Source organism: Diadema antillarum, unplaced genomic scaffold (assembly GCF_040938485.1).
Source record: "Diadema antillarum isolate AM-2024a unplaced genomic scaffold, OU_Dant_1.0 scf00000037, whole genome shotgun sequence".
In the NCBI taxonomy this organism is placed as follows: Eukaryota; Metazoa; Echinodermata; class Echinoidea; order Diadematoida; family Diadematidae; genus Diadema; species Diadema antillarum.
In genome coordinates this window covers 609835-681923 of record NW_027270926.1, presented here as the reverse complement: position 1 = coordinate 681923, position 72089 = coordinate 609835, and the positions used below count along the sequence as shown (strand labels likewise).

At 36.4% G+C, this 72089-nt stretch overlaps 1 protein-coding gene across 1 annotated transcript; it reads right to left on the bottom strand.

The window, feature by feature from the left end:
• Positions 1–36362: 36362 nt before the first annotated feature.
• Positions 36363–45982, bottom strand: LOC139708989 (neural cell adhesion molecule 2-like). The gene is made up of 8 exons (XM_071620960.1): positions 45941–45982; positions 44623–44690; positions 43630–43775; positions 42110–42403; positions 40492–40598; positions 40044–40239; positions 39097–39411; positions 36363–36526 (listed from the first exon to the last, which is right to left on the bottom strand). The coding sequence occupies exons 1-8, from the start codon at positions 45980–45982 to the stop codon at positions 36363–36365; spliced, it is 1332 nt and encodes a 443-aa protein (XP_071477061.1).
• Positions 45983–72089: the final 26107 nt, after the last annotated feature.

Sequence of the window (72089 nt, the reverse complement as noted above, 5' to 3'; positions counted from 1 at the left end):
GGTGCAGTATTGGTGGAGATGAAAATTGAGCATTTAAATTTTTGCGAGATACCATGAAAACATTTATGGTATAGTACAGAGCATACCATTTTAAGAGGAATTCTAAGTTTATTTGATGAAAATCGGGTTTGAAATGACTGAAACATTCAAAAACAAAGTAAAACAAAGCGATCGTAATAAAGTGTGGGTCCCACACTTTATTAGAATTGCTCTTTTTTTGGATATCTCAGCCATTTCAAAACCAATTTCATCAAATAAACGTTGAATTCCTCATAGATTTACATGCTCTTTCATATTTCATTAGAGGTTTCTCATTATCTCACCAAAAAATGTTAGAAACCTGAAATTAGGTCTCAACCAAAACTATACTATCCCTTTAATGTTATGACACGATACACGAATATTTGGCGTCACTTTAAAATTTCAAGTTTTGCGCCAATTTCATTCATACAAGTGCTTAAATTTGAACTTGACTCAATAAGATTCGTTTGCTCTCATATGGCAGTGAGTGATAATTCTAGATGTAATCGCAGGAATGACAAACTAACTCTTTCCCCAAAGCAAAAATTATGATAAAGACTTCAGCGTATCATAAGAGGCCACTATCATTATTATTATTATAAAGCCATAGTGATGAAGACTTTCCACTCACGGAGCATTGACCCCAAGATAACAGGCCCTCCCCCTGTTATGGAGGCATTCTGTTACGTAGAAGTATGTTTGCGAGTAAACTGTAACTCTGGTTCCATTTCTCAGATTTCCGTACTGCAAAATCTTCCATTGCGGGTGCGATGGGCAAGTGTCTTCCATGCTACGTTTAGCCTGGAAACGAGTAACAGAAAAATGAGAGGAGAATGTCAATGCAGTACCACTTGGATAAAAAAAGGAAGCAAAGTTCACTGTGACATAAAGATAAGGATCACCTTAATATACATATATGATATCAAATACATATGGATTAAAATAATGCAGCAATATTAGTAGAACACGCCAATGAATGTCTGAGAAAAATGAGACGATCCGTTCAAAAGTTTTGAATTTTTGAAGTTTAAGTGGCGCCCTCGCTGGATGAGAAGACTAATATAATAACTGAGAAAAATCAGACAATTCGTTCAAAAGTTGTGAACTTTTAAATTTTGAGTGACATCAAAGCTGGATGAGAAGACTACTATATACAGCTTGTGATGTCATGTGTGTAGAACGATATAAAAATATAATGAAAACTAAACATATTTTTCACTTTTCTCGCATGAGAAAAGAACCTTTGAGTTGCCTCTTTCAAAAGGTAGGAGGAATAATATTGCCTTTACCCTACTTTAAAAGTGTTTCTTTTTTCAAAAAGTCAAGTTTTGTGAAATTCTCTGTATATTCTCTTTATATCGCGCTCCGTGTGTGATATCATAAACTGTAGTAGTCTTCTTATCCAGCAGTGACTGCACAGAAACTTTAAAAATTCATAACTTTTGACTGGATTGTCCTATCTACCTCAAAATTCCACTGATGTGTTCTGCTGTTATTGCTGCATCCACTCAATTCGAATGTATATGAATTTGAACTTGTCCTTTAAAGCCGTCGGTCCAGTATTTGCTTGCAGTCCGGTCACGGTGGTCAAGGAGACATGAAATCTCTGGATTCCAGTAGTTTCTGCTTTCTGACAGTATTGACCTGGTTTGTTGAGGTCTGTTTCTACTGACTGACGTCATCAGTAGTCATAATGCCAAGGGCACTGTGGAATTTTCCTCTACGTTTTCGTCTTCATCTTAATGAGTGGATGTTGCACAGGGTTAGTGTTTTACTGATTTTTTTAAGATGAAAGCTACTTTCTATCTTTAGAATTCGACTCTTTTTTTTTAACCACAATTTTTGGCCTATTTTTTGTTTGGCTTTTCCCCTGCATTTTCAACATTTCAGCACAAAATAACATTATTGATAAATATTTTGCAATCTTACTGTCCGGAGAACACAATGTAAACAAGTCTTTTTTTTGTCAAAGAAAAAAAACACACACAATGTAAACAGGTATCTTTATCAAAGAAAACTTATCAATGTAAATAAAAGGAACACCCATTAAGGGGAAATGCAGCTGATCGCACACCGTAAGCAATGGTAAGTGTATGCATGAAATGATGATAGCATGATGGGGAAGGGGTATTGAAGAGAGGGGGAACGAGAAAACAAAGTGGAAAATGTTGAGCGGGTAATCGTGCAAAGTGCATTGAGCTCTATGTGAATGTGCATGGGCCACCCAAAGGTTCTTAATTATATGTATGTATGTGTGTATATATATATGTATGTATGGATGTATGAATGTGTGTATGTATATTGTTATTTTTTAAATCTTCAAGGATTATTCATTGCAATTCAGGTATAACTATGAAACACAAATGAAACATTTTGTGTTCAAATTCTTATGTCAGACATCAGTCAGTGTCAGTTTAATGTGTGTTTTGTTTTTTTAGCCACTTTGGAAAAATAATAAAGTGCTGTTTCCGATGTAAAGTATGCTGGCGAATGAGTTCCACACGTCACAACCACGATGTCTGACTGGTTTGTGACCCAAAAGAGTTATCATGCAGATTGATAATAATCATTTGTTCTTAGGACCTATTCATTTCATTTGAATTGATTAAGCGTGTTTCTTCCTGTTTTTTTTTTTTTTTTTTGCAAAAACAAACTTTTACCCCCAAATGCATAAACGATATATGTAATCTAACAAAAAAAACATTTTGAATTTGTAGCTTATTATGATTAATGACTAATATGAATTGTATTTTATTACAGAATGTTTGCCAGTGTTGACACAAAAAGCACGAGTTGAAAGCGTGAAAACTCTAGATGAAATCCGTAATTAATCTTTTTTCTTCATATATACGGTGCACGTAAAGTGTGTTTTAGCAGCTATATATATTAGGTTAGGTGTTGAATGTATATATATATATATATATATATATATATATATGTATATATATATGTATATATATATATACTATATATATGTATATATATATATATATATATATATCATATAATATAAATTTACAATTGCCCAGTATACATTAAAAAAATTAAGTATATGCTTAATTCATTACGTATTGATTTCACAACATTTCTCACACACTTTAAAGGAGGTTGCGAGGTTTATCTGTGTGAAGACACAAGGTTTATTTGTTTGAAATAATTTGGTAATGAATACCATATGCTTGGCAGGACACGACAAAACAGCAGTGGCCTGGTGGCCCGGGGTCACTGGAATTGACGTTGGGCCACAAATAAAACAAACAAACAAACAAACTCTCTTTTGGTGGCCAGATCAAGCACTAAAGATCACAAATGATTTTTTTCAATATATTTTTTTTCTATATTTCCGGCCACTACATTCTTTTTAGGCCATCAATTTCAGAATTAATCATGGCACGAACTGGCCACCATATAACTGGCAGCCAGAGAAAGTTAATGTCAGGCCTGTGTAGGCCAAGAAATTAGAGAATACTGTACAAGGGAATAATATTCATACATTAAAAATTCAATAGCTTTTTGTAGAGTATTTATATCATGTATCTTGAAAACTTCCAATCAATTAGATGAAGGGTCCGTTTGTAATATTTCTTGTTTTAACTTTGTAGTTCGTATATTGTATATTGTTACTGAAATGAATGTTTTCCTTCTTTTGCCCTTAGCTATAATACAAGTTCCATTCGTGTGACATTGATTTCTGAAAAGAAAGAAAGAAAAAGAAATCGTTACTCGACAGAGTATTAGAAAAAGACAGACGATGTACGAGGGATAACACTTTCGAAGTAAATTGGCTCTGAAGACAAAAAAAAAAAAAAACAAAACCACAGATTCCAGTTCCTTCTTTTGCAGGAAATAAAAAGCAGAGACACATAATACATGCCAAAGCATTTATATGACAACGGTGATTCCACCTCCCCCCCCCCCCCCGCAAACTGTTAAGCCGAGACGACATTTGTCGCCAGATTAGTAATAGTTTTTGTTTGTTTGTTTATGTTTGTTTGTTTTTTTTGTCAGCCTGTCGAAAATGCTGTTGACCGGTCGATCTTTCCAAGCTGGATCCACTTACGATTTCAGGCATAATCATATTCATCAAATCATATTCATATGAAACCGGCTCATTCAATCATTTTTATTAGAGCCTCTATTACTTGGAACTTAATTGGAGTTTTGACCTTAAACACTAGATCATCGTGTCATGTCAGAAGCAGATATATAAACCTATTCTCGAATGTATCATATACATTGAAAGAAAATTAATTTTAGTCAGATGTATGTCATACTTTCGACTATTCGAGGGAAAATTTCAGACCAGTTAAAGGGATGATAGAGTTTCGGTTGAGATGGGACTTCAGGTTTCCATTGAGATAATAAGAAATCTTATATGAAAGAGCATATAATTCTAAGAGGAATTCAAACGTTATTTGATATCAATTGGTTTTCAAATGGCTGTGATACCAAAAAAAAACAAACAAAGCGATCTTAATAGTAACTTTGTTTTACTTTGTTTTAAGATATCTCGGCCATTTCAAACCGATTTAATATATCAAATAAACTTTGAATCCTCTTAGAATACACTTACACTCTTTAACATTCTATAATGAGGTTTCTAAGTATCTCGCAAAAAGTTAAAAGCTGAATCCTCATCCCAACCAATACTATACTATCCCTTTGATAGTTAATCTGGACAAAGGGAGTGAAAAAAGGAGTAAAAACAGCGAAATTTTTATTAAAGTGGGATAAGAGTTGGAGAAACTATGGCATTATGGTTTGTTTTCGTAAAGGTCGTGTCACACGTTTGTTGCGAGGCGGACAAGGATGTTGGCGAGTTCCGTACTTGCGTCTTACCTGCTATACGCGTGTTAATTACCTGCTACTTGCATGTATTCCGTGTCACCTGCGTGAGAGCTTCGAAAGCGATCCTTTTCAGCGACATACGGGGGCTGCGAAGTACCTGCGTTACAGCTGCGAAGTACCCTCATATGAGTTGCCTCCGAACTGCTGCCGCTAAGAGCCTCTTACTGCATGGTGATCTACGTGTACCTCTGCGGGCAAACCCCCGCGACTCACCCGGAACGTGTTTTGAGCATGCTCAAGGTCTTGTCACACCGAGTCTGGGAAAGCATTGCGGGTTGATTTATGGGGGAAATTTTTGCTACCCAGACCTCCCAGCAGTTGGCCCGCACCTGACAGTACATAACGCGTATCTCGCCCGTGGGGTAGCTGCCCGGAAGTGCGCACGCAAGTCAAATTTACCGCAGCCAGGTTTTGAACATGACCAAAACTTCTCCGGGTGAGTCGCGGGTATTGCCCGCATAGGTCCACGCAGAACACCAGTAGGAGGCCCGTAGCAGCAGCAAGTCACAGACAGTTGACCCGCTTGAAGTACGTAAGTTGCCTGTGGATCTATGCTTTTGCGCCGGAAGCGCGTGTCATCTGCTTGACATTCTGTGGGACATCTGCCATATCAAATTCCTTCAGAGGAATTCCTTCACCGAGTTGTCAGCCCTCACTCCCCACCCATGCGCCTACGCGCAGTTCAAACGGAATGGACGTGAGTAGAACGTAGCAGGTAAGACGCATGTGAAACTCGCCCAAATCCTTGTCCGCCTGCAAAAATTGTCCTGCGTGCTGGAAAATTCCTATCACGTATATCAAGCCCACGTATCTTGCCCGGAAAGGTGTGACAGGGACAAAACTCGGCTGCGGGTAAAGAGGACTTGCGTGAGCAACTCCGGGTAACGATACGTGCTAAAGATACGTGCTAGGTACTCTCATGTGCGGGTCATCTGCTTCCGAGTAGCAAAAATTGTTCTTCGCATGTCGCAAGCAAGGCAAAGCAAAGCGAAAAAAAAAAAAACACTCGGAAAATGTCAAGGTGTTGTGAACAAATTATATGCCAAATTTTGACGGCATGACGTAATCAACTTATAAACATTCATATTGATATTGAATATTCAAGAACTGTTCTGAGGAAATTGGCGAAACTTTACAATTCCATATATTCCGTAATTTCCACCTGCATGCGATCAAGTAGTTTTTTTCACTTGATATACTGCTTTTTTCATTTGATGAATACTGTTTGTCGATGAAATTAGTTTATTACTCTATATCAGCTCTTTATATCAGTTTCTCTCCGACTTATAAACTAAGTTTTTAGGAATTATTGGGCAAATAGCGCGCCATAAGCATCTGCATTTTTGCTTACGGGAACGATACTGTGATAATGTCTCTTGGTGGACAACCACACTACAACTATATGGAAATTCCAGTCCCTGACGGTTTTATACGCATCTGAGCCCGTAACACTCTCTTGGCTATTTTATCAATTCATCACATCTTTCTGTTTATGTTGCACCCCGAGACGCACTTACTTTACTTCTGTGTAATGCAAGGTCCGTCTTCCTCGTTGATGCCAGTGATAGTCCTGAGAAACCGGGGTCCAAATGGTCAAGCTTGTCCCTTGAAAAGGCCACTCTTTTTTCGTATACGGCTGGGTGATTGACTATTTTATGGTGGAAACTCCGTAGCTGTGTACTCAAATGTGTCTCTTGCTCAGTGTTCAAGGACACTTTCATCTTGGCAAGATCAGCAAATAATTCTCGTATTAGTCCTAGAAGAAAAGGAAATAAATGAATGAGGAATGAATACAAAACCCTGATTAGTCCTGCATCAAAGCGAATCCCAAGGATTCTTGTACCGTCGATATATTCATACAATACAATTTAAGAACATTCTAGGAACACTGAACTTATATATTCGATGCATGACTAAAAACAAACATTGATTTTCCTGAGTCATTTTCAAAGTAGACTGTATGCTGTCCATCATCACCACATTTGAATATTTCTAGAAGAACGTTCATAGAAATTTGTAGCCAAAATACATCCAAGCAGCCATCAAATGGAGTTTACACATCGTTAATACATCATATTAAAGAGTACACTCTTAAAGCTGTAGATCCCGAAGACAAAGGAAAAGATAAGGTTATAAGATAAGTGCATTCACACGTCATCGCTCATGATGTAACCTGAAGTCAAGACGACTGTCTGTGTTCAGATATGCATCGTCTGCATTCAGTGCAAGATACTTGCCCAAGGGCAACTATAGGCAGGCCTTTATATTAAGCCTCTTGTGTACATATGGGGCTTATGTTATTTCATTGGACTCTGATTTTTTTTTCCTTTTACAGTGTGCCTTTGTCAATACACGTGAATGCTACACGTTCACTTCTTTACTGGTAATTCTATATTTCAAACTACACGCCATTTATGATACTTGATGTATGGTCATGTTTTTGTGTAATGTGCGCTTCCGTTCCTTTCTTTACGATGTTTACAGGATTCCACTCATTTTTTTTTAATAATCAAAGACTGTTTTATCATGGGTAATTTAAACAAAGACATTTCTAAATGTCGCATATACTCTACGCCTCCTTCTTGCCACTAACCAAGCCAATCCGCGGTAATAAGTTACAAGGCTTCTCTTGTTGATAATAATTACATTCTATATGTCACGCCTCCTCCTTTAAATTGAGTACCATTCTTTCTGACATATCGACCACTTCAAAACTTTAACTTCTATCCCAGTCATCTCGAAACCCATTACTGCTCCCACTATATAGAGACTTTTAATGAAATTATACAGCACCTGACAATTTATATAAATTGAAGAATAGTTAAATTGAAGAAAATTTGGACAGAACTACATAACTCTCAAGACGTTGGCTTATCGTTTCAGGTTTTTAGGGAAATTTTAGATACTGTCTGTACCTATTTAGATTGTAAATACTATGTTCCTTTATTTAAGCTAAACAGCATGATTGTTAATAGCATCCAAAAATTTTGAGAATAACAAAATCCCTTTTACGGTCTATTAATCAAATAAAAAAAAAGTATTGAACAATCCTGTCTTTGTATTTTGTACAAAAATGTTCAAACAAGAACTTTATAAATAAAAGAAAAAAAGTATCTAAAGGACCAGATATCTCTTTTTAAACATGACTTGAACACGGTTCGAAAAGTAACAAAGATTGACATTAACAAAAATAATGAAAAACTGCATACAACAATAATCAAACCAGATGATGTGGAAATAACAGACTCTGCGTTGATAGCCGATACATTCAATCTTTATTTCTTCCAGATTGGATATGATTTCGCTAGAAATATTTCCACGCCTGACGAATTGATTGATACACCCAATTCTAAATCATTCTTTTGTTTGACCTTGTTGTTAATTGTGTGCTAGGTATATTACCATGAATTAGGTAAGTAAATTTAGTAGCGGACATAATGGCAATGATAACGTTATTTCAAAGAGCATAAGTAAAAGATTTGTTTATCCTTCAACTCATTTTTTTTAATTCACCATTCATTGAAATCAATCGTGAAATTGAGATTTGCAATTCCGCTTAATACAGCATATATGTATATATATACATGTATATAAAATAGGAATAGGTTTCTGCTCGGAACGGCACAGTAATATGATCTGTATTATCATGTTTCAGGGAATATACCTTGCAAACATTGTTTCATATACTTTAGATTTTATTTTTTTTATTTTTTTTACCTTCCCTCTTAATTGCATATATACTTACAAATTTCGTTGACTGTACATATGTAATACTGTCAACTTATGCAATTGTTTCCTGTAAAAATTCGTTTGTGCTTCTCTTGGAGATGGAAAAAAACTAAATGAATAAGTGAATACGTAAATTTGAATTCAATAACTGTTGAAGAGATCTCCATGCAAAGTCTTAATTAGGACATACCCGCCATACATCAGATAGAGTTATTACACATGCCTCTCTTGGGCTTGACTATCAAAGGGGTTGACTCGCGAGTAATCTGGGTTTAATACTGCAAGATTTACAGATAAAGCAAATAGATTCAACAAAATTTTTAGGTATTTATATTGACAGTTACCTTTCATGGAAGGTACATGTTGATTATTTATGCAAATTATTGTGCAAGAATGTTGGAGTTATTCACAAACTGAAATATCTCTTCCCAAAGCCAATATTGCATTCTCTTTATACAACTTTATTTATTATTACCTTACTTGAATTACGGAATATTAGCCTGGGGGAATTGCTCTAAGACTAACATCGATTCGTTATTTTTGATTCAGAAAAAGGCCTTGCGAATTGTAAATCGTCCACAATTTTTTGATCACACTGATGAATTGTTTGTTTCAAGTAAACTGTTAAAAATTTCTGACTTGTATTTGTATCATGTTGGAATTTTTATGTATAAGTTGAATACTGGTGATCTTCCTAGTATATTTTCCTCAATGTTTGTTAAAAACAGTGATATTCATACTTACCCTACAAGACACAGTGAATCCTATCATTTTTCCCCTGTTCGTACAGTTTAAGCCCTCAAGACAATTACATCGACCGGCCATTCTTTCTGGAATGAGTTAGATTCGGTTCGGTTGCAATCAAGTTCTTTAAGTTCCTTTAAGCAAAATTTCAAAGCCAATTTTCTAAAATCCTATGTTTAATTATTTTGCCGTAATCATTTGAAAATTTCTGCATACTCAAATGATGCCTCGCTCGGATGACTTCAGTGGTTTGATCAACTTGCTACTTTTCTTAGCATTTATACCATAGGTTTAATAAAAAACATCATACTATACTTTGTACATTCCGTAAACTTTATAACATTCTCGATATCTTGTATTTTTGCATGTTACGTCACTTTTGACATTGATATACTGTACTAAAAGCCTATATGTTATATTTTTGGAACCCACATCCTACAAGCTTTGCTTTTAGTGGGTTCCTCATATTACTCGTCAATTATACGTCCTTATACATTTGTGCAATTTGGGTTCAAACTGACCATTTTGTTTAAAACATTTCTTTTTCAAAATCAAATGGAATATAAAATTTGTATGAAATGTGGATTATGGAACATGAATAAAAAAAAAAGATTTTACATTGACTGGGTACGCTAATACTGTCCATGGCGTGAAGGTGGGACTGATCATCAGATATATTGTATAGTCCCATATTTCCTCATTATTATGGATTTAGATGGATCACACAACCTCCTCACATGTACTTATTACTTGATTTGATTTGATTTTGATTTGCTTTATTGATTCCTCTATTATCATTGTACATGAACATACATGTACATCTGATTATACATACATTGTTAGAGCCATACATATACATAAACATCAGTTGTTAACAATTTTTTTTCTTCATTGCCTTTACATAATGTACTTGTAAGTATGCACGTATGTATATGTATATACACTTGTATATATATGTACGTACACACACACACACATATATATATATATATATATATATACATATATATATATAGATGATGACTGGCGGGGGAGGGGACATACCGAATGTTCCACCCGAAGGGTTTGAAATGCTTTTGAGGGAGGTTATAAGGCCCGAGACGAAGTCGAGGGACTTATAGCCTCCCGAAATAGCATTTCAAACCCTGAGGATGGAACGTTTGGTACATGTTCCCGACAACAAAAGTCATCATCTGTTATATTATATGGATTAGTCAAATACGTCAACGTTAACCACCAGCACAAAGCACTCGATCACTCGCTCGCGCAGAGCCAAATTCACTGCGCGCGCGGTGCTGATAGGCCTTCTGTCATTTGTTACGTGAAAATGTTTTCCCATGGGAGAACATTCACAAGAATGTTCGCCCATGGGCGAACATAACGAATGTACCTCCATCACGAGACTGTCTTTAGCCAATCACCTTCCGGTATTTGACCAACACATTTGATATATCTTGTATATATATATATATATATATATATATATATATATATATATGTATGTATAGTACATTTGTACCTGTATATGCACGTATATCAAGAGAAAAAAAAGACATTGACACATGTATATAACTATACCTTCAAGTAATAACTCGATCGCTCCATTGTCAAGTATACACCTCGCTTTCTTGACTTTTCTTGTTTCTAAATGGAAAGAAGAAAACGTATTGTATTCATGCAGTGGCCACAACCCGACAAGTGTCTTGGAAGTTCAAACGTCTAAGTCACTGACATACGAAAATGAGTACAGAATCAAGTCATTTGAACAGATATGCGTAAATGATCTTGCATAATAAAAATTACCATAACATTTTGACGGGTGCTTTGATGTTATCATTCTACAAAGTTCTTTATAAAGGAATACCATTTCATAAGGTTTATATAAAATTGCAGTGGCAGGGCCATTTCACTAATGAAATTCAGATGCTCTTTTTTTCATCACTTTGTTTAGGATATATATTCAAGTTTTGCCTGATAGTAAGTATGTCATTAAAGCTTCGTAATTCGTATCTTAAGTTAAGCAAGAGAATTTTCAAGGCGTCGTGTTGCAGCGACACACACACAGACACACGGACAGACAGACAGACATACACACACACACACACACACGCACACATCGATATGCTGTATATCCTCTTGTACATAAGTAAATATGGGAGAGTCTCTGCTTTAAAATGCCTATATTTTACAAAACTTTTGAACGTAAAATTGCTGCGGGATGACTTTTTATGGATATTTACCAACATTGGACAGAATGGTCTCACATTTTGCACCAGAGCAAAATAAAAACACCTAAACAAGCAGATGAGATAAAGGAGCAGTGACGTCATAAAAGGAGAGAGACAGGGTTAAAAAGATAAAGAGAGAGAGAGAGAGAAAGTGATACGTAAAGATAGGGAGTGCTAGAAGGATAATGGGAATAACTGGAATCTAATCTGATGGAGCTCAAAAGGCTTTGGACAAAATGGTTGCGAGGGCGGTAAAAATCTGTCCTCCAATTTGAGCAAAGGAGAACTATGACAGCAGAGTGGATTTGGGATATAAAACCTATTAGATTACCCAGATCAAGTGCTAGGCTTTTGCAAGAGCACGTATAGCTTTCAATGATGCGAACATTCTGACTAATATTTCAGTTTGCTAGCGATGTTTTAGAATACATATGCATAGACATGAAGACAAGTGGCGGACATAATGTGTTGACTTAATAGATGAATGTCACTGAACGATTACCCTGTGTACTCAGTCCACTCCATCGTTATATATTGAATATTCGCTGTGGCTTACAGGTGGTTAGAAGTGAAAGATATGCCACACGAGATTAATGTGACATAAGGTGCGTAAGGGCCACAGAGCAGTTGAGGTCGAGAGTCTTTATATATAGATACAATTAAGCTTCAAATCACATTTTCGTTTCATATCTTCAGCGTTAGAGAAGGAAGCTACATAAAAGGGAGGGATAAGACTTGATTCCTTGTCTCATACCTTCATCTGCCTTGTTTGGTAGATCCTTGGAATTGCTTTCACCTACGAGGAAAGAGAAAAAAATGACAAAAAGAAAAGAAAAGAAAAATACATTAAAGACTAAATGAAAGTCGATAGAGGCATGCATGTGTCAAAAGAAAATTGTCTCCTCTTAAAAAAAAAAATTGAATACGTTTCATATTACGAATGACATAAACGAACTGATGTTACACTAATTTTCGGACTATTCAAGATTTGTCACATGTAATATAAAGTCGTTAGGCCCTACATCTTTCAATATAAATTGGCTACTTTCCCAGCGACACGCAACTTAAAAAGAAAACAAAATCAAAGCCCAAATATAAAGCGAATGATAGATATAATCAAACACTTTGAATTTACTCAATTAATTGTTTGTCGGGGGGGGGGGTTATTTCCGTTGAAATGCCATCCGAGAGACAAGATGTAACCTAAAATTGGGACAGGTCATGAGAGCAATATGCACATAATTATGATTGCTTCCTGTCACTTACACAGCTGAAGTGACGATGACCAGCGTTAAGATAATTATCACCTAAAGGGTCGAAAGAACTCACGCTGCTAGAGCGTTGGATGCCGACGTCATAATGGTTTCCGAAGGACGTGGCGACTTTGCTTTGAATCCGTAATGCGTGGATGCATGGATGGTGTATGGACAGAGAATTATCAAGCATGCGAGATGAAGAGTTTTGTTGATATCTCGACGTGCTCGCCCGTGGCTGTCTGATGCACAAAAATACCTCCCCCTCAATAATTTTGTTTTTAGAAGTTTTTACCATGCATGGAAGACGCATAGGTGCTCACCAAGAATCATAAGAAGAACATACACCCGAAAGTATACGACTTTTCTTTCTTTTTTACCTGACATGATAAGACGAAGACATTAATTACAACCCTAAAACATCGATGGCTACAAATGGCTTTTCACTCTTATATCTTTATAAAATTGGGAAAATAAATCAAAGATGTTGATTCTAACAAGAATCCTGTTATACCCCCCCCCCCCCAAAAAAAAAAAAATATCGATGCGCCACGGTTGCGTTGGGAGCGTGCATCGCTAAATGATCTAATACTCTGTATTCCGTATGTCATTGTCAATAGCATGACAGATATCTCATGCTGAATCACATGATACTACGGATTAGCCTGTCTCAAGACAGTGATCACAAATTTTCAAAGAAGTTTATACGATGAAATAATCGGGAAAGGGGTTACCAATACAGGAACACCTTGTATTACAGGATGACAAGCAAAAGTGCAGACACGTCATCCTTGCAATTTGTAACTTATTGCTTTTCACATCATTAGCGAAAATTTTTTCTTAAGAGTATTTTTTTTTATATCTATTCGAGCCTGAAGAATGATTTCGGGTAGAATTCTAACTATGTATGAATAATCGTAAGCTTCATGATTGATTATTGAACAGATGGGACGCCATGGGCTAACTTCTTAAATGTTCTTCTGGTTTAAAAAAAAAAAGCTCATGGAATTACATTCCTCGTTTCAGGTAGATCAAGTAGTCATCTTGTTCTAAGATTGGTAATCCCTATATATACGATCATGTTCTTAGGTTCTAACAGTCTTACACATCTACATGTGCTATACAGTATTACCGAAAATCTATACGGATTAGTAACTACTATTAAAGGGATGATATAGTAGGCCTATTGGTTGAGGTGAGGATTCAGATTTTTACTTTTTGAGAGATACTAAGAAACCACTTTATGAAATGTTAGAAGCATACAATCCTAAGAGGAATTGAAAGTTTATCTGATGAAAATTCGGTTTTGAAATGGCTGAGATACCCAAAAACAAACTAAAACAAAGAATTACTATTAAAAGGTGGGTCCCCCCTTTTATTAGGATCAATTTGTTTTGGATTATTATCTCAGCCATTTCAAAATCAATTTTAATCAAATACGCTTTGAATTCCTCTTAGAATTACAAGTTCTTTTATATCTTATGACAGGTTTCTCATTATCTTACAAAACAGCTGGGAACCTGAATCCCCATTCATCTCAATTAGAACTATATACCATCCCTTTTAGCGACTGATCATATCATAAGAAAAAATAATGTCATCTTCTCCCACAGGAAGAACTTGCGGTCATTTCTGTTCAAACAAAAGGCATGAAGGACAGACGAGGAGAAGTGGAAAAGTAGGCATGATGCTTTTCGCTCAGTTTCGTTCAGGATTAGAGACGTAACTTCATTCAAAATGAAAGTCATCGAACTGTAATGATTACAGTATACTCAAGGCTCTGTTAATGGCACCTCGACGAGATCTTTAGACTGTCGCTTTGGACTTCGTCGCGGGAATTACCAACTCTCTCCATTCTTACTAACTTGAACCTACAATTGGAAAGAATGTTCAGTGTTGATCAACTCCAGTCGATAAATATAAGTGGGACCTACGCTCGACAAGCCTGCTTCTAAGTAGGTTCCATCATATTTCTTTAGCATTCATTCTCAGATTCCAACTTTCATAGATCGACCACTATGTTGTATTTGTTTGCAATACTCTATTATGCCTCCCAGCTGGATGTATTTCATTTTGTAATATCATGTCTCCTAGCAGGGTATCATGTTTTTTAACTGTTATATTTGATGTATTTTTTTTTTTATCGAGAAAATGAAAATGATGAAAATAAATTGAAATTGAATTGAAATTGAAAATATGTGAAGTAATGACAACTGCAAAAACAATGTCAATAACAATCAAAATTTCAGCCTACAACAAGAACAGTACCAAGAAACAGTTCAGTTATAAAAACATTGCATCTTCTTCTACTGCTGTCTTGACTATAAATAGAATCATACATGAATTTGTTATCCTCACGCATTGACAAAACAACCCGACACAGACAAAAATCATAAACAGGGAAACTTGAATCTCGTGAGTAAAAAAAAAAATGAATAGATAAACAAATTAACATTTTCTAGCAATACGTTATTGCTAAAACCATCTCTCGTGTCCAACGTGAACACGCTTATTTGCGCTCCTTGGATTGTTGTTTTCTGGCAGCTATTATTAGAACAAATATGTGTGTGATGAAAACTCTTATGGATTTCGTGAATCAAAATGATTTTGCATGAACCCAAGGCTTTTCCATTTCAAAATTGTCTATTAACCATTATGATGACCATCTTTAGAGGGCAAATGATGCTGTTTGATCTTTTTTCTATTTGCTTACTTTGTAATAATTCAGGAACGCATATCTTCATTCAGATTATTGTTATATCCAATTCATTTCAATTCAATTCAATTCAATTCAATAGCGTATTTATTTCCATCATCAAAAAGAAAAGAAAAAGTTGATATAATCCAAAGTGATACAATTTTTTTTTCATTTTTTCTTTACACTCGTCTGATAAAGGATTTTTTTCAAATACAATATAAAGTATATGCACGAGTGATATTATAAAAAAGAAACAATGCACTTTGCCATGGCAACAAAATAGTAAATATTCAACGTCATTAAAAGATGTCTTCCTTTACAGTGAGAACTTAATGTTATACGTATATCATGTTCTTATGTAATGGGAATTACGTAACATGGTAATTTTATCATATGACAATTATATATCACATAGATATGTTACATATAAATGCAAGAAAATATTGTGGCAACTTGGTAACTACAAATAATACGTATGTATGCTTTTGATAGTATGTGTGTATTTTGTATTTAAACATACGTACATAAATTCGCATTCTTACAGGCATGGCAACAGTAGTATATAGAGTACTGTCTATCGACAAACTAAAAAAGCAAACATCTCATAATCTTGTAAATTTGAGTTTAATAAATTGATCTTGAAGCTGCAGTCTACATATAAGAAGTACTTATTAAGAGTTTCAATGCAAATGAATTCAAATAATGATACTTACATATAATTGTGTGTGTGCGTATATATATATATACATATATACTAGTATATATATATTATTTATATATATATGATATATATATATATAATACATATAGATAAAATATATAAATAATATATATATAATATATCTGTAATACATATGTATATTACATATATATATTATATATGTAATATATATATTACATATATATATATATATATATATAATCTATGTGTATACACATACACAAGATAATTATATTGCAAACATAGGATAATGGAGACACGAAAAATATCTAATCTTCTGTTACAAATTGGTATTTCATTTGTGGTACTCGATGGGACACACTCTCTTTCACATTAAATGGGATAAGGAAATGTTTTTTATTTCAAATATCCATGCGTGTATAGGATTTGCTGCAGATTTGAATAGCTTTATGCAATGACTGCTCGAAATTGACATATGTTGAATTGATATTGGTAAGAGAAGAAAATAAATATATGATAAATATGACAAACCAACACTACACAGATACTGTTTAGGTCTAATAATTAGAAAAAGGGCTTTTGACCATAAATGCTATGCAGCTTTAAAGGTGAAATATCAGCAGTGGAAAGGAACCTCCCATGTGTTTACAAAACTGACAATTCGTAGGCTTGAATAAATATAATTGTTAATCTCTTGAAGAGAATGCATGACGTATTTAAATACACCATGTGATATAATCATTTTTTTTTGTTTTGTTTTGTTTTATAGCTCATGTCAATAGTTGGATTTTCCTGTCTGGCGGGCTTCAGCCATCCCTATTTGAAATAAGCCTTTACAGATGCTTAGCACTTGCATGATGTCCTTTTTCGTTCTGTCTATTTAAAGTGAGCCCTTTCCATCCTTTAAGAAGATAGAACCTATAATAACACGCAAGTATATGTAAATGCCTTCAACACAAATCAAAATAACCATAACACTATGACATTGTAAATGTGTGAAAACAATTTATGAAATGAAGTCTTATGAATAGACGACTGTAAAAAAAAGTTTTTTTTTTCAGGAATGGTATACTGACCTATTTGACACAACGACGCAAAAACAAGAACAAAGCACCACACAAGCAAAGGCATCTGCATCCCAGGTCGGTCATGTTGATAGGCTCAGTCTTATCCAGCAATTGAATGCGCCAAAAGGTCGGTAGTCAAAGAGGCGGCCCTGCATGTAGTCCTTCAGGCGGAGCAGGAAGCGTGTGTGTTCAACAGAATAAGTGGTGGCAACGTTCCTCAACACTTCTCACCATAGAGATCTGTCATTCGTCCTCTCTAGTATCTGGTAAGAAGAGCCTGGGTGAGCAACGTAAATGATTCATAGTACAGATTCTATTTGCACCAGGGTAGACAAATGAATTTAGCTTCGGGAGTTTCCACGCTCTATATCTTCAAAAAAACCAGCGATGAAGAGACCACGAGGGTAATTAGCATAAGAGGCGTGTTTGCATAATTGTTTCTGTGGGAACGCTGATCACGTGATGCAGCCTGCTGAATATCGCTTCTCTCTGGTCTGTCTTGCGGGGGCTATTTTGTGAATGGCGGACAGTGCGAGCTTGACAGACATCACTTCTCATCTGACGGCTGTTACTTTTTTATTCTCTCTAAATGCAAACACAGTGTTAAAACCATACTCTCAGCGATTATCATTTTGCAGGGTGGTATAACATAAGTTTGGGTTACTTGAAGACGCCCTGTTCGGTTGTCATGGGAACTGCGTCATTAATTGCGGGAATACAGATGTATGTTCCGTATCGCTCTCGTCAGTAATAAGCCGTGGGGATCTATCGGATTACATGGATGAACCATGTGCGACACTCTGGCATCTTGCCTCCATCATTAGATAAAGAAAGTTTGCTTATAGATGTTGCCTAATTTATCGAGGGCAAATAAATTTAGAGAGTGTCGAAAAAGAAAGGTCTTGAAAGGTCTTGTGATTACAGGTTTTTAGTTTTTACAGGTAGAATTTTATTTTGATACCAGGAAGAGAGAGACGAAGTAGTCGTTGTTAGTCTTTGAAAAGTCTCTTCTCAAACGATCATAATAGTTCATCTACGAAAATCCATCACACCTCTTACGTGTTGTTTCTCTGTACATGTTTTTACGATAGGCTTTCCTTTCGTGACACTAGGGATTGAGTGCTCGGTAATGGAATAGTGTTTTCTTTTTTTTTAAATCAAAATCAGCTATCTTTGCAGAAGCTTATGGAAGAGACTATGGGCAGCTCTTAAAGCTTTTTTTTTTTTTGAAAGTGATATACAAAGTTTGAATAGCAGAGCCACCAATGCGCATTTTGTTTGTAAATTCTGAGAGAGAAAATCACATAGCATGACTGAAAAGTAAGGCACTCTTCATCTCCGCTACATAACACATTCTCCAATATTGTCTTTAGATTTATGCTAATATTTTCCAAGAGAACCAAGGAATCATGGCGTATGAAATTAACCCCAAACGCCAATCGATTTTATTGCTCTATGACGACTTTTCCCTTCATTAGTTGTTGTTGTTGTTGTTGTTATTGTGTTTTATTGGATTTGATTGACACCAGTGGAAATTCGACACTAATGATGATTAGAATGAAATGGACTGTGTTGTAAAGAAACAAGAATGCACTCGCCATTCAATTAACGATCAGTACAAACCATGCAGACCGAGAGAAGAGAGAAATGCAAACAAATTCCAAAACAATGTAGACTCATAATTATTTCTTTTTAATACACCCGAACTGGACATTATTATAACAACATAATTTTGGCTCGATTCATATCAGTGATTAACGAACACAGCTGGTCATGCGGAAAGGAGCAGATCTGTGCTTAAGTCTTTAAGAATACATACCGGTTAAGATATTTTCAAACTGTTTACTACAGTCTAGGACATGTTATTTCAAATTTGCTAATGTGACATTTACTTGGTCGTTCAAAATATTTTGAAGCGTTGCACTTGCAACATTGTAATTGTCTATACCAGTAAAATACCATAATACATAATACAATACAATACAATACAATACAATACAATACAATGTAATACAATACAATTAATGTTCAAGACTTTCTTCCCACGTGGCTCAGAGTGTTTACAAAAGTACAGAAATGAAGTACTTATGAAGAAAATTTAGAATGATAACTAAAAAGAAAAAATCACTAGTGGAGCACTCCGAGAGAGCGCACCTCCGCCAAATATCATGTTTGCAGGCAGTATCTTCAACACAAATACAAATGTATAGGGACATACACTACACACTTCGTAAAAATCTAATCATCTACTTTTGAGATATTGGAAGTTTATGCTTATCTTATGCCTCTTATGATCAAAATGACCTTTGACCTCATAAGCCTAAACTCGAGTGTTTCTTTCTTACTTCATTATGAACACAGCTTGCAAATTTGGTAAAAATCCGATATCCGTTCTTGAGCTATTGGAAACTAAGATTATGTTATGTCTTTCATAACCCCTATGACCAGTGACCGTTGACCTCATGACCCCAAAAAGTTGGGTTTTTTTTTCTTACATTATTATAAACAAAGTCTGCGAATTTGATGAGAAATCTGATCATCCATACTTGAGTACTAGTAATTCATGACCCTAAATTCAATCGTTCCTTTCTTTAATACCTCATTGTAACATACCCGGCACATTTTGCTAAAATACGTTCATTCGTTCTTGACTTATCTTGTACACAAACAGGCAAACAGACAGACAGAGCAACAGGAACCGAAACATGATATCCACCTTTGGTTTCACCCTCTGGAGGAGTTATTAACCCTATTAAGCCCAAGCTATTTTGACCCCTCGCAGGCCAAAGGGGGGGGGGGCACATTGTGCCCCCCTATATAACTTTGTTATTATTTGATGTATCATCGTCATATTTGGCACATGGGTAAAGTAACTCATACTCTACATGACCGTACATTTGAATTTTCTCAACGTCACCCATGGAGGGCGCTATTTTCCAAAATATAAAGAAATACATAGGAAATATGCTAAAAACATGATTTTTCTGTATAATTTCTTTATCCCCATTATATATGTCTTATTATAGACCAATCATTTTCATATTTGTCACAAATGATAAGCAAGTGGAATCTTATGGTTTGTTACAGTTGAAATTTCTCAAGGTCACCACATGGGGGCGCTATTCATATCAACATAATACTACATTATGAGACCTGAGATGAAATGTTTCGGATGGGTACATGTATAGTTATGACACTTCATATTTGCATAATAGTGGAATTTCAAGATTGCAAATTGATAATATGATAAACTAATGATATTAGAGGCATAACTTGGGTGAGGGAATCAAAATAACACAAAATAGAAGGGCAATCTTTAGAAAATATTATTTTTTTCAATTATCTCTATTATATCTATTGTTTTATGCCTTTGTCTCATAAAAACAAAGGAAATAATAAGAAAAACTTTCCAGGACCATAATTACTTCAAATTTTGCTCCTTCAACAAATTTCAGCCAAGAAACATCCATTTCATCCACTGTAATGCTGTTAAATAAAATGGGAACAGAAAAAAGATGCAAAATCTGACTGACATGGTTGTCAGTTTATGGTTACCATGGCAACCAGCAACATCAAATATAGCTAAATTATATATCAAAATGTTTGCAATAAGATCTTAGGAAAAGTCACCAAATTTGGTTGAAATCGGATAAAGGGCGAAGGAGTGGCAAATGAAAATCTGGTAGGGGGGCACAATGTGCCCCCCCCCCCCTTGGGCTTTATAGGGTTAAACAATCACACAATAGCGCTATAGGTGAACTCAGGCAATATATGCTTATGTACATAATTTATGTACCGGTACACAAAACGCACATGTCATACATAATATGCAAAGAAAAAATGTCCAGAACAATATACCTTCAGAGCTTTTTTAAAGCAACTTCACATGTTCACATGAAAGGGAAGAATATTATCTGCTTCTGAAAATATGCATGAGGAAGTGATTATGGGATAATTAACTTTTAAGCGTATCAATGAGTAATTACGTCTACTTTCCTCCAACGCGTCATCCAACGATCACTATCAGAAATTGAAAAAAAAAGTTTGTATTCATTTTCATTTTCATTTCCTTTAAACATTATCGAAACCTGGATTTAATAGGAAGGTGCGTAAGACATGCGCAGATCGTAATGTAAAGTATTCTAAATGTTATTATCACAACATTGAAATCAGCTGAAAAAAACTCACATAGTTTTGTCGAGCGAACAGTTTTATCTTGTTTTGATAATTGTGTAGATTTTATTATGATGGATTATTACATTTAACTATGAATTATGATTGAGGAATTGAGAACCAAGAAGTCACAGTGATTGATGTTCAAAAAAAAAATCTTGAGTTGAGATTGACAAGAAGAGACAAACGTCAATGCAAGAAAGAATGTTGAAGCATACGCAAGAAAAAAAAACGACAAATCAATCAGACATTCGGGTCAGGATATTTGGAATAATCTTTCGGACAATATAAAGTCCTGCTCAACTATCTAATCTTTGAAAGCTTCATTTAAGCGGTATTTATTGATACAGTCATATTATGCTTCCCACTCACTACGTTAAGATAACATCTATTTTGGGTGAATGATTGTTATTTTTATTCAGTCTCTATTTTCTTCCTTCAACTGCATTTTGCACCCACGCCCGCACCTGCACTGCACCCACCTGATCACTTCCTCCAAAAGAGATGTATCGCCGTATAGTCTTTGATGAGGCCCATCCATTTCAAGCTTAATCGCTCACGATGGCGGTCTCCTGTATTCAATTATCTCTGTTATTCACTGGAAAAATACTGTTTATTTATTTTATGTTTCTATGTATGAATACTGCTCAATGCAATTATGTGCATCTATTTGTGTACTGTTATAGTATTGTTTATATTACTGTACTTGTTATTCTATGTCTTTGTGCTTTTGAAATTTATATTCAATTTGTATTTGGTTGAATGTGGAAACAAATCAAACCAAAATCAAAAAAATCAAAAAGAACGATAACCGTATATTAGCTAACACTATATCCTATAGTGACATATTTGCCATTATGATATTGGGATATGAACGAATGCACAAATTCCCTCACAATTTGTGTCATGTTCTGATCAGTTCTTTTGAAGAGGACTGAGGCCTATAAGAAGAACACTTAGAACGCAAAGCTTAACGGTAAAAAGCATTGAAGCTAAGCAGAGACCTGTAAAAAACACATTGTAGGCCCTACAGGCATCTGGAAGGAAAGTATGATATCCAGGAATCGAAAAAAAGAAAGAGTGTGTATGAACGAAAATGATGTTAGATGACAATGTACAGTTTATTTACTTGATACAAAAATGATTGATTCATGATTATTATTTGATTCAAACAGTAGGCCAACATGGACATTCTTGGGAGAAAACGCTGGAGAAAACGTTGCAGTATATACAGCTAGGCATTGTAAATATCATAGTTGTTTTATCTACAAAATACAGAGGTTTAAGTGTTTACACTGTTAGCCTTGTTATATGAGTGTTATATCGGCTTCCAAACGAGATTGCTAGGCTTAATAAAGCTGTAGCTTTAGACGCGTTGACGACTCGTTGAAACTGCGCATCGGCATGAACGATTGTACTTGATAAAGACGTTCTCATATTGGCCGGTATTGTCGAAGGATTCCACTGGATATAACGCCCATCCTATACTTTGCTGACATGTAGAGTGTGCACCTGTAGGAACAAGAACAACGACATGAACTGTATAAAATATGATATTATATTGATCTATTGATTGCTAGCAGATGTCTGACTTTCTTGAAATGTAAGATGGAACATGCATGACATGTTTGTGTGTGTAAATTTGTGTGTATTTAATGTAGCGTGAACAGACTTTCGATAGGGAAGGTTGATATCATTTACCTTTCGAACAACAAACTTTGCATACTTCAAAAAACCTTGAAATGATACATATTTTACATAACTTCAAATAGGGATATCACGTAATAAAAATTGTGAACTTTTGTCAGCAAAAAGGACAAAAAATACTTCACAATTTTTCTATTTTGGAAAAGAGGAAAAAAAGGAAAAATTAAATGTTTCAAATTACAAATAAATTTTCTTGACGTGTCAGTGATTTAAAATCAAACGTTATGCTCTTTCTAAGTATTTCTGTAATATATGGTGTGTAACCAATACCATGCACGCACACACACACACACACACACACACACACACATATATATATATATATATATATATATATATATATATATATATATTTCCATAAATGTATATGCAGCATATCTAATATACGTCGTTGTTTCCTTCAAGAATATCAAAAAGAAATACAGTTTCGGCATACAATGAATTTACCGCAGACTCCTCTGCACTTCTTGTTTGGACGAGTGCAAACGCCTTCGTAGATTGTGGAGTTCGGTTTCACAATTCGAATCCTGTTTTGTTGATCTCTTGCCCGGTGTAGCGAGATCGGTAAGTACGTTTCCCCGCAGGAAGCTATCCAGCTGTTCATGTTTCTTCTCTGCAACAAACGTAGAATCAAAGGTATGATATATTAACCAAATTGTCATAATGACCTACACATTCAGGATTCAACTGCTAAGGCGGAATCGAACGCTTTTTTTTTTTTGGTCAAGTTAAAAGTATCACGTTGGAAAAATGACAATATAAATCCAGATTGTTCTCGAAATGAATTAGCTGAGGTTCTGTCTGTTGGGTTTGACCCCGATCATATTTGCGATTTTGCAGCAAATATACATTTCATAATTATCTCAACACTTATTCCTTGCAAATCAATCGTAGTTGTGTAGCTATCAAATTCAGTTTGAGTATAAATGTTTGTTTTGCTAAACCTTTTCTGCCATTGCTACATGCAATCCATAATGATATAAGAATACTCATGTTTTGACCTATTCGGTTTCTAATGTAATTTCAGTTCAAATACATTTCGCAGACATCAACATAATCTTGTACACGACATTTTTTTTTAATTGTTCTGAGTTTCAAAAATAATCCACAATACTTAGCAGCCTCATTCGACTATAATAGTGCACAAAATCATGAAATTTATAACGTAATTATCTTTCACCATAAAATCAAAGCACTGTGCACTTGTCATTTACTCAGATGTGACCAACTTTGGAACACGATTTAATATCACTTATGCTTATCGTTTCCCTGTTGAAACAAACATGATTCATAATATGCAACTTCTTACCTTACAACTCTTCCTTTGGGAACGAAGAAAGTATATAGCACGTACATGAGTGTGAAGGATCGTATTATTCATATACACAATGACATCAACTTTCATATATGTTTCGGTCTTGTTTGAAATTTTACTCTAGATTTGAAATCGTTTTCATTCGGCAAAATTACCAGTGCATGCCCATATTTAAGATCGAAACAAAGTGTTAGCTGATCCGTTGTCCTTTCGTGCTATGTGCACAATTCTCAAAGGGTAATCCTGGAGGATCAAGCTCCAACCGAAGATAAGCAAGTTTTGTGGTTTAAGCAATTCTAGAACATCAGCGGGTCATGGTCTGTGTACACCACTATGTCTCTTCCGGTGTCAAGGTAAGCTTCGAAGTGTTGAGATGCTATATACAGGACGACATTGAGACCCTCCTTCTCCGGCGTAAAATACTTTTGTGGAGGACGATTCAACTTCTTGGAGAAGAAAGAGAGTGTTTGCAGTGTCCGATGTCGTTATCTTGTCGTTGGCTCCCACTCATCGGTTACTAGTTAGCATTTGTGGCCCTTCTCGAAGCTTCGTGAGATGAGCATGGGGTCATTCATCAGGACGGCCTCTAGTTTCAGGAACGCACTCTGTCAGTTCGCCGACCAACAGAACTTTGTACAAAGTCTGTCAATAGTACCACCAAGTGACTTAGGCTTGACACAAACTTTCGATAGAATACACACATTCCACAAGTTCGAAGGAAACTTGAAGCTCACGTTCCAATAACGAAGCGAGGAAATTTACAGTTGCTCGACCCAATCTTCCGCTGTAAACCTGAGGATATTACTAGAAATGTCAACGACATCTTGCCTAACTGAAGCGGAGGAGTGAGCAGAAATCCTTGATTTTCTAGTGCTTTTGAAAACCCTACTCTCGGCATCATTATGGAGCTACAAGCTCCATGGAATCATTCCTGATATGAGACTCACATTCCGAAAATCTTGGGCATCACTAGTATGCATAGCATGAGAATCAATTCCTCAGCCTTTCACAGCATCATGGAAAACATTCTCCTTTACAACTGTACCTAGGTCTTCTACACGTTTGATACTTCTTGAACATGTTGAAATGACACACAAATGTTTTTTTTTTTACGGTTAGGCATTTTCACCACGTAATTCTCCTTTCCAAGCTTTCACTCTTCAGTAAATACGGACCACTGAACTTACAACAGTTCGACGTTTCTCCTGGCTAAGGCAGCAGAATCAAAAATTTGATCTCCAACCTGAACAGCAACTCTTTGCCGTCCGGTCAAAGCACTCTCCCATTGTCAGTTGCGAAGATTTCAAATTTTCCTTTGCCTCTTCACTAGCTCTCACAAGACCTTCTCTGAGGGCTGAAATGCAGTCTATGACACAGTAATTTTTCTCTTTCTGATACCACAGTAACTGTTAATTCATGGCTTTCAGAGGTCCTTTTGACTCATGCCAAAAGACCAACTCAAAAGGAAATGTTGCAGTTGATTCATTTTGCACTTCACGAGCAGCAAAGGGAATAAAAGAGACAGTCGACCTTCCACGTCATCTTTAAGGTCTAGTGGTGCCTTTCCTATACTCCCCGAAATTAGAGAATTATATCCACTCCTGGGCCCCGTTTCATAAAAAGTTGATATGATAACAACTCTTGCTGGAATGTCAATTGTCATGGTAACGACATGAATGCAGCTTCCTGATTGGATGTTGCTATAGGAAGTTGTCATTCCAGCAAGAGTTGACATCCTAACATCTTTTATGAAACGGGGCCCTGGAAGACATGAAACACGAAATATTACTATCCAGGGGCGGATCCAGGAGGGTGCGCACCAGCTGCGCCCTTCCTTTTTTTTATTTTTTTTTTGTTAGAATGAAAGAAATAAAAAGAGAAAAACAAGAAAGGGGAAGCGTACGCCCCTTTTTATATTGTGCGCCCCCCCCCCCCCCCACTTTGCGCAATTCCTGGATCCGCCCCTGCTACCTCGATCGGACTGAATTTCTTTTGGTAGCCAGTACCTGATGGCAAAGAAAGACTGTCTTAGCAGTTATGCTCTGTAAGGGAAATGCGTTCGCGTATCTCCTGAAAATCTCCCGTCACAGTCAAAAAGTACTTGTATTGGCATCCCGACTTGGAGCTCGATGATGGACCGTTTTAATGCACCAGCATTTTCAAAAGACCAAAACGTGAATCAATACGCAGGTCTAATGAAAGCTCTGGCTCTTCTACATTAAATGACGGACATGATGCGTTCGACAATTAAAAAAAAAAAAAGACCTTTCTCATTGAGGCTGGAAGAAATGAGCTCTGATTCTAGGCACAGTCTTTATGACTACATTGTGTCCAGCATTTGGGATTCCACGCACAAGACGCAGAATTTCTTATATAGAGAGCGGAGGAATAACTAGGTAGTCAACAGTCGTCCATTCCTCATCCGCAGGACGATCTGCATGGAGGTGGCCACTATAATAAGTTCCTCATCAACACACCAGACCTCTCTGTCATACCCATTCACCCCGTCTATCTTCAATGCACCATACCTCAACTTTAGCAAATCACTACACTGCAAAAAGTCCGGTTTTAAATATGAAGCACCGTGCTGGTGTTACATTTCCGGTGCTCATTTATGGTGTTAGATTGACACCTCCGGGTGTCATTTAAAAATATAATATTGTTTTGTGAATAGTTTCTTAATTACTATTCTTCTCGTTGATTTTTCCGATAAGGTACTTGACCTTTTTGAAAGAAAGGTGTGAACACATTTACAGGCACAGCACAGTAACACCAGTTGGTATGATCTCCTATCGAAGCTGGACGAGTGTTATACCATTGACATTGACACCAGCAATATCAAATCAACACCATGCGGTATCATTGTTGAATTAGCACCGGACCAGTGTCAAATTAACACCACGAAATACCAGGTGAACACTTTTTAGCACCATCAAAACATAGTTTCTACACCTGTGGGTGTGGTCCTCTATTGACACTTATATGATCTGTGTTAGATTTAACATCCATGGTGTAAATCTAAATGTATTAAAGCAGACGCAGACAGACTAAACACTCAGATTTCGAAAATAAATAAGCACCTCAGTTCTTCATGATTTCATATACATGTATATTCAAAGCTATACATTTAGAATTAGGAAATGAAAACGGAAGACATACCTTTGACTTTGACAAATGTTTGACCGAAATCTTTCCAGCGATCAAAGGATAGCTGGTAGTCATCTGTTCAGAGGACGCATGTGGATTGAGACTTTTATCTACGGACTAATGACATTAAAGAGGGGAAATCCCTCTGTTAAGGAAACGATAACATTTACACTCTATATCACCTATCATTGAGGTCAAATAGAACTGACAGAACTGATGCAAGCTAAGTAATATTCATGACGTAGTTTCACAAAATCCGATTTACGTACCTCACAAATAATGTTCTTTGTCTCGGGTTTTGTTTTGCATAGAGCATACTTGGTGTTCCAGTCTTCCTGTACTACTGAAGTAACATCAAAAGAACATGGAAACATTATATTACGAGGAAAGCACGGATAACATACATTTTTTTTTCGAAGAATATGTTATATTTACCGAAATTGGGTTGACCATGTTCGGTTGGTGTATTTCTGTCCCTGCACGCAAATGAAGAAAGAGGGTATTATGTGGAACATGATTTTAGCTTAGGTGTTCTTACAGTGTGCAATTGTCTTATACTATCCTGTACTGTCCCATTCACTGCCGTTTCTGTACGTGAAATAATGTTGACTGGTATATTATTCCAGCAACAGAAAGAGTAACCACTAAGAGACTATTTGCAGTTTGATAATAACAATAATAACAATGATATAATGATAATAATAATAATAATAATAATAATAATGAAATAATAATAACAATGATAATAATAATAATAATACTTATAATATATAATAATAATAATAATAATACTTATAATTATAATAATAATAATAGTAATAGACATTCATATTGCGCAGTTGCTATAATAACACACTCTATTGCGCATTACAAAGTAACATACATAATTCAAACATGAATAATATAATCATTTAATATGTATTTCAGTGTGTAGATGTGTGTGGGACCCTGTTGCACACGAAGACGGAATCAAACAAACAAAAAATCAGAAAAGATAACGTTTTTTCTTCGATTAAAGCAGGCTGATTATTAATGTCGTCAAAATGTACATACATTGTATTAACATAGCTGTATTAAATCGAAATAGACCGCTTTTTACTTCTCTGAAACACAGAATGGTAACTTACATGGATAACTGGAAAAATCGATAAGACCAAGCAGCGCTGCAGGCTTACTGTCGGATTTTAGAGTACAAAAACTCTGACATCAAATATCTAATAAGATTTTTCTAATTTCAAGCAATGATTTATAAATATAGAGTGAGTCAAATTGAAAGTTTGTACTCAAAGCTTACAATAAAAATCAACTATGAAGAATGGTTGTCATACATGCTTTAAAAAATAGCGCTTTATGTTAGATTATTGGGCGTCATTTTTGTGTGGCATTTGTTCACTAATAGATATGCAGGAGACATTATTTCCCAGAGTAAAAAAATAAATCAACTTCCTCATGAATATAAAGTGAGACAATAAATAATAACTAATAACAACAAGATAATAAAAAAGATCGTTATTCCGAAAGACACAAATTCAGTATAGGCCTACCTACTTATAGTACAGAGGTTTTTAATCCGAAGATTAAAAAAAAAAGTGGTTGTTTATCCAGAAATTTGTGCTGTTTTAGTCCTAAGGTTCGTTAATCCGAAAATAAGATGAGATTTGTTCTTTAATCTTCAGAATAACGAAATTTAACTGACATAAACAGGCAAGAAACCCTGAAAAAAAATAATACGAAACTATCGTGAGGTCAATCATTAACTGCGTGTTATCACTCTTTGAATACTTTCGTATAAACACACAAGCATGATCTTTTTGAGTTGCTACCCGAATTCCTCATGAAATTCCATTTCATTTCATTTCGTTTCATTTCATTTATTGTCTCTGCATGGTACAAGAAATCAACGAAATAAAGAAGAATACCTGTTAATTGCCACGGAAAAAGAAAACAAACAAATGATTCAGCGGAGACAGCAAATTAAACAATTTCATTTCGACAAAATCACGCTGGATTCGCAGGACATCATAAAGTTGACTCAGGAAATCAGTCCTTGCGCAAGTACCCTTTGTTTTGCAAAGGATGGGGGAAGGTTGCGAAGCTCATACAAATGAGCAAGATTGTATCCCCTGTATGTTAAAAATAATAAAAGAGTTAAGGAAAGACCCGCCAAAAATGTCTATACTCAGTAGATTACATGATTGCTCAAATCAGGACAAATTACATCCATACGCAAATCCATACGCAAAGGGACACTCTCATTTTTTCTTTCTGGATAAGCATATTGAGCCTCTAACCAAATATAACATTTTCATCGAACTGCCTAGTCTGAATCAATTTTCTGATGCACGGAAAGGAATAGGGCACAGTGAGAATGTAATACGAAGTGATGAATGAATGAATACGTACCAGTTATAATTCTCCAGGAGTAAAATAAGCACAAGAGTAGCAGAGCTATGTTTGCGTTCATGTCTGATGTGGGATCTTCGGGATGTTGATGGCTTTGTCGGCTCGGTAGAGAATGGGAGGTGTATGCACGTTCATGAGAATATATGACTTGGGAGTTGATCCATTCCATTTGTTATTTTCTGGTACGAGCTCGATTCCAGCGAGTGAGACCCCTGTACATTATTTTCTATGATACAAGGGCCCTTTTATTTTATTAATGACTTACATGAATTAAATAACCGCTTATTCTCATCTCGTTTTCTTTTGAAGTTTGGTGTTCTATTGTCTATGCAGCTCGAAAGTCGGATAGACGCAAGCCTACAAGATACGAATAATGACAGTAATAAAAAGATGTAACGAGCGCTTCGGAGAAGACGAGCAGGCATCAGACGTCAAACGAGACATTTTGGACCATAATTTCGTCAGCAAGTGCAGACTCGAGAGACAAATGAGGAGGATCTCACGTTGCTCACAAAGAAAAATCATGCAGGTGTAACTACATAGAGAAAGTAAAGAGATGATTTCCCACATGTTCACTTTACCAGCAAAAGGAAAGAGCCCTTGATTTATCTCTTTCAGAAAAATAATTCTCGCCATTACGTCGGTTACACAAATTGGGAGCTGGCAAAATTGGGAGAGGCGGATCTAGCTTTTACTAAGGGGGGGGGGGGGGTTGACCCAATGACAATGGGTTATGATAATGAAGTCTTCATAATTCCCCCCAAACAACAGCAACAACAACAACAACAACAACCCCCCCCCACACACACACACACAAAAAAAGAAAGGAGCCCAAGGGGGAGGAGGGTTAAACCACCTCACCCCACCCCCATCCCCTGATCTTGTCGTTGTATGAACCATTAAAGTACACGTATTTTATTCAAATTCATGATCAGAATAAGGATATGGGTTAGAAGAAACATTTGCTGTAGGGCGGAAGCTCGGTGGTCTCGTGGAAATGACGCCTGTCCGGAGATCAGGGGGTCGTAGGTTCCAATCCTGCTCGAATACGTACGCCCATAATTTTTTTAGTCATGGCTACTACGAAAAGACTGATCAATTTAGTGCTTATGTACGTCGATGCAGGGCAATTTGTCAATCAGTTGCAGTGAAAACATCTCGACGGAAAAATCATATGAATTTGTATAATTGCACAGCACTCGCTGCATGCTATCTAAAGGATTAGAACCAACACTTGCTATCGGGCAGAAGTTCGGTGGTCTAGTGGAAATGACGCCAGTCCGGAGATCAGGAAGTCGTGGGTTCGAATCCTGCTCGAGTACGTACGCCCATGATGTCTTTAGTCATGGCTACTACTAAAAAAAACTGATCAATTTAGTGTTTATTTGCGTTGATGTATATATGGCAATATGTTAATCAGTTGCTATGAAATATATATGTATATATATATATATATATGAGAGACGAAGTCCTCATCCCCCCCCCCTTGTCTGTCTGTCTGTCTTGTGTGTACTTTAGGAGCCAAGTAACATCAAGAAGGACCCTAATGCAAACTGTTCTGCAGGCATGGAACAGAGAGACACTGAGTACAGTAGTTTTTTGGTGATTCCCTCAATTAACATATATATTTCGGTTTCACGCTCATTTAACTTAGACTTAGCATTCACCCGATTGCGGTCAATTCCTAATCAATACCTGTTTGTTTGTTGTTGTTTTGTTGTTGTTGTTTTTTGTATTCATTGTTCCAAATTCCACGTTTTAAGAAATAAACCATTAATATAACAAGAAATTAAATGAGTGAATTGTCGAATACAACAATAAGAGAATTAAGACGTCAAAGTTACATGAGGAATCTACATATGAGTATTGCTTGTAGGACGTAGATTCCCAGAAGTTGATCTAAGGTGAATTCTTACGTGAAATTTACAGATGAGAAGAAGGCTAGTTTTTGTTATTGTTGTTTTATTTCATAACCGTTATTTCCGATCACATTGTTCTCCTAGAGAACGTGTCATAAAGCGGACGTAAATGTCTACTGTCTAGACCATTGATAATTAATGGCATTCGTGAGAAACTGAATTAGCTGGCAGTGTACCTTCTGAGGAGGATGAGATAAAAGCACCCGATATATCTCACCACCTCGTAAGGTTTTCTCTTCCTGTCTTGAAGCCTTTGAATTTCTCCCTCATTTGTCTTTCTTCTCTTTTGAGCCCTCACTGAGTGGATGACCTATTGAAAACGCTTGGTTCTTGCTTGATTTCTTGTGCCTTGGTACTTCTCAAAGCTTGAGTCATTTTAGCTCATTAAGTTTGTATCAGATGAAGGCTCAAATTTCCGAGAACGAACAACATTTCTGGGTACAGCTTAATGGAGCCTAACAATATTTATGTGGCTGTTTATTTTTTAGCAACCCTACATTATTCATTGCACCTAAGTCCATATACGAACACTAGTTTCTGTGTGTTTTCTACAGTCTCTTTCGATGAAGAACAGTATAGTAAAGAAACAGAAAACAGAAGAGTAATGCCTCGCGTTTATCATTTGTGTATTAAAACTCAAACTCCAAAGAACTAACACGTGGAATAAAACATGCAATCGTCTGAATATATGTTTTGACCAAGATGTGACCGTGGAGCTTTAACACAATGTAGCCCTATGGTCTGACCTGATGACCGTACACATGAGTTGTATTGCTATGTGCCGGTCAGAGGGTACATAGATGTGCGATATACGACTGCGGCACTGCTTTTAAGTTGAATTGTATGTATGCGTGTGTGTTTGTGTGTTTGTGTGTGTGTGTGTGTGTGTGTGTGTGTGTGCAAGCGCGCGCCGGTGCACGTGTAGGCCTATGCTGTTTGATGGGTTCGTTTTCCCCTTCGTTCAAGTGCAAAGCATAGAGACGACTTCATGGAATAGTGTAGCAAGTACATGACATAGGATAGCTTTAAATCCGCCTTATAGTCCAAACACAGCAGTATAATTGACTTTTCAAGAATTGAAAATGGAAGGTGATAATAGGCCGATGTGCTTTCTACAGTCTGTATGTCCTTGTTTTCGACAAAAAAAAAATATGCTTAAAACTTCAAAATGTGTATATCTTTATTGTATGGGATCTCTCACACTGATGTCATGGATGACTTTTTTTTACCACCGAACATAATTTGCTTTTTCTCTATGTTATTGTGTTTCTCGATGTGAAATGTTGCAAAACAGAGCAAACGTGTTAGGTCAAGCAGTAAAGTGTAGTCCACATTTATTTTGTCTTTCCAGGGAAGGCATGTGCTTGAAAAGATTGCATTGTCAGATTTTCATTAGATTCCAGGCTTCAATTAAAAACTGCGGGAATATGTTCAGATTGAAATGAAACATAAGGGTTGACCAAACAATCATCTAATGTTTAGGAAATGAGAGTGTTTGAAAGTGCTCACATTTCAGCATTGCATATTCCAATGGCTTTTACTTTTGCCATCGACCCAGCATAATGGCAGATTTTTTTTTTTTTTTGGCGACTTTTCACTTTTGATCTGTCCCCATTCTGTTTTGCACATTCCAGGAACACCAATCATACCAACTGAGGTGTCTTTTTAAAGATAATTAATCAGGCTTTTTATGATGTCATCTTTAATGAATACAATGCGGGTATAAGAAAAATATTACGTATGAAATTTTACTTGCAGAACTTATTTTTAGGGGTATTTATGTATGTATATTATTATGCTCTCATGTCAAAGTTCCTGGTGTGGATACGTTACCTACTTAATTCTGGCTTTTAGCATCAGTGGCGCGGAAAATATCTACTCAGAACTGTTTCATTCCCGAATGACTGATAACATATATGTGCCTTTTCATTCTTCGTAACACGATAGGCGCTTTGAATTTGTTTTATCATTTGATTTATCATTAAGGTATCTACAGAGTACGGCTTCAAATGTAATGGATAAACAGCTTTGGAGTTCACACCACCAGGGCCGGCGCAGCCGTGGGGGCCGTGGGGGCTCGGGCCCCACACTTTTTGCGCACCATACAAAGGAATACATAAGGTGTCATCACTTTGGGCCCCCACACTTTTTTAAACCCGGAAGTACGTAAGTGGCACTAAAAAAGAAATAGATAGAGATCTTGAAGTATGGCGGCGGTAAGATTATGTGTTTTGTCTGAAGACCTTTTTTTTTAAAAAATAACACCCGGAAATGGGAGGGGAGAAAATGAGCTGGGGACCTTTTTTTTTTTTTTTTTTGCTTGTCAGCTGAAGAAACCCGGAAGTGGACGGGGAGAGATGAGCTGAGGACCCCTTTTTTTTTTTTTTTTTTTTTTTGCTAGCTCATGAAACCCGGAAGTGGGCCCCCACACTTTTGAAAACACTGCGCTGGCCCTGACCACCTCATGCTATAGAAGAAAAAAAAGAAGTGCCAATATAGGAAGGACTTTAATATAGTGACATCACTGACCCTAGGCACAATATTCGCAAAACAAAGTTGACCAAAAAAAAGTTTATTTATGCTGAAAAAATGGCATATCACAAAACGAACAGAAAGACACGAATCTGTTCATTTCAAATATCATTACATTCTGTTTCACTCAAGAGAGCAAAATTGCACATAATCTTACTGACATAGCATTAACATCACCATAACAAAGACACACAATAACTATAGCGCGGTGACAGGAAATTTACACGCATTCGTATATACGCACATTGTATGTGTATATGCGTAAATGATTCTCATATACATAGATGAAAATATATATGCATTAACTTCTTAGTTTATGTACACCATACATCTGCAGCTGAATTATATATGCATTTACAACGTGTGTATGATTATGAGCACATAATGAAACCATGCAAAGCTTTTTTTAGTCACTGCATGTTGAATTTGATTTGTCCACACCTTCCAAAATGCAAGCAAATGAACAAACCTGATGAGGACCCCACACCGGAACATGAATCTTTATTTCTGTTTTCTGTCAATGTGACTGCATTAGAGTCCCAAAGTTGTGCCGTCAATGTGACTACATTAGAGTCCCAAAGTTGTGCACCCCTGTTATAGAGGTTGAGAACTTTCTCTTAACCCTATGCTTGCTACATTAATTACCTGTCTATAGGTTTGTGTGTCAGATTTGTGCACATTTAACTCATTGCCACAAAAGGGGTCAAAAGGTCAATTCCGACGAACAATAACGCGTTCAACGCGACACGAATTCTTTTCAGAAAACAACAATAACAACATATATGTTACCTAGTAAAAGGTGTGTTGAAGTAACTCTTTCAAAGTACATGAAAATAAACAAACAAACACACCAAATACAAAAAAAAAACACACAATCGTGTAAGAAGACATTTTAATCACTTTTGACTTTTTTTAAAGGGATTAAGCATATTGACTGTGTACAGATTCATAAAACCCTAATCATCAGTATGTGGCTATCTAAAAAAAAAAAATTAAAAAAATCAGGTACGTGTCAGGTATTTCAATAATATTTCTATCTTTTTCTTCAGATCATTTGGATACGTCTGCAAAAAGAACAACTTTCATAAACAAGATTCTGTCAGTGATATCAGCTGTCAATCATTGCTAGAGTACTAAAATAACTTACAAAGGAGACTGGAATGTCTCTTTCCCGTAGACTGAGCATAACTCCAATGTTTCTCAGCTACAGTACCTTTTTTTAACCGCATTATAGTATCATGGAAACATTCGAGTTAAAAAGCATGGAAAAATTCGAGTTAATCTCAGTCTCGGGGAAGGTGCATTCAAGTGAATTTTGTTTGTCATAATAGCACTTTAAAAATGATTGGCATAAGATAATGTCAGTGGTAGAGTCTTGGTCTTTTTGAAAGGTCTTTTCTGAGCTTATGCAAATAACCTGAAGAAAAATAGAACTATTAATGTTATTAAATTTATTTGCAGGTTTAGATATTCATTTGGACCCATAGGTGATGTTGAGGATATCGAGAATCAAAACAAGTCAATACGCATTATCAATACATAGTTCCTTTAAAAGCCCAAAATCATGATAAGGACGCATACTCAAATCTGATGTTGTTTACTACCAGACGATACATGTTGCTTGAGCCTAGATCTGGCATGTAACGTTCGTGAACTACTGGGGTGCACTGTCCATACAATGGACTCCCGTTATAACGAAGTCCTCGGGGAAGGCACTTTTCTTTCGTTATATCGAAATGTCGTTATAACCGAGCAAATAAACATAAAGAAAAAGAAACAAAGAGAAGATAATGTCGCGTCCTGAATTCTTATTTCGCTGTAACCGGAATTTCGTTATAACCGTGTTCGTTATAACGGGAGTGCACTGTATAACTAAGTATCAACTCTTAGTTATTTTCATTCTCTCTTTTGCTCAAGCAGGAGTGTGATAACTAATGGGACCATGGCAGGAAGAGCCATTAGATAGGTCGAAACGCTCCTGCGTGTGCGTCCACCTCCTGATGACGCTCCCGTATTTGGTCTCTGAGGTCCCTGGTTTGGTCCCTGACTGCTGGTTCCATCTGTACGTATGTGAGAGTAGAGACTTTCTTTCGTTAAAAAGGACACGATGGAACAAGAGTCAAGGAAAGATCAATTTTTATCCTTTTTTTTTTCGAAGACAGACATGACAGAGTTCACCATGATTTAAATGACCTGCTCGGCATGCGGCTTGGCAGTAAGGGCCCGCCGCACACTTATGGCTGGCGAAATGAGTCGTACATAACACAACTATGCAACTGTACAGCCATGGAATGGATGTCAGGTTTTAACCAATCAGAACGCAAGAAATCATACAACTATGCAACTTTGCAACTGTGCAGCCCTTGAATGTCTGTCTGGTTATCACTCGTACGGGCCGAAGTGCCATTAAGCGAACAGCTATACATCCCTGCATACATCACGGAACGCCTGGTGGGTTTCAGCCAATCAGGATGCGATTAACTAGACAGTCTCACGATTGTTTGGTTGTAACTAGAGATAATAGGGCGCCGTGCTCCTTATCATCCTTAATTGTTATCACGTTCCGTGGTTTTAAATCCATCATGTTGTGATAGATTAGACAACCATTCCTCCGGGCGGCAAATGGTTGTAAAATTATAACCATTCAAATCCTAGTACTTTGGTTAAGGTCTTTTTGCATGAAACTTGATGTCTATTTCTCTGTGCTGCATACGTACTACTGTCAATCACAAACAATATCAAAATAGGTTACATGGGACTAAAAGTCCTACACCTATTCCAAACAAGAGAGAGAGAGAGCAGTGCAGCTGTCCAGAAAATCGAATCCTGATTGGTTAAAATGCAGGGATGTATAGTTGTTCGGCCCGTACGAGTGACAGCCATACAGACATTCTAGGGCTGTACAGTTGCGCAGTTGCGCAGTTGCGCAGTTGCATAGTTGAACAGTTGCACAGTTGTACGGTTTCTTGCGTTCTGATTGGTTAAAACCTGACATCCATTCCATGGCTGCATAGTTGTATGGCTGTGTCGAATTCTGTCATATCTAGCCCGTCATATCTAGCCCGTCATACTATGCACACTACACGATCAGACCGGTCGTACAACCTTAAGACCGGAAGTGTGACGTCACCAGACGTAAAGATTTGACATGTCGAATTTTACGACAGTTCGTGGGCTTTTAACCAATCACGATACAGTATAATACAAACGCACGTAATGCGCATCTTTACTCTTCGGTTTTAAAAGTGAGGATCAGCTAATAAGCACAAAAAAAGGCTTTCAGCGCAAAAAAAAAAAAAAAAAAAAACACATCAAAAAACCGCACTTTAAGTTAACGACACGAATTTGAGTAACTTTCTTTGATTCCCCAGCGTTTTTTTTTTTTTTTTTGTTTAGCATTGCCCATGAGTTACCTTTAAGCTTGTACATCCAAAGTTGGAGATTAGAAAAAAAGGGGCATGAGTTTTCGATCAAGTCCAAAGATAATGATTGATGAACAAAAAGGTCACATATGCCTTGAACCCGAACAAACATACATTTACGACCATCGAGGTCTTCTAATCCCTGTCCAAGAATTAGAATACGACGATTGGAATGTCATGCTCGGTGGTATCATCTGTCTTCTTCTGTTGTCATGGTAATATGTCCATATGGCACTGTACTATAGCAGAAGTCATTCACCGGTTCACCGGGTCACGAGGGCTACTTTCGTAAGACAAGTGGTTACGTATACATCCGCGGAAATGTGTGTGTGTGTGTGTGTGTGTGTGTGTGTGTGTCTTATGAGTGTTGATGGCCACTGAAAAAGGCTTTAGAAGTGGAGGGGACTGATTTAATTGGATGCCATTCCGTTCTCCCTCTAACGTCATCAAGCGTATATGTCTAATCCTTATTCTTACCACAGAGTCTTGTAAAGGCAAAGTGGATGACAGCATTTAAAATTCTGTATCATTGGTCCCTCTTAAAACACGCACCAGGGAAAAACACATATATGGTTAAAGAGTTGGTGCAGTTTTGGTTGAGATGGGGCTTCAGGTTTTTTAGTGTTTTTTTATGATGATATTTTGAGATAATGAGAAACTTGTTATAAAGCATGAAAAAGCATATCGATCATAATAGGAGTTGAAGGTTCATTTGATGGAAATTGGTGTCGAAATTGCTGAGATATCTCAAACAAAGCGATCGTAATAGGACCCGCCTTTTATTAGGATTGCTTTAGTTTACTCTGTTTCCGGATATCTCAGCCATTTCAAAACAGATTTTCATCAAATAGATTTTGAATTCCTGTTAGAATTGTGTGCTCTTTAACATTTCATAAAGTGGTTATAAGTATCTCGCAAAAAGTTAAAAGTTGAATCCTCACCTCCACCAATACTATGCCGTCCCTTAAAAAAAAACGAGTCACATCGTACCATCCTCGATTCTGCGATGAGTATGACGTTGTGGTGACACTGAAGCCCATCGCACATATGCGACTCACGACTATACGACTGACAGACTTTGGATCTGAAATAAACGAAATAACCACGCGTGTTTATTCTGAGGATATTGCGATTCATTTCGGATCCAAAGTCTGTCAGTCGTATAGTCGTGAGTCGTATAGTGTGCGGCAGGCTTTAGTTTCACTTACCCATGTTCACGACCATAATGAGCTTGCTGGCCGAGCTGACCGTGTTGCGACCAGTGCAGTTAAATCTGGCCACGTTGAAGCGATCCGGGAGGTTAGCGACGCTGAGTACGGAGGTTACGACTGTCTGCGACTGGGGGCTAGTAACGATGGACACGTTCTTATTCATGTAGCCCCCGCTCTCGAAGGTGAAATTCGAATATGTCCAGGCAATACGAGGCAGCGGATATCCCTTCGCCTTGCACTCAAGACGCAGGGGACCCTTGTTGGGCAGCTCCTGCCATCGAATAAGCGGCGCCGTCACGATTTCGACCGGAACTACATAATCAGGAGATTAAATCAAGATTAGCCTCATAGAGGGAATAAGTTTAAACCCTTGAATTATGCATCCACGTAGAAAAAAAAAAATAAATTCTTGGTAGAGCAATCAAAGCATGATGGGATTTTGCAAATAGATACCTCACTTCTTCAGTGTACGTCCTTTATTGGTTCGTTCATGTCCAGTTCCTTTTGAAGGACCATAAAGAAAAGTTTGATGCTTCCTTCAATCTATATGCGTTCTGCTTCTCTACAAAATCATAATATGCGAATGGGGTCGCCAATAGGTTGTAGAAAACACTCACTTTATTGCAGATGCTTCATTTTACACTTACAATATAAAGGAGAGTTACTCATGAGCATATAACAATAGAGCATTCAGAAATATAATAGATGCTGTTTTCTGATAATATGCACGCATGTCGGTTCGAGATTATAACATTCCCTGGCATGACTGGAGCCTCTTGGTAGACCAAACTCGTAATACTCACAGTTATCATTTTCGTGTCCCTAAATATTTTTAAAAAACAAATTTAAAAAGGAATTGGAATGACTTAAAGTCAGCATATTACGCCTCGTCTTCAATATTGCGTGTGTTTGTATGATATCTTTACATTCATGACTTCACATACAATTAGCGTTGATAATCTGCGCCACAGTTTGGTGTCGTCCACGAAAGAAATATCGATATTGGCAGGTGTAGACTCCGGCGTTTGAGATTCCGGCATTGAGGATCACCAACTGTTCGTTTCCAACGACCTTGTAGTCAGGAACACGATCTTTATTCAGGTCATACATCCCGGGTTGACCACCGATAAAGATGTTATCCTATTAATGAGATAAAATGGACAATTTGCAATTTGAATTTTCACCATTCTCTGTTATACTTATTGCTCTTAAAGTTTCAAATAGATCATGACAGCATTTTTTTTGCGTTTTAATTGGACTCAGATTTTTTCTCTGATAAGCATCGAATTAATAAATCAATGTTTATCTATTGATTAAATAAAACTCACAGAAGGAAATCTATAATAATTCGAAATTGCAAATGTATAACGACAGAATTGTTTAAAAGCTTACCTTCAGCCAAAACAGATTTCCACCAAAATTTCCCCGGGCTGGGCATCTGAGCGTGATGTTGGCGTCTCTTCGGATTATTTGATGTGGGGAAGGCATCAGAATCGGTCCTGTTGTTGTCAACAAACACCAGGAATATAAGAAATATATAGATTCAGTTCAGTTCAGTTCAAATTTATTTCATATTTCCATTTTCTCAATGATGACATTACAAAATTATTGACAACAAAACAAGAGTACAAAATATATACAATCGTGTCAAAAAGAAAAAGAAAATATACTTGACACAAATGTACATGGTCACATCGTATGAAAATGTCACTAGTACATGTAAGTATAAGAAATATGATGGGGCCTACATAAAAGCTTTAAAGCTTGTAAAACTGTAGGTTCCCGAGTTCATAGGCATATAATTTCACACGGAGAACGGATATGTTTGTCTTGACCAACTAAAATTACACCAGTACAAAAAATCGATGAGTAATAAACTAATGAACCACATAGATATCGCACAAACCAGACTGCATACAAATCTCGCAGTGTTTGAATAACAAAAATGCTATATTATTAAAAGATGATATAGTACATCAAAGAAAGAGGGCTATAGTATACAAATTATTCTTTAAAGGACAAGTTCACCTTCATAAACATAAGGATTGAGAGAATGTAGCAATATTAGTAGAACACATCATTGAAAGTTTGAGGAAAATCAGACAATCCGTTCAAAAGTTATGAATTTTTTAAGTTTTTGTGCAGTACCCGCTGGATGAGAAGACTACTGCAGTGTATGAATAACTTAGATGTCACACGTACAACAATATAAGGAAAATATGAAGAGAATTTCACAAAATTCCATCTTTTGAAAAAAAGTACACATTCCCCTGACTCGTTACCGATAAATGTTATGGGTAATATTATTCCCCCTGCCTTTAGAAAGAGGCAAGTCAATTGCTCTTTTATTATGCGAAAAAAGTGAAAATATGTTGAATTTTCTTTTATATTTTCTTTATACTGTTGTACGCATATGACTCACAAGCTGTAGTAGTCTCCTCATCCAGCGGTTCCAACACAAAAATTTAAAAAATTCATAACTTTTGCATCGATTGTCCAATTTTCCTCAAACTTTCACTGATGTGTTCTACTAATATTATTGCATTTTCTCAATCCTTATGTTTATGAAGGTGAACTTGTCCTTTATGGTAATTCACGGCATTAAATTTACCTATACTGCTGGTTGGTCAGTAGCTAAAATGGAAAAATTCACTAAATTATCTATTTCACTCTGGAACCTTCTAAAGCAGCTTAAGAACCCTACAGCAAAAACAGAAAAGAAATCCTGATATTAAATCCTAACCGTAAATATATGGTGGTGAATAATGCCACGGGCGTTTATCATGTTTATGGTGTAAATGATTACATAAATCGCTACATTTCGCATCATATTAATCAAATAATTTTACTTTAAAGGCAATATGACACCATATATAGTTATGTATTAAAAAATTGCGTTGTATAATTGAATTATGACGTGTTGCAAAATTCTTTAGATATCAAATGATATTATAAGTAGTTCGATTATATATTTCCAGGTAATGGACATTAATGGGACAATCCAACCCACGTGGTAATACTGTGAACGTTGTACTGGCTATGCCGAAGGCTGGTGCTGCCATACGGCATCCATATCGTCCACTGTCTCCCGGTTGCGCGTTGTGGATGAAGAGGAAACTGATCGTCATGTCTTCCCTCTGAGTCTGCTCCGTCTCGATGACGTACTTGTTATTCTCAAAGATAAGGCGGCCATCTTTGGTCCACTCGATATCTGGGGCAGTGTGGTACCAACTCGCTCTGCAGTTGATGGCGTACTGACGTCCAAGCGGTCCCTCAATCCCGGGTTTCGGTGTTACTTCAATTACTGTTCGATTACAACAGAGACCAAGGAAAGAGAGAGAGAGGGAGAAATTGTACAGCGAACCATGATCAAACGGAATATTTACATGCTACCTGCGGCGCACAGCGTGCTTTAGTGGCCTTACAACTGCAAATGCCATAAACAAGCTATACCGACTTTGATGGTTACAGGTGGGCGGGCCATAACTAGGGATTATAGGGGGTTCAAAATCATTGGTTTTCAAGAAAAAGAACGTTATGAATTCAATAAACGACCAATTTAAGATGTTTGATAGTCTAATAACTTGCAGTTTGCCACAAGTACCAAAGTATTTGAAAGTAATAGAACGAATGAAATGTCTTTTTCTTCTTGATCTTTAATTGCGTGTCCTATTGTTTCTTATCTTTGTGTCATTACTACTAATCACGCAAAGTATTTTAATGATTTGTATCAAACCCGCCAACTTTATTTCTTATAATGGCATAACTCACAAGTTTAAAAGAAACTTACAGATTTCGATGAAAGTAGGCAGTTTGTGAAGAGTGAAGCGACCTACTCGGGTAGGGTCTGGGAGGGGCGTGGGCGTACGCAGAACTTTTTATTATCATTATTATTTTTATTTATATTTATTTATTTTATTTCTATTTATTTATTTATTTATTTATTTTTTTATTTTTTTTTTATTTTTTTTTGGGGGGGGGGGGAATATGTTCAATCTATGGGGAAACGCCCAAGCAAGAGGGCAGTTAAACACGGCCTACCAGGGGGAGGGTTTCGGAGGGCGTAGCCTCCTTTCAATTAAAAAAAGGATCGCGTGAATCTTAAGAATCTAAATTCAACAACGTGGTAGACACATTGAAGGGCATATTTAGACAATTTTCAATCAAAAAAGTATAAACAGATTCGTTAGCTACTTCATTAAATTGCACAGAAAAAATCCAACCCAAACCAAATGAATTCTGTAATTGTTGATTTTCTTTTTAAATTACTGATCAATTATCTAAAAATGGAATGCATAAGAGCCGTGAGCGAGCAGGGGGTAGGGTGTGCTAAGCGCTAAGTGGTATTCTTTCTCCCACACGAGGGAGCTGCTGCATGTTTAGAAATTGAAATGCAACAGTCCGGTGCTCGAATCACTTTAATTTGGTTTGATATTCTGGAAAACTTTGTGTCAAACCAGTATGCTCACTGAGAAAGAAAAAAAAAACTCACTTCATGGGTTACTACATTGTAGTGGTCAGTGGGCTTGCGTGTCTCAGTGACCCGGAGAGCTATGCCGGCGGGAGTGTTTACTCCTGGTAGGGCCACCCAGGCCGGATTGGTTGAAGGGTAGAGACCAGACGAAGGGTAACCCACTGGCCCTCCAGGTTGGGGGTTGGGCAAAGGACTAACAATTCTATCCCAGAAAAAAAAAATTCATGTTACGGAAACAGCGACAAGAAAAAATACTCGATCTGAAGTGGGCAGTGCCCCTGAGTTCCAGTCTGGGACTTGTATGACTGGCAGTAGTGAAAGCCGTGAGGAAGCTACTGGCACGACCAAGGAAGCACTAAACACAGCCAAAGTGAAGTGAAGGTAGGATTTTGGAATGTACAAACTATGTATGACACCGGCAGACTAGCTCAAGTTGTTTCAGAAATGCAAAGGTATGACTTACACATCCTACAGGAATTAGTGAAAGCAGATGGACAAAAAGTGGCAAAATGAAGACTACAACCGGAGAGACAGTACTTTACTCCGGGAGGGAAAACGGTCAACGTCATGAAGGAGTGGCGGTGATTCTAAAAAAGGGAGTTGACGAATGCCTCTTAGAGTGTAAGCCAATTTGCAGTAGAATGATGAAAGTTCGACTGAGGGGTAGGGCCTAAGCAGGTCAACTTATCACTTATTCAATGCTATGCACCAACTAATAACGCAGACGAGGAAGATAAGAACATCTTTTATGAAACTCTTCAAAGGGAACTGGAAACTGTCCCATGCCATGACCTGATTATTGTGATGGGAGACATGAATGCGAAAGTGGGAAATGACAACACCTATCATGTGAGAGAAATGGGCACACATGGATGTGGAATAATGAATGAAAATGGGGAGAAACTTCTTTGCTCTGAACAATCTGGTCATTGGAGGAACACTCTTTGCCCATAAGGAAATTCACAAGCTATTTTGGTACTCTCCTAATAGAAGGGACAAGAACCTAATTGACCTCCCGCTCATCAATGGCACATGGAGAAGATCCCTACAGGATATGAGAGTTAGGAGAGGAGCTGATGTTGGCATTGACCATCCACTTGTTGTAGCAGATATCAAGCTGAAGCTCAAGAGAGCAGAAAGACAGCAAATTCCAAGAAGACGTTTTGACTTTGACAGATTGAGAGATCCAAAAGTAAAGTCAGCCTTCACATTAGAACTGAGAAACAGATTTCAAGCATTACAAGACTTAGAAGTTGAAGAGCCAACACAGGAAATAATTGATACAGCGTGGAAAGAAGTTGAGACTGTGTTTTCCGAGAGCAGTCAGACATGCATTGGATACAGGCGTGAGAATAAGAGAAAACAGTAGGTACAAGAAGAGACATGGACAGCGATGAAAGAGACAAGAAGCAAGAAAAAAATGAAAAAGAAAATGATGGATGCTAAATCAATTCGGCTGAAGGAAAAATGTCAGCAGGATTGGTCGGGAAGGATAAAAGGGAGTATTTGGACAACCTGGCTTCAGAAGCAGAAACTACAGCGCAGAAAGGGGAACAGGGAGAGCTCTATAAAATTACCAAGCGGATTTGTGGTACGCTCCGAAATCATGGAAATGGACCAGTTAAAGACAAACAGAGTAAGATCCTCACTACAGAAAGACAAATAGAGGAAAGATGGACGGAACACTTCAAAGAATTATTAAATAGAGCTATACCTGAAGAGACACCAATTATAGAAACAGCAGAGAATGATTTGGACATCAGTATTGAACCCCCAAGTAGAGAAGAAATTATTGCAGTCATTAAGACACTGAAGAATAATAAAGCTCCTGGAGGAGATGGTTTGAGAGCTGAACTGTTCAAGGTTGACCCACAGGTGACAGCAACCCTTCTGAAATTTCTCTTTGATGTTATTTGGGAAGAAGAACAAGTGCCAAAAGACTGGACAAAAGGCATCATTGCCAAAATACCCTAGAAAGGTGCACTAAATGACTGCAACAACTGATGAGGGATAACTCTCCTCCCAGTGTGTACATGCTGTAGTAAAATTTTGGCAAAGATCACTGTACAACGTCTATCAGATGCTGTGGATGGAGCTCTTAGGCCAGAACAAGCAGGGTTCAGAAAAAACAGGTGTTGCATTGACCAGATCTTCACATTACGAAACATCATCGAGCAGTGAACAGAATGGCAAGGAACACTGTATGTCAACTGCATTGACTTTGAAAAAGCCTTTGACAGCATCCACAGAGACAGTCTTTGGCAAATATTACGACATTGTGGAATTCCAACAAAAATTGTGCAACTCATCAAAAGTTTCTACAAAGATTTTTCCTGCACTGTTGGAAACAGCAACCTTTACAGTTACTTCAAGGTGGAAACGGGCGTCCGGATGCGTGATATCTGCCATTCTTGGTTAACATGGTAACTGACTGGACAATGAGACGTATAATGGAGGGATCACAGAAAGGAATCCGCTGGACCCTCTTCTCCATGTTGGATGACCTGGACTTTGCGGATGATATGGCTCTGTTGTCACATTCGCATGGTCACATCCAAGAGAAGACTAACCGTCTGTCCACATTATTGGAGGACAGGTTGGACTGAAAGTGAACCAAAGGAAAACGGAAACAATGATTCTTAATAGTAACAACCCCACTCCAGTCAAGGTCTATGGTGTCAACCTTCCCAGCACACAGCAGTTCACATGCCTGGGCAGCATAGTATGAAAGAATGGTGGAGCAGAAACTGACATCAGGAACAGACTGAACAAGGCAAGAAATCTTATGAGAAGTATGAACAACATCTGAAAATCACAGCAGTACACCATGAAAACCAAAATGAAATTGTACAATAGCTGTGTGCTATAAACCCTTATGTACGGATCTGAATGCTGGCGAAGGACCAGATGCGACGCTGGCAAACTATCGGCATTCCACATCACATGCTTGCGTAGAATCCTGCGTATTTATTGGCCCAACAAGATATCCAACAGCAACCTCTTCTTGCAGTGCCGCACTGAGGACCTGGAGACCTTAATCACTAGAAAGAGATGGATATGGATAGGATATGTATTACGAATGGATGCAAACTCCATTCCTAGAGTGGCTCTTCGTTGGACACCTGAAGGGAAAAGAAGACCCAAGCAGACATGGAGAAGAACAGTAGAGAGTGAAATATCAGACCACAGACAGTCCTTGGGTTCTTTCCAGAGGATGACCAGCAACAGAGAAGGGTGGAGAGCCTTCGTCGCTGCCCTACACGCCAGGGGGCGTAAAGGGTTGACCTGACCTGACCTGACTGAGAAAAAAAAAGAGCAAATGAAATAGAAATCCTGCGTACGGCCATGTCAGTATCAGACCTTTTCTCACTTTTTTGCTTTCTTCAGAAAAGTACACTATAGCAAATTTAGAAAGCCTTAAAATATTCCAATTAAGGGCCTGTTACACATTGTTGGTTGGAAATAGCTGTTAATTTGAACTATTATAGGAGAGACAGTACTCCCTTCCCCAGACCGTCGTGGGAAAAACAAGGCCATCGATACTAACTCTAAAACACACAATTTTTTCACAGTGTAGTTCGCTTTGTTGCCGAAAAAAAGGTATCTGATATCATCTAATCCTTTGTGAGGATTACGTTGTGTAGCCTTACATGTACATGGTGCATCAGCTTCAGATATGAACGTATCGTAAGTCTTGTGTCTCGATTTCGAAAGATGCGTAACTGCCATTTCTCCCAAGTCGATTACCAAGTCGATCTATTGTCACTGTTTTCTAAGAATAGCTTTATATTCGTTTTAGCCCATTGCTGCCACTAATATATATATATATATATAGTATAAATTTATATATATATGTATGTATATATATTACATGTATAAATATACATAATAAACATACATACGTGCACACTATTACGCATTGCCACAACATAGCATACATTTTATCACAGTAAAACAATCTCACTAGGCGTGTAAGTTTTTCATTCGAGCTGTACAGGTGTTACAGAGGTTCTACGCTTTTTAAATGTATTTCTGTTATCATCTTTTATATTCCTGAATGAATAAAGCATTGAGCAAACGAACAGGAAAGCAAATGACATACTAGGTGTTACAAAAAAAAATCCCACTTTTGATCCTTAATGGTTCGAAAACTATACATCAGATAACACTGTCACTGATATGAGTGATAGTTGAATAGTGTAGAATTTAGTTGAAGGTGATTTGAATATGAGAGCATGAATCAGTTTCGTTAAATCTATGATTGATTTGAAGTTAAAGCTAAATTTAAAGTTAAGTTCCAGATTTTCGTCAGATTTGAACCCTCTGTACAAAATTGAACTTTACACAAGAACCCATGATGTGTATGTGAGTGTGTGCTTACAATGACCCTGAACAATAAACATGAATACACGAATACAAACTTTTTCAGAGTTCTGCTGACAAGGCTTCTGGACTCTTGCTCCAAGGCGCATTAATGCTTTATTGTTATTCATGATGGATTGCCCTGGGCACTACTAGTCTACACTGTAAAAACATCGGTGTTAGATTTAACACCACGGGTGTTAAATCTAACACCGATCAAACTTCAATAAAGGACCACACCCACAGGTGTTGAGAATGCACTGTGAAGGTGTTGAAAAGTGTTCACCTGACACTTCGTGGTGTTAATTTGACACTGTACCTGGTGTTATTTTGACACTGTACTGGTGTTGATTCAAAAATGACACGACATGATGTTGATTTGATATTTGTTGGTGTTAATATCAATGGTTTAACACCCGTCCAGCTTCAATAAGAGACCACACCCGCTGGTGTTACTGTGGTGTAAATTCATTTTCACATTTTTTTTTAAATCTAGTATTTTAATGTAAAATGCTTGATCGTCTTGTTTAAATCAAAAATCAACAAGAAGTGCAGTTACTAAGAAACTCTTCAAAAAACAGTTAACAATTTGGAAATGACACCCGGAGGAGTTAATTTAACACCATAAATGAGCACCGAAAATTTAACACCAGCTCGGTGTTCACTATTTAACACCGGACACTTTGCAGTGTAAATTCATGGTAAAGGGTAAAATGCATGCACATGAAAAAAAAAAATAAGCACATGTTTTCATGTGCTTGCATACACTACATTTTAGAGTGAAGAAAGACTTGTTGTGATAGTGGAATTTCTCATGAATATGTAATAGAGCATTCCAATCCTGGCAATTGTTCAGGACCAGTTAAATTCAATTCAATTCATTTATTTTCTTTCTTCTCTTTTTCCAACAGAACACAACACAGTATGAATTAGGAATTATATCACAAACGTACACATACAACTTTGCAAATGATATCAAATGATACAAATAAAGTATGCATATGTATACATATATATATATATATATATATATATATATATAATTATTATATAATAATAATAAAGATTGTTTTATCATGGGAGATTTTAAAGTTGATTTGTTAAAGTTTCAGACTTTAAACACTGCCCAAAATTTTTTGGATATAATGACTTCCTCGTCTTTTTTACCGCTTATAACAAAACCAACTCGTGTTACCAATCATTCTGCAACACTTATCGACAATATATTCTGTAACGTCAGCCCTTTACCTGCCTCCGGAATTATTTTATCAGATTTATCTGACCATTATCCCATCTTTTCTTGTATTCCCATTAACCGTAGAATTTCTTTAAAGCCTCCTATGGTAAGTTTCCGGAAAATGACACCTGACAATATAGTTAGGTTACAAGACGAGTTAAACAGAGTGGACTGGACCGATGTATATGATAATGAGGATCCCACTGTAGCTTATGATTTGTTCATGCAAACGTTAATTTCTACTTTGGATAAACATGTTCCCATTATTAGAAAAAAAAATGTAACAATTACAAAAGATATCCTAGGTTGCCTTGGATATCTAATTCTTTGTTGCGATCGATTAACCGTAAGAATAATTTGTATTATGTTGATAAAATTAAACGCACCCAGCAATCTCATCATAAATATACTTCATATAAGAATGTTCTCACGCAAGTAATACGGTGTGAGAAACGTAAATATTTTATTAATCAGTTATCTTTGTTTAAACATGATATTCAAAATACGTGGAAAACTATTAATACAGCTATTAATAAAAATACGGAGAAACCACGTATTACCACAATCAAACATAATAATTTGACTATTAATGATGCCACATCCATTTCAAACATTTTTAATCAGTATTTCTCACAAATTGGCAATAATCTTGCTCGCAATATTCCGGATAGTCAAAAGAATATTTCTGATTTTTTACAAACTCGAAATCCTAACTCATTGTTTTTTGTTCCTTTAGAGAGAAATGAATTGTTAGATATTGCTCAGAATTTGAAAAACAAGAAAAGTGCCGGGCACGACAGTATTGACAATGTTCTTTTGAAAAATATTATCAATTTTATTGTTGATCCATTGGTACACGTTTTTAATTTGTCTTTGTGTAATGGAGTTGTCCCTGAGGATATGAAAATTTCTAAAGTAATTCCCATTTATAAAAATGGGGATAGGGAAGATGTTCGTAACTATCGACCTATATCTTTGTTGACTTCTATATCGAAATTACTTTAAAAAGTTGTTCATTCTAGATTATTAAAGTTTTTGGATATTCATAAAATAATTTCTGATTATCAGTTTGGTTTTCGACAAAACTACAATACATCCCATGCAATACTTACATTTCTAGATAAAGTTTCAAAAGCTATTGATCAGTTTCATCATACAATCGGCGTTTTCCTGGAATACTCCAAGGCCTTTGATACCATTGACCATAATATACTCCTTTATAAGTTATCACATTATGGTATCCGAGGAAAGGCCTTGGAGTGGTTCAGGAGTTACCTTTCTAGCCGAAAGCAATTTGTGTATGTTAACGGACATACATCAGTCATGCAAAATGTCAATTGTGGAGTGCCTCAAGGAAGTTTGCTTGGCCCTCTTTTATTTATCCTTTACATTAACGACATGCCGAATTCATCAAGTATTCTTTCTTTTCTATTATTTGCAGATGATTCTAATAATTTTTTTTTATCACATTCTGATCCTAACATGTTAATTGATGTTTTAAATGTTGAATTGGATAAATTACTTCAATGGATAAGAGCAAATAAATTGTCAATAAATATCAAAAAAAACTAAATGTATGATTTTTAGTAACTCTTTGGAAAATGTGCCAAGGAATGTTTATCTGAATGACACAGTTATTGAAGAAGTTTTTTCAATCAAATTTTTAGGTTTGACTATTGACCGTAAACTCACTTGGAATTTACATATTGATTCCATAAGCCGTATTATTTCAAGAAATATAGGTGTTGTAAATAAAGTTAAATTTTATTTACCCAAAAACGCTCTTTTAATGTTATATTCATCTTTGATTTTACCTTATTTGAATTATGGTATACTCGCCTGGGGAAACACACATTCTTCTCATTTGGAAAGACTACTTTTGTTACAGAAGAAAGCTCTTCGTATTATTTGCAATGAATCGTGGAGAAGTCACACTGATGTGTTATTTCAAGAAAACAAAATCTTAAAGGTAAAGGATTTGTATTTTCTACACCTCGGACAATTCATGTACAAATTTATCAATAATTCTCTCCCATTTGTGTTTGAGTCCATGTTCACTAAAAATAGAACTGTTCATCTGTATCCTACCCGGCAATCCAACTCATTTCATTTGCCATTAACTAGGACTATGTTTGCTAAATCTATATTTTCTTTTACTTGCCCCAAATTCTGGAACTCTCTCGATGATAGTATGAAACAAGTTCTAAGTTTAAATACATTTACATTCAAATTGAAGAAGTTGTTCATAAATTCCTATATAGTTGAATGAGTTATATCTTAGTTACCCTTAATTTTGAGCTTCCTTTTTTTATTCGTTATACTCATTCTTTTCTTTAATCTATTCCTTCCTACATTATGTACATATACCTCGGTGATCCATCGCACATGTACCTCGCGTTTGCTGGTATAGACCCTTCATCATCTTCATCTCTTCTCCTTTCTCACCTCTTCCTGTCCTCTTGTCTCTTTCTGTTTCTTCCTTCAAAATAATTTCCTCTTCTCCTCCTTTTCCTTCACTGAGTTTTGTTTTTCTCTCTCTATCTTTCTCTTTATACAAGAGGGGTTGCTTGTGTTTGTTTGTCCGTCTGTTTGTTTGTTTGTTGTTTGTTTATTTGTATAGGATTGTATGTGTTGCGCACCGTTTATGTCCAGCTAATTGCCTTTCGATGTTATTTAGTCTTTTTGTCCACGAGGAGACTGCAAAATACAAGCTTAGCTTTTTAGCATGTCTCCTCCATTTCCTGCAACTTTAGTTTTGATTCAATATTCTCTTCCTTTTTTTCATGCGTATTATTGTTAACTTCATGTATTTTTCTTTGTTACGACATTGTATTGATGTTGTGTTATTTTGTGTATGAAAATGTTGTTGGAAATGAAATAAATGAAATGAAATGAAATGAAATATATATATATATATATTTACAACGGTTATAGGTCAATATAAAAACTCCGTTAGAGTCGTAAATTGGACAAATTTGGCAAATTTACGTCTCTAACGGAGTTTTTATATTGACCTATACTGTTGTGAATCTATACTTTCTTAGGACTCCGAGCAGAAACTGATTGCTGTTATATATATATATATATATATATATATATGTATGCATATATATATATATATATATATACATGTATAAGCATGCATACTTGCAAAAATAACACAAGGTTATGTTTCAGTTGAGAAAACAAAAAGAATTGAGAGGTGCACTAAAAAGCAAGCTTGTAGATTGTGAACCACTCAAAGGAAAATCTAATGGAATACTTATTTGCATATACTTAGCACAAATATGATTTAAGAGAAGACGGAACAAAACAGGAGACACACAGCAACATGACACGACTAGACAGAATGGATGAAAAAATGGAAGGAAAGAAGGTAAAAAGAGAAGAGAATGCCAACACGCTGATCAAGGAAACGAAAGAGGGAATTGAAGCTGGAATTGAAGAGGTGTTTCAAATAGCTGGTGGCTGCACACAGCCGTGCAAAGACTATGATGGCTATTTCATTCTAATGAATTCAGAGATTAAATGATTGATGGCTGGATGATGAACCCTGTGGTTGATGAGACTTAGCTAATGAAAACGAAACATCAGAGAGGGTTTAACAGAAAGGATTTCAACTTCCGCTTAAAAGAATAAAAAGATGGAGAATTTTTTATTTAACAGCTTAATGAATTCCAGAATCTAGGGCCTGTGCATATGAATGTATTCTGGGCCAATAAAGTTCTCAGAAGGGGTAAATGAAACTCATTAGATTGCCTAGTGGGATAATTGTGAAAAAACTGGTTCCGTGTAAACATTGAATTGAATATACAAGGAAGTGCATTTATACGTTGAAATTAAACATAAACTGACCAAGTTGAAAAAACACAAATCTTTGATTTTAAAATCTTATATTTGGTAAATAATGGATCTGTATGGGAACGTGGGCGGGACGCCACAAATAACACAAAGTGCACTTTTTTGTAATAACAGTAGTCTATCTAATAAAGTTTGATGGGCGCTACCCCATGCTAAAAGTCCGCAATTAAGATAAGGTAAAATTAGAGAAAAATACAACGTCAGCAAAGAAGACAATGGAATATGAAACTTGAGTCTATTAATGATACCAATATTACGTGAAATTATTGTACTAATGTTAATAATATGTGGCCTCCATGAAAGTTTATCATCAAATGTAATCCCGAGGAATTCTATATGAGATACACGTTCTAATTGAGTGTCATCAAAAATAATATCTTTGCGTAAAGCTTCTATAGAATTGCTAAATAACATATACTTAGTTTTGAAAAGATTAAGTGATAATTTATTAGCTCTTATTCACTGGGTCACTTTTTTCAATTCGGAATTAACAATGTGTACGAGTATCTGGACCTTGATGAGAAAAGAAAATATTTGAATCATCAGCAAAAAGTATAAATGACAACACGTCGGATGATCTGCAAAAATTATTGATATAAACGATAAAGGTCCTAATAAGCTACCCTGTGGGACGCCACATTTAATGAATTCGTTCTCGTTCAGAGATACGTATTGTTTTCAGTTTTGCAGGTAGCTCCTGAACCACTCCCAGGCCTTCCCCGTTATTCCATAATGAGACAATTTGTAAAGTAAATTTCATGATTAATTGTATCGAAGGCCTTGGAGAAGTCCAGGAATATACCAATAAGATGAGAATGATTATCAATAGTATGCGCTGCGTGGTCGATAAACTTCAAAAGGGCATGAATGGTACTGTGTTTCTGACGAAACCCAAATTGAGAATTTGTAAAAACATTATGAAAATTTAAAAAATTGATTGTTCTTTTAAATATCAATTTTTCCAAAATTTTAGATAAAGATGAAAGTAAAGAAATGGGCTTGTAATTACTCATATCAAAACCATCTCCTTTTTTGAATAAAGGGGAAACCAGGAAAAACACCACATAATGTAGATCTATTAAAAATATGTGAAAGTGGATCAGCAATTGAAGATATAATTCCCCTCAAAATGAAATTACTTATATAATCATAACCAGCACTTCGCTTATCATTCATTGCAGTAACAATATCAACAATTTCATATTTCGTAGTTGGAACGAAAAAAAAAATAGAACTAGAGTTAGATTGACCTAAAAATGTTGAAAATGCGTATTTTACTGTGGTACTTTTTTGCCAGATTCTCCCCAATCAATGAAAAATAGGAATTAAGAATATTAGCTATAACAATCGGATCTTCAAATATTTTGTTATCATATCTTATTTTTGTAACATTTGATTTCTTTTTTGATATATTCATGGCCTGCCTCAATACCTTCCATGTATTCTTCATATCATGTCTATATTTTTCTAACTGAGACATATGATATTTCCTCTTTTCAAACCGTATAATCTTAGTTAAAATATTTCATACGAAGTGCATTTTTCTTTTATCTTCTCATTTTTTTTTCATTTTGAATAAAACTTATAATATAACCTATTTTTCCCGTTAATTGAACGAAGAAGAGATTTTGAGGTCCATGGAAATCTGGGGGATGTTTTATGATTGACTAACTTATCTTTTAATTTAGGTATATATTCATCTATATAATTATTAATTATCCCTGAAAAATTATTAAATAATATATTAACATCATCACTATCATAAACACTGGACCAATCAACCCTATCTATAGGCTAGCACCAAGGCTAGCCAAATTTTCTAGTGTAGCCCTACGTCTGGTTGCAGAAAAACAAATCTTATTAACCGAATACCCGAGATCAAAACATGCTATAATAGGGAAATGATCGGTCATATCAGATAAAATTATAGAAGAGTTTAACATTTGCAAAACATTAGTAAAGATATTATCAAGAAGGGTGGCGGAATGATTTGTAACACGTGCGGGTTTCGAAATTAATGGCAAAAATGAGGCTGACAAAAATATTTCAAAAAATTCTTGAGACGTACTATCATCATTCTTAATCAAATCAATATCAAAATCACCCATTATGAAAATATTTTTATTAACCAAAAAGGAATTTATTAACAAATTTGTAATACAATCTAAAAAAATCTCTAGGATTAGAACTTGGGGGTCTATAAACAATACCAACAATAATGTTTTTACTTTGCGGAATGACAATTTCCACAAACAGAGACTCTGTAATATCATTCATTATATCTAATTCATCACAAACACTAAACTCAAATTCCTGTGATATATAAAAAGCAACCCCACCGCCCGTCCTATTCACTCTATTATTAGCAATTAACTCATAACTATTTAATGCATATGGTAAATTAATATCAGATGATAACCATGTTTCAGTTAAACCCATTACAGGAATTTGTTGTTTATGATTACCTAATAATATCTGTAAATCATCAAAATGCTTATTTATGCTTCTTATGTTCAAATGTAACATGGAAAATATACTTTCTGAAAAACTTTTGACAAGATCTGAGAATTGATCAACTGTAACATATTTAGAAGAAATATGAGTGGAATCATATTCAAAATCGAAATCGTTATATAAATCTTTCGAAGACAAATTTACATTATTGGCAATTAGGTTATCAAAAAAAGCAGAAGAGCGTGAATTGATCCGACTTAATTCTGGAGGGGAGCGTTTAAACAAATCATAGAGTTCATCATCATTAAGGGAATCAAACGGTGCATTGAGTTGACTAGCCATAAGGAGGAGCATAAAATTTAAGATGAAAGCATATCAACTGCCGGGGTTGCATAAATATGAGATATTTTGACGTACATGTACGTGAAGCACAAACAATTCCGGGTTCGCGGATCGTACAGCGAGTAGGCAAATACACATAAACATAGAATTCTGAAAAGGACGATAGGTGTGAGAGGACAAGCACAAGGAAGAGGACAGAGAAAGAAGGACGGAGAGACAACATACATACATGCATATGTATCAAATCGTGTCGTAACATGAGAACTGAATATTGCTAGTCTCAAATGAGATGATTTTTCAAAATAAGGGACAAAAAGGACAATACGCCATTAACGTTCTTTGAGTAAACAGCAGCAAACACAGCAACAACAACAAAAGATAGTCATGCATATGCCAAAAAAAAAAAAATCAAATGTACTAATAGAAACAATATTCCTTGATTATTGTATAGCATGAAAGAATCATACATGTGGGTATAAAAAATAACTGGATAGATAATTAAGGGGACATAATGCATGAATGTTCGTACAATATGAACCGGAAGGTTCTTTATCCCCATTTTTAGGCTGCATACCATTGTCAGGGTGTTAACCACACACTCCCATACACACCAATTGACCCCTGTGCAGATTACAATTTTGTACAAAGGGTTGAAATCAGAGCAAAATCTGGAACCAAACTTAAAAATAAATCTTGAATTTAATGAAATTGATTTATGCTGTCATTTCTACATTACCTCCAACAAAATTGTACACTATCCAGCTATTGTTCATATCAATGTCAGTGTTATCTGATATATAGTTTTTGAACTATTAAGGATCAAAAGTAGGGAATTTTTTTTGTAACACCTAGTACATGTACGTATGTAAAAACGACTTAATAAAGTTAACTCTTTTAACAATGTATGATTTTATCATATGATTTGAATGAAATCTCGATACGTTTGCACAGAAAGAGTATGTTCATGTATGTAGGCTATACCATATACATATATAAAGAAAAAAAACACACACACGTAAAATGCATACGTTCACACTATAAGATTTTGTCACAGCGAAATGACCACATTTAGCGTAGAAGTTTCTGATTTGAACTGCGAATGCATGTACATAGGCTCTGTGCTACATAGATATTTTGATAGTTGTTGATCTGATGTATATGAAGCAATGTGCATGACAAAGGCTATTCCACTTTGCGCATGAGCAGAAAAAGGTCATTAGTACCAACAGGCATTTTGGTTTATTAATTCACTGAGATGTACATCTGTGATGCGATGATTATTCATGTGATCCTTATCTAAATGGTGCTTGCCAGCACATCCACCTGACAGCAAGAATGGACTTTCGTAATATAAAAGGAAATAGGCTGTTATTGCATTCAATACAAAACAATGAAATTGATGCCTGCTAAATAAAATTGTCAACTGATGGAGTATTCTGATCACCTGCTCTAAAGGCGAGCTCATTCTTTGTTTGAACATGTATTCCATAAATCGTTACGTCGGGCAAGCTTATGCATTATGCCGCTTTGAGAACGAGTAAAGTGCTTAACTAACTGAAAAAAGAAAGGTCAGTTGTACCAATGTGTACATGAGTCAATTACGAACTGGCTTAGGAGAAGATAGAGCATGGGAAAGCGGGTGGTAAATCCGGACAGGAGTCATAATGTTTGGTTCGATAGACCTGTTTCTTACGTCTGCGTGCAGACGTTATCCGACTTGAATCTATCTGCGGGAGACCCACCTCCCCTCCATGCTGCAAAAGTGCTTCAATCGGCGCGCTGATTCGGCATGCGGTTCTGAATGCGAGGAATAAAGATGATAGATTCTCCCCAACGTTGACGTGTTAAGCAGCCTGAGGGCTCAGCTGCGCTTACGGCTATCTAAGTGACCCGCACGATCTATCCTTGTCGCTACCTCACCAAGAAGTGGGACATTTCCAGCCTGAGGGTCGTGCATTTTAGGTGCCTCGATTAGGGGCTTCAGTAATGTCTATTCGTTTCTGATAGAGATCCAAAGATTTCTCCTGGGATGATTGTAATTTTATCATATGATCGTATTTCGTTGTTTTGGGGGTTCTCATTGCATTTTTCTATTTCTCTCTCAAGGTTAGAAATATGCTGATTGAGAAAAATATTCCCACTTGTTTTGAATTCGCAACATGAAATTATATATGTTGGTGCAGTTAATTTCTTGATATTTACATTATTTTCACTACTGCATTTGCACAAGTGAGAATGTTTACCGATTAAGTCACACGATCACATTTTTATGTGCCATTGTTTGCAAGTAGTGCTGCACTATTAGGCAACAAGCGCCCTGGCTGCAGCTAGTTTTTAGTTGTCGGAAGGTCCTTTTGTAATATAGCTCGGTTGTATATGTCGTAATGCGAATATTCGTAAGACTAGAGTGTCAAATTTTTTTACTTTTTTTTTTACTTGCCTCAAGGTGTAAGAAACAATGACTCGGCTTTCTTCAAATATGGGAAACAACGTCCAAGGTGAATTTGATAAGAAAAATTTACGTCAGATATGACGTACATCAAATGAGCAATAGATGTGCTTGGTGATGTTCAAAATGGTTCGCTTGTCACTTTTCAAAACGGGCGCCATCTTTTCTTAGCAACGATCTGCCGTGGCTTGAAAGTAGAGTGTTAAAACGTGACATGTCAAGGCATAAATCCTTCTTTCTGAATACAGCCAACATACGTTTAATAGAAGCAACATTTATATATCCACATCTATGATTAGAGAGTCCTTCGAGAGAGATCATCCACATGAGTTAAGACAGAGAAAATCTGTTGACACAAAACACAGCAGGTTACAGAGAGGGTCCTGAAACGCAGGAAAATCAATATACAATTAGTAAAAGTTAAACAACAGAACAATAGTGGGATTCACACTTATGCGAATTAGCGGGATATAAATTTCGAGATTTGCATCGCGATCGAAATCTCCAGATTGTTGCCCATGTGAACACAGAAATCCTGCAGATTATCGCGTGTTTCTGAATTATCCCGATAATTTGCCCCGCGGTGACTGTGTTAACGCTGGACCAGAGTAATCTCGAGATTTTCATATCCCATCATTCAAAGCGCAAATCACGACAGCGTGCGCATTACATCGCTGTGACGTGCGAGAACAAAGGGCAAAGAGAAGCGCACACACGCACAATTAGCGGAATATTTCGTTCCGTGTGAACGCTTGCAAAAAAAACCCCCAAAACCCTGAGGTTTGGATAGCGATCGTTATCCTGCTATTTTGTACGTGTGAGTGCAGCTGTTGAGTGCAGATATAAAATCGTCGATACATATGAGTTGAATAAAGGAAATAATGAAAGGAATCTGCTTTAGACGCAAACACAAAAAGTTTAGAAAGCTATGACATGCAACAAAGTTTAATCAATATAGCATGGATCGGAATCTGATGACGAATGCGCAAGAGTTAAAAAAAAAGGAACGACGCATAAACCCCAAACCACTTTCAGGGATCAGAAAAACAACAAATTTTGCGAAATCATGGCAAAAACTGCGCTTTAGAGAAAGCAAAAATATATAATGCACTATGGTCTTGATCAAACTGATACTGACCAGGTATTGAGGTGGAAGTGAATAGTAATCGCTGCTCGCTATCTCTTTCTGACTGTCTTTCTTTCAAGACTACTTGAAATCCCATGATGAATTATAAGGTTTGGTGGTGCCTTGATTGTTGGTAATTAATTCTATCGACGTCCTTGATATAGGGAATATTATACACTTAATAGCAGGCGGTCAACGATTTTGAACGATTGCTGCAAATTCTCGATTGATCGACAATCAAAAAAAAAAGGCAGGTGCGTATTTAGATAAACGCTTGCGGCCAAATTGAAATTTTTACCAATACTTTATATAATTGAAAAAAATCCCTTCACATGGGTCAGAAAATGCAGGATATGTCGCTGAAAGACATTGCCCCGCTTTTCTGAGGGGAAAAGCGATGAAAAAAAAAATCTGCCTGCTTAGTTTGCCTGACAGCAGTTGCAGTACCATCACGACCAAAACTTTCCTTTGCATACTACCCGTTTTAAATGTCCACAATCGCTGTTTTGTCGATATGAGAGTTTGCGTCAGGGTTCTCGTATAACAAACGGAACATTTTTTGTGTCTCAAAGTACGGTTGGCCAACGTCTGAATACAAGGAAGAAAGAAGGGTAACAAATCGACAAATAAATGGGGAATGAAGGATACCGTTCCACTCTGTAGAAGACTTTAAAAAAATGATCAAAATTTCTTCCTGTCACTACTGTATTGGAGCACTTCGTTTTTGAATTTGCGAATGAATCTGCATACGATTTTTGTAAGTTTTAAGGAAGGAAAAAATTGTCAGTCTCTCTCATGACTGAGTTTTAACAGCTTTGTTGAGGAGAAATTTATAGCAAAAGTATCTCGGATTCTCGTGGTTCAATGTGGACGGCAGAACGAGGGATCGGACTGTATTAAACCAAATACTTTCACTTTCTGAAAGTTTCAGGCAGTAGGCCTACACGTTTTCTTATACATTGCTCTCACACGTAGTTAAGACACGTAATGGGATGATATTTCGGCACAGAATTTATCCAGTAGAAGTTGCCAAACAAAACGGCAACAGCACTGTAATCTAAAATCACCTTGCCCGCTGGTTTCTATCTTTCATGGTCATCTTAGTAAAATAGAGCAGTGGCGTCCATACATCGTCGATGTACTGGCTATTTTAGATTGCCTAGAAATCCCTTTGAATTCGCCGCAGATCCCATGTGTGCTGTTTCTGGCTGCCTTAACTTGTACTCACTAACGATATTTTAAGTGACTGCTTTACGTCACGATCGTCTTGCTTTCACAACGGTGGATGCGCGTCCCATCAGCTCCTGTTACAAAATAATGTCTACCTGATTCACTCATCAAAACGGGGAACCGAGGAGTATCTTTGTGAGACATTCCACAGGTCGTATCAGTCCCTGTGTGAAGACATCGAGGGGTTTCGTTCTCCAGCTTCCCTTTTAAGACCACTAATCTCCGCCAGTCCGGAATGGCGTACCATGCACTCTAGAGCTCTTTTAAGAATAACCATTGGCAATGGCAGGGTTTGTCATTGTTAGTCTTTTTCACTGGACACCAGACATCTAATGTAATGCAAGGGAACTAATTTCGTAATACATTATCTCAATCAACATACTGTGACAATGCACGTTCCAAGAGTATTCATATCTTTCCTCTTTTTTTTTTTACTGAAAAATCTGCAAAAATTCCATGTTTTGATGTTTGAATTTCAATTCCAAAAATGTAAAAACTCCCTCGTGTGGGAGGGGTATACACTTACACTATTCCCTTCGGTTAACCTTCAGAAACTTGTGCGAGTCCACAGTGAAGACGCACACACGAATAAAGAGTCGATAGATACTGGGCTTGACAATTAACAGTGTCTCTGAATCATTGTTGCCTCCGCCAAAGAAGGAGGCTATGTTTTCATCGGCGTTTGTTTGTTTGTTTGTTTGTCTGTGTGCAGAACAACTCTAAAGTTGTGGATGGATTTGGATAAAACTAACAGGGAAGGTTGATAGTGATACTAGTGACAATAGATGATTAAATTTTGGTTGTTATCCGGGAATTCTTTATGGATATTTGAAGGATTTTGGTCTTTTTGCATAAGGGTCAATGAACTTGGGGGATGAATATGCGCATAAATTTTGAGGTTTGCATACGAGCTCGATCTATAGCGCGTACTCTGCTTGGGCGAGGCGCCGCGGAGCTGGGAAGCTGATGACGTAAACAAAAAAGTTTCTATGTTGGGAAATTGGACGATTTTCAGCATGTGTGTATGGGTGGAAATTAGCTGCTAGGCGGAGGTGTGCGCTCTCAGAGTGCTCTTCTAGTTCTTAATTTTTTTTTTGATTTTGCAAATATTGCATCAAAAGTGTACACCAGATATAGAGCTGAATTTCGATTTTAAAAATGCACAAGTTCCCTCTTGTGGGAGAGGTTTACCCCCTCCCACACACTCCCCTCGCTTGCTCAATCCGAATATTGAACATACTTCTGTCAAGCCCCCGCCATGAATGTACACATGTCTCTTCGAGCGACATTTTCCAGCACGAAGCTCATTTCGCCTTCGGTGATTCTGTTCCCCTCACTCATTAGATGGATTTGACTCATGGTAATGTCTGCTATATCTTTGTGTTTTACCACCCCTCCCCTGTACCTTTCTTTTTTTTTTTTGTCAACCCCTCCCCCCCCCCCCCCCTCATTTTCTCATTCACGAAGACTTGAAAATATGTCAATTAGTATTTTACATGTTGTTTTTTAAGGCACTCTTCTTCACCAAGTTAGGAAACAATATTGCGGGACAATCTGAGGAAACGATTTTATCAAACATTTGGGCCGGTATATAGCAAAGAGAGGTTAAAAAAAGACACACATGTTTAGTTTTTCTTAAACAACGTGAGCTCAATCAGGCATACAGAAAATGATCATAAAAAAGGCCAGTAAGTAAAACATGACATCTACTTGGGCACTTTGTTTTAACCTGCAGCATTATTTGTCATATCTTTATCAGTGCGTCAAACTCATCGGCAGATCGGAACGCCGAGATGTCATCATATGGCATCTCCTCCCGACACTGTCGAAATAATTCATCCCCTTGTCGCTTCTTGAATCTGCTGGAGGGATTACTTCATCAAGTATCAAGTGTTGTCTTGCCATTACTTCGCTCTACAATCTTCTGTGGAGAATGTATTGAGTAGAGCAATTACAATGGCTAAAATTGCTGTGACCAACGAGGTATGAAATGTGATTTGATTTTTATTTTAATTTATGATTTGATTTGATTTATTCTCTGTATGCCGCTTTCTTTACAAGTATACATCCATTCTTATCAATTTCATTAACATAGTCATTATTGATTATTGATCCCTTATTACATGACCCACACTATACACGTATACTATGACGACTCTCATGTAATGGCAATAAAAAGAATCAGAGCGGGGGGGGGGGGGGGCTAACTTTCATCCTTGTATATAAACTACACAGGAGAGGTTGTCCAGGGCACTTGTCATATCATATTTTTGTGCCTAATCAGCTTGATTGATTTGTTTTTTTCCTGCTTGCAGCAGAGGAAGAGATGTAAGTTACTCATCAATTTGTGATGTCTTTCCTCCAAGATATTCTTCAGATTTAGAATAAAACTAAAACAACCGAGAAAATGTTGATCGCGGAGATTTAATGGAGATGGTTGCAACAGCATGCAGCACAAACATACACCAGTGCAACTTTTGCTGTCATTGGCGGTTAGTGACCCTTCAAAATTGTACATTACAATAATTATTAAAAGTGGCAAATCCACACTCAAAATTCCCTAAGAAAAAACATCCAAAAATATGCACGAAACCCAAAGGCGATAAAATGACCCACATACAGCTGACACCTTAACAGGTGAAAACGTTCGTTACCTTCCAGCCAGACTGACCAGCTATGAACACATAAACAATCATGTACTATACGTAAACCTTCATAAGTCCCAAGGTGCGATCTTAACCAATATGCCTAACGAGAGATTACTCTGTTTCAGAAACCAAGAGTCCAGCAACCGACCTGTAAGGTTGATGGCCGGTATTCAGATGCAGGGACAACCAAACCAGACATTTCAAATCAACTTTTGAACTTTTCATACATTGTGAAGAAATATTTACGCTGTTCTTGTGTGTGTGTGTGTGTGTGTGTGTGTGTGTGTGTGTGTGTGTGTGTGTGATTGAGCTGACATGTTTTGATTATGCGACTAAAACAAGTACAAAAAGAAGGAAAATTTTAGGTAATACAAACTTAAAGAAGAGTCAGATTAAAGGTGAGTTGTTAACTTCTGAATTGTCCTCTCTAATAGCATATATTTATTATATGAGGGCTTTTTGTCTTTCTACAGCAACATTTTGTATTTCATGTATTTTTGGTATTTTTGGTAATTTTTCTTTATGTACTTTTTCTTTTTGCATTCGACTCCATCTCTGGCTCATTTGAAAGCAGCAAGATAAAAAAAAGGGGTGGGAAGAAAAGATATGAATAAAAAGATCACCAGTTTTCAGTCTGGAGTGCATTATGAAGCACTGAGAAAAAAAGACACATTGTAGGCATGTGGAAAGGCATGTTATAAGTGTGTAGAATTGAGCAGTCGACAGCCAACAAACCCCCAAATTATCACCTTCATCTTGGTATGAAGTTGGAGATCTTTGAAAAATGTCGAAACGTGAGATTTTACCTTCCATAATTACAGTCCCGTAAAATGAAGGATTTTTATGGGAGGGTTCAGAATTAGAAAAATGGACCCTGTTTATTCAAGTTTATGTTCAGTTCCGTTATTTCACACATTGCACATTGGGAGCACAAAAAATATATATACACTCAGCAAAAAAAGAAAGTAAACGCTTTTTCAAGTTTAGATTTCTCATAGAATATTTGGCTGAAAGCCAATGTATTGTACACCATGATAAAGGTAATTTAATTGGCTATCAACCTGGCAGGTCGACAAAAAAAGAAACTTTACGCATGAGTGAACACCATTGTTTTTCTCTTCCAGGTCACAAAAATAAAAATTGCAAAACTAAACAAGTTGTCATTCATGCGTATGTGCTCTTCCATAGAACAATAAAACAACACATTTCACACAAAAAGAAACATGAATTAAGTTGAAAAAATAAACCTTTGATCTCTATGATATCTTTAAAGCCCAAAAGATCAATTAAGGCTAAAATTAACCGAGGGAAATAAAGCATCTTATGTCAAATCTAAATTCAAATGAAATTAGAGAAGTAATTGACATAAATGGTAGAAATTTGAGCTTTTGTTTTCAAATTCGGAAATTGTAAATAATGTTTTGTTCTTGAAATTGTCACATGGATACTTAAATCACTAGATTAAAAGAAATAAAGAAATTCTGCTCTTTTAATCATCTTTATGCTTATTATTTCCTGTGTCATTTGAAGAATGACTTGACAGAAAATTCTTTTTTTCCCCTTTAGTTTCTCCTTTTGTGTTTCTTAGAAGTTATAAAGAAATACAAAGAACAAAAACTTATTTTTCTTATTTCATTCATGTCTGTCATTGTGTTAAACTGGTCTTTTATTGTCAATGTTATCGTGAAGGGCATTTGCAAATGAAAGAGAACATGTCAATTTTTGCCATTTTTAATTTTGTGCCTTGGAGGGCAAAAACGGATGTGGTCACTCATGCGTAAAGTTTTCATTTTGATTAATCTATTAGCTTAATATTACCTTTAATATGGTATAATGACACATTGATGTTCACAAAAATCTTATATGAAAAATATGACCTCGAAAAAGTGTTTACTTTCTTTTTTTGCTGAGTGTATATATCTGGTACCACTTCAGAGAAAAAAAGAAAAACTCTCTCCTGCATGGGCATTTTCGTTTGTCGTTCCACTTCCGGGTTCATCGGCTAACAAGCAAAACAAAACAAAACATGTCAAAAAGCGTCAGCGAAATAATCGTTTCTTTAACAATAATTAAAGGGGGCGCACAAGCCCCTTTCATTTTTTCTTTTTATTCCTGTTATTATTATTATTATCATCATTTTTATTGCTACTGGCAAACGGGGAAGGGAGGTTCCGCGGAACTCCCTGAACCCGCCCCCCTCCCTAGTTACGGGCCAGATAACCCCAGCAAATTATCAAAACTGCTAAAAGAGCTTATTGTAACCTCAAACACGAACTCCACCCACCCATCCACCCCCTTTACCGAAAAAAAACTACATTCGTACCTGTCGACATTCCATGATGCTGTGAAGACACTTGATGGCTCGAGAGAGAAATGACGAGAAGACAAGTTAGGGAGGTGAGACGACACATGACCAGGTATCTGCCATGATAAACGAAAAAAATAGTGTAAAGATAAACTTCACTCTCGATGCATAGTCTGTTGTCTTTGACCGTAGCAGAAGAAACAAACAAACATAAACTTCAGCAGACATCGGGCACAAAAAAGTTGTGCTAAAGCTTAGTTAACATAGTTTTCCGAAACAGTGATATTCGGTCATAGCCACATACCTTTGCAAAGAAGAAGAAGAAGAAGAAGAAGAGACGTAAGAAAGACGTAAAAATATAATTGCATCATTTCCTCAAAAGTCTCCTGTTAATTAACATACAACTGTGCACTAAATTGAAACTATTTTAACTACTTTAATTATTTCTCACACTAAAGAAAAATAAAAGACATGAATTATACTATTTACATCGAATTATCGACAGTCGAATGGGACCGCGGAGAGGTATGACATGCATACCTAGCTGGGCTAAATTTTACTTACAGATGAAATTGTGCATAATTCCTAAAGTATTTTAAAATCCAATTGTGTTGTTGCTTTTACAGTGATGCCCTCAAGTAGTTACTCATATCATTATAATCAGAAGAATGATCTATATCTGGAAACAGATGAATATTCTGGCTTTGAAAGAAGTTTGTCTATCCTACCAGATAATTTTCGCCTCCAAAGTTGATGTCCAAAGTTATGTTAAAGACATTTGATCGGATATAAAAATCAGCCTGACAAGCATACTGCATGAAAAAGTGTGAAACCACAAAGAAAAAAAAAACAACCATCTCTATCTATCTATCTATCTATCTATCTATCTATCTATCTATCTATATATTGCATTTATTACACGCCTCCTGCAGTGGGAAGTACTGACATTTTCTCACGTAGGAGTGATATTCAGTTAAAACGTCGGATAACGCTGGCAGGCAAACAAATAAACAAACAAACGAGCTAAAAAGGAAATCGGTTTTGTTACTAGATTTTTTTTATGTGATGATAATCATTTTGGTATTATCCAGAAAGGGAAAGTTACAATATTGATGCATTTAAAGCGAAACTAAAATCACATCTCTATAAGTTTCCATATAGATAAATAGTTTGTTTCTTTTTTATATTGTTTGTTTATTTGTTTGTTGTGCATAGTTAGCTATTTTCATAATTCTCCAATTTCCGCCCTCTTAAGCTCTTTGAGAGTTTTTATAGATAAAGTAACCGTTATCATTATTTTATTATTCCTAAAGAACAGGATTTGTGTGCGTGAGTGTGTTTTCACAAAGCTGATAAGGTGCCAGCACCATAGTGCAATGAAAATGTGCGCAAAACGCTGAAAAAGAGGAATAATGGAGATTTGCGTTTTGTTTGTTTGTTTGTTGTTGTTTTTTGACAGCTGCCATCACATATTATACCCGAGCGGGAGAAAAGAAAAATAAACTGAAAACAAGTTCCTAATTTTAGCGATTACAATCATGAAATCATGAAAACCTTCAGAAAATCATTAGATACAAGTGGACAGAGAAATCAGTAGGCCTAATGCCTAATCTCTTAATGGCAACTACCAAAAAATGTATCACACAGTTTACATAATCATACTGAGATTCAATGTGTTACAAATCCGTTATGAGTGCGTGATTTAGATATCTTTTTTACTAACATTTGAGAGTGTAAAAGTGAACAAAGTCATGAGGTGTGGGGGAAAAAGAGAGGATAATCAATTTGGGACACAATAAAATAACATTGTCTACTTGACCGTCTGGAGATTTTGTTTTATTTCATTTCATTCTTTAGGTCCGAATACTGCGGTATTCTTGTTAGCATTTTGATTTTTTTTTCTGTTTGGGAGAAATAATCGACATCTATTTTGCATGCACTTTTTCACGCGGGCAAGAATGATCAGTTATCGTCATCATCATTATCATATACAGTGTTTTGTGTGGACTTTATAAACCTGTGCTGGGTGTATTGCTGGTTTCAGTGGTTTCGTTTTTGCACATGGTGAGTAATAGAAACATCCCCTGCTGGTTCCCTGGCCCCTGGGGTCAATCAAGGCTCCGCTCCCTAACGGAAGCACCTGTAAGAGGAAGGATAATTTCCAATATCCGTTCCTATCCACCATTCTACACAGAAGGAACTGCTGTTCAAATATAATTTCTTTTCTTTAAACAATAAAGAGATGAAATCAACGCATGGTTCTAAGATTAGCATACAGATTGCAAATATCGGGTTCACGCTCGATACTGTCAAAGAAAAAAAAAATGTGTGTACAATCACGTTCTGCTGTTTTTCGTGACATCGACAGTATAAAACTTGAAACTGATTCTGATTCTGATTCTGATTTTACTGCCTCCTGCTAGTGCATAACAGTGTCGTTTGCACTCCTATGAGATGATACCATATCTGGGAAACGCAAAAACGGTTCACGCTAGTTGGAAATCGGTATATTGTTTGAGGAAAATGACGTAAAACCATCCCTGCAATATCATTGTGAAGACTGAAGATATTGTATGAATAATGGTTTTGAAATGAAAGAAAGATATTATTCAGAGGGGTGAAGGCTCAGGTTTTAGTTTCTTCAGTTTGTCTCCCTCTACAATTTTTTTTCCATTTTTTTTTTCATTTTTTTTTTTCATTTGTAGAGGGAGACAAACTGAAGAAACTCTAAACTGAATAATGGTTTTGTCAAGCATATTGTTTCAGAACAGTAATTTCCACACAAGAATCACATATAATGTTTTCCTTTACAAACAAACATTATTTCGGGAATTCTCAGGTTTGAAATTGATGTATTTACACAGATGTCTGGCCACATTATTTTCTGCGGAAAAAAAAAAACCCAGAAAGGTTAAAGAATATTCTTGCAGTAACAATTGAGCTGATCAAGACAGCCGAGAAGGATCTTATGATGGAAATGAACAGATGAATAATTCATATTAAGGAAATAACAGTACATGTATTGCCAAACTTGTGTTAATTCACTGAGCAGGTGGAAGTGAGGATCCTTTTTTGGGGTGGGGGGGGGGTAATATGAGTTTGCATTAAGTTGATAAAGATTAAACAAGACATATACGATGAGCAGAACAAAACGCACTTAAACAAAGCAACAAACTTGAACAAACTTAATATATCTCACTTCTTTCGCGCAACACGTCGCTATATCCTCGCAACCTCGAGTCTCTGTTATTTCTGGTATGCTTTCATCTAAATTAGATGTAAAACATATCAGTGCCATCACTCTTTCGGATCTCACGGATTAAGATTCCTGCGGGATATAAATATCCTGTCATTGTCGGCCGATAAAACACCTACGAATATAGAAGTCTTCCAGTTACGAAACCCACGCTCTTTTAGAACGACAGCAAACCACAGTTGATATGAATATATACATATATGTCACCCGGTATGTTCCATATTGACACGGCTGATTAAGAAAACAAAAGAAAGAAAATGATGTATAGGCGTCATGTAATTTAAATTGTCGGATGATTGCCCGACGTAATAAACATGATAAAAGGAAGATACGTACAGATTATATGCATGGATATGTATGTAAATATACATAATGATACAGTGGCGGATCCAGAGTGGCGGCGCACCGGGCGCGCGCCCCCACTTGATTTTTTTAGTTAAAACAAAAGAAATAAAAAGGAAAAAACTGGGGGGGGGGCGCGTGCGTCCCCCTTTAATCTTGTAAAGGCGCCTCCCCTTTATACGGAATTCCTGGATCCACCCCTGTGACATAACAAAATAAAAATGAGTTCAATTGCATTCGGAAAGTCACCAAGCATGAAGACCTATATTATAGCGTGATTAATGTGCTGTAATACTGTACTCCAATGAGTGGAGATGTGAAATTTTGGAATTTCGTAAGTCCTGTATATGGGACATTAAGTCATTTTTAAATGGAAAAGCTTTCATCACGCGTCATCAGTACAAACTAACGATTGTATAAGTTATCACTACAAAGAAAACTGCAATCAACTTCAGTTTCTCCAAATAACATGTTTGCAGGATTACCATGATATTCAGTGAGTTTTTCCTGATGTATACTTCCTCTGACGCACACTATGTCTTGTGACATAATTTAATACACGGGTAGTATGTACATGACCACTTCAATTCAGGACTTTGCGTAGGGGTCTATTTCGTGACAACATTCATTATACAGTACTTTATAAAAATGCTTCGCAGATATAGGCAAACCTATTATTGAAAAAAGTCGCTTCGATATTATATCCATATGAGCCAGAATCTTGCTGAATTCATAAACACATATATAATAATGTTAATGTATTACTATTTAGATATAAGAATTTTGGATGTGACGGGGTCTCACTAGACGAAAAAACAAAACAAAAACGCGTTTGAGATCGGCCAGCCTATTAGTACTGAAAAGAAAAATCCGCTTAGATATAATGTCAATAGAAGCCAGAAGCTGATCGACTGCAAAAACACGTTTATATGTTAATGTATATCATGTTTAGATATAAGAATTATATGAAAAGATCTCGCTATACGAAAACAAGCCCCAAAAGAAAAGCAATACATACCTATCGAGGAAATATTGTCCATATACCAAAAAAAAAAAAAAAAAAAAAGCCAAAATAAATTTTGGGAATGACTTGTTTTATTTCAATTTATCTTCAGTAGCCTATATCCAGAAAAAAAAAACAACAACAACAGAGAGGTTCATCTTTGACTCCTTAATGAGTGCATGTCACAGATTTCATATAATTCGGCAGCATTACGGTCCTTTATTCAACAAATTTCATTTGCCGGTTCATGAATATGACGATGTAATGAAATGATTTTACTGCCAATTTTTAACTGCATTAAGGGATTTCCACATCACACACACAAAAAAAGCAGAAAACAAAAACAGAAAAAAACAAAACAAAACAAAGCAGAACAAAACAGAAAAAAATAAAGCAAAGCAATTGGCGACACCAAATAAAACAAGTGTCAGATGTAACTGCAATGGAAAACTGATTCGCAGTCAGTGTGTCTCCAAATTTAGACAAAAGACCACAGCATTTTCAAAACACAGCTTAGATCTATCATGCGGCTTTTCCGAGGGATACCTTGTGGAAAAAGTCGCAAGTATCAAGGCATAACATCCTTGTTCTTGTCTGTACCGTTGTAAAAAAAGATTAATATAAAACTATCTTTTAAAAGTCACCAAACCATGACAGGCATTGTTGAAAGGCACCTAAATCCATCAAGAGATGATCCTTGGTCAATGATGTACAGTCGATCTCAAACGCTGTGATAAACGGCTCGTGGAATATGTCAAGGAATTTAATTTCTTTATTCTGAGAGACTGTCGTATTTTCAATGACTTCACGAAGAAGATATGTCTCTCAAAGTGTTGTCGTTTGGCTTCCATTGTCTTTCCGGCTCGTATTTGCTAGACAAACATATGTTACATATATTTTTTCTTCTTTTTTATGCTAGACAAACACTTCGTCTTCTTTTCTTTTTTGCCAGACATGTCTGTTTAAGTTAAAAAGGACACCTACGATATGTTTAGAAAAGAACCAAATATGATTTTATTTTCGTTGGTCAGTTTTCGTTGGGAGACACCCTGTGTGCCATTATGCGACATGATCTCTAAACAGGAAACCCACCACCAGAAGATTGTTGTGCGAAGACGATAACTGCGGGGAATGAAGAGATATCCGTTACAACAATAATTGATTACCTGCATTGAACCTTTACCAAAAAAAAAAAAAAAAAAAAAATCAGTATGATAACCGAATCCTGATCATTTTTAGAACATCAACACAAAAGGAGGGGATACCCCGGTTTCGTATATCGTTAAGACAGAGACGGTTCTGCGAAAATCAAACTTTAACTTCGTCATGAAGATATCATTCTCATCGTGGGGGATAAAGAGATATTCCATTACTGAAGTTATCAATTACAAGCAGTTACTTCCTACAGCCGGTTCGATCAAAACAACTTCCTATAATTCTATAACTCGCTGTTTTTATTATCATTATTTTTTTTCAGAACACTAACATAAGAGGACAGGTTTTGTTTATCGTGCAGATAGACAGTCTTGTTAGAATCAAATGTCAACTTTGTCATGAAAATACAACCCAGACTGGTATACAATTATTTTTGTCATGGTTTGATAACAACGTGAAGAGCATGTATGATAGCGGATCTGCGTTATTTAGATATCTTTATGTTCATCAATGCCACACCAAATTCAGTTCACTCAGGGACGCTCGAATGTTCTCAAACCCAGTAGAATTGCGTCACTGCGTTTAATTCCATTCGCAAGTAATCATGTTATCTTGCTTAGCCTGGGGCATAAAATAGCCTGCCGTGTATCGCATTACAATGGGTAACCTGGATGATTAGACATTCGGGTGGTTTTTGTTCAAACAACTAACATTCGACGTCAACTAACTCGTGTCTCGATCACTCG

Bases quoted from the DNA above. Each gene is read 5' to 3' on its own strand.
- LOC139708989 (XM_071620960.1), bottom strand. From the start codon at position 45,982: ATGGCAGATATCACGCATCCGGACGCCCGTTTCCACCTTGAA. The intron at 43,776-44,622 runs GTAGGGATCTTC...TTTCTGGGATAG, and splicing joins TCTCCTAACTCTCATATCCT to AATTGTTAGTCCTTTGCCCA. The intron at 40,240-40,491 runs GTAAGCTTTTAA...TCTCATTAATAG, and splicing joins GAAATCTGTTTTGGCTGAAG to GATAACATCTTTATCGGTGG.